Source organism: Acomys russatus, chromosome 23 (assembly GCF_903995435.1).
Source record: "Acomys russatus chromosome 23, mAcoRus1.1, whole genome shotgun sequence".
Lineage (NCBI taxonomy): Eukaryota > Metazoa > Chordata > Mammalia > Rodentia > Muridae > Acomys > Acomys russatus.
The window spans coordinates 1740202-1810362 of record NC_067159.1 but is presented as its reverse complement, the minus strand read 5'-3'; the positions used below and the strand labels follow the sequence as shown (position 1 = coordinate 1810362).

The following is a 70161-nucleotide window of genomic DNA, read 5'->3' as shown; positions in this document are numbered from 1 at the left end:
TTGTGTGTGAGTTGGTATTGTTCATGCCCCCCCCCACTAACTAAGAGTCCTGTTTAGTTAAAGGGTGTCCTCCTCTTCAGTCTCGATGGCCCCTGCTAGCAGGAGTCTCAGCTAGAATCACCCCCGTATCCTCCCAGAAGCCTCTCCTGTCCTGAGTCTCCAGCTTCTCATGGAGATGCCTCTGCCCACAGTTCCTCTCCTCTCTGCAGGCCCTCTCTCCTCCCGCCCCGACTCTCCCCAGGTCTGATCTCCATCCTCCTTTCTCTTTACTGTCTTTCTCCTACTTTGTTCCCTCTCTTCAACCACATCCTATTTTCCCCTCTGAATGAGATTTAATCATCCACATTTGGGTCCTCCTTGTTATTTATCTTCTTTGGGTCTGTGAATTGTAGTGTTTTTATCCTGGATTATGTGGCTACACTCTGCTTAGAAGTGAGCACATACCATGTGTGTCTGTCTGGGTCTGGGTTACCTCACTCAGAATAATATTTTCTAGTTCCATCCATTTGACTGCAAATTTCATGATCCTCTTGTTTTTAATAGCTGAGTAGTATTCTATTGGAGAAATACTTTTTTTTTTTTTTTAAAGTAGCTACCAGGGAGCTGTAGCTGGCACCTGTAATCCCAACACTTGGTAGACAGAGGCAGGCGGATCTCTGTGAGTTCGAGGCCAGCCTGGTCTACAAAGCTAGACCAGAGACAGCCAAGGCTATACAGAGAAACCCTGTCTTGGAAAACAAAACAAAACAAAAGTTGCATTGATCTTTTTCTTGAGCGCCACCTGGTGGACAAATTTCTAATTTCCAATTGGATGACAAACTGCTGGAAAAGCTTAGATTCCTCTACCAGAGGCCGGGGTTTTGTTTAGGTTCCCCAGCACTTGGCAGTTAGCACAAGATAGGCAACCAGAAATCTTGTTTAAAGAGTAAACACTAACGTAATCTGGGCCTGGTGGGAGTATGGGAGCCCAGTATGAACTGCTACAGGGGAGGGATAGGTGGGCCGGAGGTGGGGTGTGTAAGAAGGCGACTTCCAGGCTTCTTTGACTTCAAATGCCAATGCAGTGCTGGAACTGAACAGGAAAATCTGTTCCAGGCTCAAAAGCACCCAAAATCCCACACAGGTTTCCAGAGGTCATACAAGGACCCTGACAGAATTTTCCCTGAACCCAGCCAATGTCTCATAAAAAATGGACACAGGTCCTCTCCCCAAAAGAAACATGGGGTGACTTAATTCGTCCATGTCACTTTAGCCCCAAATCCCACAGTTTCCAGACCCCAGGCAGCAGACCTCAGGGTGTCAGGCAGCAGTTCACCTTCTATCAGGGAGCATAGATTTAGAAATAGAACCCTTAGCCAGGCATGGTGCTGCAGGTTTGTAATCCCAGAATCTGGGAGACAGAGGCAGGATTACTAAACATTCAAGGTCACCATAGGCTACAGAATGAAACTGACTCAAAAAAAAAAAAAAAGGAAAGTGAGCTGGCTGTGGTGGCTCTTGCCTTTAATCCCAGCACTCAGGTGGATCTGTGTGAGTTCCAGGCTAGCCTGGTCTACATAGTGAATTCCAGTCCATCCAGGGCCATAGACTGAAACCTGTCTAAAGAAGAAAAACAGAAGGAGGAGGAGGAGGAAGAGGAAAAGGAGGAGGAAGGGAAAGAAAGAAAGAAAAGAAAAGAAAAAAGAGAGGGAGGGACAAAGGGAGAGAAGAAAAATAAGGGATGGAAAAATATTGCAGTGGGTAGAGACACTTGCCATCAAGCCTGAGGACCACAGGGTGAGGGGAAGAGAGCCCACTCCTGCAGGCTGTCCTCTAACAGAAACATGTGCACTGTAACTAAGTCTACTGAAAATGAAGCCAGGGTCAGAGGAGTAGCACTGGGGATGTGGCTTAACGGGAAGGAGTTTGGTTTACCGTGCACGAAGCCCTGGGTTTGATCCCAGCTCTGGTCTATGTTCAGTGCCCAGCACTGTATAAACTGGGTGTGGCCGCACATGTCTGCACTCCCAGGATTTAAGAGGTAGAAGCTGAAACTTCTTAAGTTCCAGGTCACCCTTGGCTACATTGTAAGTTCAAAGTCAACCTAGAATACGTGATATGCATCTCAAAATGATAAATAAAAAGAAGACTAAGAATATGGCTCAGTAAAGTAATTTCCAACATGAATTTGATCTAGAATCCATGTTAAAAATAAAAAGGCTGGATATGTTGGCATATACATACAATACCGGTACTGGCTTCACATGTACACACACACACACACACACACACACACACACACACACACACACACACACACACATTATTGTACAACATTCTTTTTTTTTTTTTTTCGGTTTTTAGAGACAGGGTTTCTCTGTGTAGCTGTGGCCATCCTGGACTCACTTTGTAGACCAGGCTGGCCTCGAACTCACAGTGATCCACCTGCCTCTGCCTCCCGAGTGCTGGGATTAAAGGCGTGCGCCACCACGCCCGGCTGTACAACATTCTTTAATCTTACAATGTCGGCTCTGATTGCTTTGGAACCCATGAACTAAAACACCCCTGTGTTCCTGGCCAGAAGTTAATGAGCCTTTACTGCTGACTTCTTCTCTCTGCTCTCGGCCATACACTGTGGCTCTAACCTCTGCCAACACGTGTGCATGGCTGCTTTTTAAATAAGGTCAATTGATGATAATCATGGATCGACAAGGACCAGAGGGCAAGAGCGTCCTTTCTTTGAAGTTTCAAAGCAATCAACGTCTCTTCAGGGAAAGATCGAGGTGCTTCTTCTCCGAAGGGGAATGATTTCAAAGGCTCTAAAGTGGTGCTCCCTTCCCTGCCCCCCGAAACAGCAGTCCATGTGCTCCCCTGCTGCAGACCAAGGCAGCCTGCTTGCTGTTCTGTGCACCTGAACCCTATCAAGCCTCTGCGATCTGAGAGGTTCACAACAGTGGAGGGTTTTTTCCCCTAAACGTGCAGTTATCATTTGTGCTGTTCAGCTGATTCTAATCAAGCAATGCGTGCTGAAACTAGGAACTTCTTGAGCTAGTTGGGCTTTTAAAAAGACAGGTTTGAAAAAAGAGAGGTAAGTCTGATGTAGACATACAGACTCCCATTATATTACACATGTACAAAACAAAGCTAGTGGATATAGTACACCAGGGTCTAAGTTCAAACCTGATGTACACACACACACACATACACACACACCCCTTGACTTAGCTATGCTGACAGTTATGGGAAATTTCCTAAAGCCATTGGTTACAAGCCCCTGGGGAGACGCTGATGCTTCCTTTAAAGTAAACTGTAATGATGCCAGGTGCAGTGGTGCACACCTGTAATCCCAGCTCTTGAAGAGGCAGAGGCTGCCTGGAGAATGCCTAGCTCTTTGGGGACTTGTATTTCTAGAAGGCTCCGTGGGATGAACATAGACACTGAGGGAAGGGCTGCACTTCCAGAAGGTTAGACGCATGCTGCAGAGTATGGGAGCCTCAGAACTGCATCTGATGTACTGGAGGGGTACACTGGGTAACCTCACATCCACTGACATCTATGGAGCTCGACTCCCCCATCCATGCCTCATTTACACTTTGGGAGACCTTGGCCTGGGGTCCCCACAGGGGTTCTGTAATGGTTGGTCTTCACTGTCAGTTTCCCTGGATTAGAAGCTCCTAGGAAACAGACCACTGTGAGGATTTATAAAAGTGTTTTCAGAGAGGCTTAACTGGGGATGGAAGACTCGCCCTGGATATAGGGGACAGAATCTCATGTGCTGGGTGAGGTCTCTGCCAGAATAAAGAGGAGAAGGTGGGGAGACTGAGAGATGGCTCATCAGGCAAGAATGTGTATTGCCCTTGCAGAGGACCAGTTGGCAACACTCAATTGGGCCTTGCGCAGCCACCACCCTGCAGCTCCAGGGGATTCTACACTCATTTCTGGCTTCTGGGGGAAACTTTAAAGGAATAAGAAAATAACTTACGACGAGCTTAACGTAAGTGAGCATATGACCCCCCAAACAACTGTCTGAATTGCCCTGAGTGAGATCTCCCACTGTGGAAGAGGCCACAATGGAACTTTTTTGGTCACAGAACAAAAGACATTTACGAATCAATGCATTTAGGAACTATACCTGGAAAGCTATCTAGGATGCAGATATAATCTTATCCTATCTTAACTGTGTTCTTAGCTTTGGGGCTGTCGGGCTTTAGTTCTAACAGCCATGAGTTTTATCTGATGGGAAGATGCTAGCTTCAATACAGAGTTTGATAGTCAACAGCTGTTAAAGGGGCCTAAGACATCTTAACAGTCTCTCCGTGATCACAGCTGTAGCCCAGCAGCCTGCAAACTCTTCTGAGAAGTGTAAACCTTTGCAACTGATTAGGGATGGCCAGCCTTCCTGTTAATCATTTCCAGGAAGCAGGATCTTGAGGAATGAGGATGTCAGAACAAGCTCTCCAGGTCTCCTCTATCCATCTCACTTTAGGCTTGGGTGGTCATTAGTACTGGGGATACCAAGCAAGTGTTTTCCACTGAGGTACACCCTTAGCTCCATACAGGGATTTTAATCCAGCAACAAGTCTACTCTGGCTACAATACAGACACGCCCTTAGCAAACACCTTTAGTCCCAAACAATGAAGCTAAAGTTAAATTTGTAGAAGGAAGCACCTATGTTTGAAATTGATGTCTAATTGAGAGACAAAGTGACAAATCAGAGAAAGATTTGACAGAATGAGTCAGAGAAAGGAGAGGCCCAACTCTTACCAGAAGAGACAGGAAAAAGAGGATTTAGGGAGCAGTGCAGAGGGTGAAAGAAAGAAGGCAGTTTTACTGGGACAGTTGCACAGAGACAGGGTCCAGAGAGACATAGGTGAAGACAGACCGAGCCAGAGAATGAGAAGGAGCCAGAAGGTTAGAACAGCTTGCCAAAGTAAATATGAAGTCAAGCAGAGCAATTCAGTCAGAGGCCAAGAGAGAAGCCAGATTGAATCAGTCAGCTAGAAAAGGAGTTTGAGCCAGAACAGCTGAGTTGAACCAGCCAGCCAGAGTTCAGAAAAAACTAGAAGTGTGGGCTTATCCAGCAGTAAGTCTCAGAGGCTGAAAACATTCCAGGCCTACGTTAGATTGTACGGAGGTTAGAAGCTTCCAGGACTAGGCCTAGGTTAGCAGCCGGAGACGAAGGCAGTAAGCTTCTGAGACAGCAATTACATCAGGAGAATAAAAGTTACCTTTACATAGCTCTTTTTTGTTGTTTTTGTTGTTGCAGTTCTGTGTTTGTCTCATGGAGGATCTCATTCTGTACATAGTGAGCACCAGGGCCGCCTGTACACACTATGTAGCTCTGACTGACCTCTAGTTCCAGTACCCTTCCTGCCTCAACTTCCAGAGCGCTAAGATCACAGCTGGGAGCCACTGCATCCAGTTCAGCCCCATTTTTTTTAGAAACCTAAATGGTTAATGTAACTGTGGTGAGGGAGAAAGAGCAGAGAGTCCGTTGTTTTCTTTGCCCTCCCTATCTTCTTAACACGCTTTCGATCTCAACTGCTCTTAGCTTCTGTCCATGATGTAATTCTGTCTTTTCATTCTTTCCTTGTTCCCAAGAAGGTGGTTTCCTACTGCCACTGTAGCAAATTAAAACAACAAACATATTTGCTGCTGTTCTCTAGACTCTAAAGACAGTCTCTCTGGAGAGAAGGCGTCACTAGAGCTGATTGCCTCTGGAAGCTGGAAGACAGGCCTTTCCTTGGCGTTTCCTCTTTGTAGGGGTCATCTGTGCACCTTGTGCACCCTTCACAGCACGCCACTTCCTGCCCCCTTCACCACATGGCCTTCTCTGTGCCTGCTTCTGTTTCGGTTTCTGTAGTCGAAGCCTGGGCCATGGCAACCATAATGAGCTGGGCTCGGCCACCCCTCCTTAGCACACTGGAGAGACAAACGACAGTGAAAAGGAAGGAAAGGAGAATTGCCCAGGGGCACCCACATCCTTGTAGGGATACTGATGTGATGTTTGAGTTTTGAAAAAGTAACTTTATTCTCCTGGTTCAATTGTTGTCTGGGAAGCTAACTGCCTCTTCCTGCTAACTTAGGCCTCATCCTGGAAGCTTCTAGCCTCTGTACAATCTAATCTAGGCCCAGAATGTTTTCAGCTTCTGAGACCTACTGCTTACTAAGCTCACCCTTACTTGTTCTTTCTGGTTCAACTCAGCTGTTTTGACTTAAACTCTTCTCCTGGCAGCTGACTTACTTCACCTGGCCTTTCTCTCAGCCCAAACTGCTCTGCTCAGCCTCAGACTAAGCAACCTGCTCTAACCTCCTGCCTCCTTCTCATTCTCTGGCTCACCCCGTCTTCACCTGAGTTCTCTCTCAGCAGCACCCCTCTCTCAGTAAAACTGCCTCTTGTAAGTAGGTCCCTTTCCTCTCTCTTCTCGTGAGAGTTGGGCGTATCCTATTCTGTCAAATCTTCTCTGATTCATCACCTTTTCTGCCATTCAAATAGACATCACTTTCAAACATGGGTGCTTCCTCCCACAGTTAACTCTACCTTCTTTGGGATTAAAGGCATGAATCACCACATCTGAATCTAAGGTTTTCTTTACCTGAGACTTGCTCTATACCAGGCTGGCCTTGAACTCAGACCTGTATGCCTCTGTCTCCTGCATTAAAGGCATTTGTATTCCATCCAGATCACATAGACCTAGAAGATCTTTGGATGTGATCTCTTTCCAGAACAGCCATGTTCTGAATTAACATTCATCTACAACTTTTTTGGGGGGAGTGAAAAACCTGCTGGCTCAAAGAAGCAGAGAAAGTACCCAGCTATCCTTCCTACTCAGCTCATGTCCTAATATATAAGTCCCCAAAGGGCTCAGTAGCTCAGCTGACAGCCCAGAAGGAAACGGCAAAAAACAAACAAACACAAAAACAAAAACAAAAAAAAAAACCAAGGCCAAAGGCTTGTTAGGCCAAAAACCAAAGACCAAGGAGCTGAGGTGCTCAAGAGCTAAAGAGCTAAGAGCCAAAGAACTAAAGCTAAAAATCCCAAGAATAAAGCCAAGAGCTAAAAGCTTCTACTTCTACACACTGTCTTAAACCCTTAATTCAAAGTCCCTCCTACTCTTTAATCCCCTTGGCTGGTTTCCTGCTCTGTCTCTTGACCTAGGGTTAACTTTATGAAATCCTGTGCACAGATAGCTATTGGATTAAAAGTGTGTGTAAGGCTGGCTGGACCACACCTTGGTCATCTGTTTACAATAAACAGTTCTTGGATTAAAAGTGTGTCAGGGCTCAACCACAAGAAACAGGGATTTACAGTTCAACTTCAGGGATCTCAATGGGATCAGACAGATTTTTACAGCTCACAACCTCAGGGATCGCAATGGGACCAAAGATCCTGCAACATTTCCCCCCTTTTCGTCTAAATAAAAGACGTTTTTTCTAACGTCAATAAACTATGTACGGACTGGAGAGATGGCTCAGTGGTTAAGAGCACTGTCTGCTCTTCCAGAGGTCCTGAGTTCAATTCCCAGAAATCACATGATGGCTCACAACCATCTATAATGTGATCTGATGCCCTCTTCTGGCCTGCAGGCATACTTACAAATAGAGTGTTTATATACATAAAATAAATAAATCTTTAAAAAAATTCTTAAAAATAATAAACTATGTACTATCTTGTTAAAAAAAAATGCAGTTATAGTGTCTAGTTCATTAGTATTTGGCAACCTTAGAAAAGTATTCTACTATATATCCTATCTTGGTGAGTCCAAAGTTCTGTACCTAAATCTACACCTTTTGTATAAAAACTTGTATTACCAATCACAAAACATCTTCAGACCTAAAACATCTTAAATCCTAAACAACTAAGTTTAATTGTAAAACTATTAACTATTTAGTCTTCAACACCATCAGAGACCTTAGAAGGATTATATGAACAAACAGGAAGTACAGAGCAAGCAGCTTCTAAAGCTATAGAAATGACAGACTCTGCTGGCCGCCTGGACAGTCATCCAAGATATCTCTGTAACGTTGGAGCATCATCTTCAGCCTTCTGGCTCAGAATATATGACAGACATATTTGTGAAGTAGGCCCTATTAAGGACTTGCTTACCCTGTCTTGGCAGACGTCAGCAGTTGACTCAGCCTGCATCCATCAAGCAGAATTCTGTCTTTGCCAGAAATGAGGGCAGTTTGGCCCAGTGGCTGGTTTGCCACATTTGAAGCCATCTCCATAAGGAGGTTCTTTGATGCTCCTCATCTTCAAAGTTGAAAGGGGGTGCTGCCAGGAGCCGACATGTCTCCTTGTCAAAAAAAAAAAAAAAATCTCAAATTAATAAAGCATCTTTAAATGCCATATTCTACAGATCTCTGAGGTCTTTGAAGACCATCTATCAATCTCTAACATATATGAATTACTAGTTTCTAGCTAAATACTGACTTAGAAAACTAATACTTAACAAAACCACAAATTTGATTGACTATTAGTTTGCACTTCTTAATTATCCTAAACAGTTTTTGATAGTAGTTTTCAAAAGGACTAGAACTGCACATTGTATTTCTAGGAATTACAAAGGTACAATATCATAAAAAGAGAATACATAGTATACTGTAACCAAAAGATAACCTTAATTTTGTATCAATATACAAAGATCTATAAGAGTAGATTCAATAATTATCTTTTTTTTGGCTATTGTTTCTATATATGTCTACATTCCCCTTTTGTCTAAATAAAAAGGAACTATTTTAACTCTAATACAGTAAAATCATTTGCAATAATGAAGCAATTTTTGCCAGGCTTTCCACAAAGTCCAGCTTGGTTGTATTTGGCAGTTTTAGGATTAAGTATTTTTGAGTTCAAAGTTCTGTAAAATGTTCATCATATGAACTCAGAAACTTGAATGTCCTAAGCAGTCCATACTCCAAAGCTGATCTTTGAGTGCTGTTTGTCAGAATATAACAGTCAACCCAAAAGTGTCAACCGTTTGTGCAGAACAAGGCAGCAGAAGAAACATGGGGCAGTTTTCTTTCCCTTTAGTGAGTGTTGTTACACACTCCAGGTGGATTCATTGCTGTTGGGGGCTCCGCTGTCTTCTTGGAAACCTAGAAGGTTATTGTTAGGAGTGACAGAAAACCTAAACATATTTAGATGCCATATTCAACAAAACTAAGAAAGGTTTGAGGACCATAATCTACTAAGTACATATATATATATACACATATACTAAGTATATATATACACACACATACACACATATATATATATGTAGATTTTGAGATAATATACCTTAAAATTAGAGAGTAAAATGAAAGCCAAAAGATTATGAGATCAGTGGCAATAGAACAGTCCCTTATTTTTTGTTTTCCTCTGTCCATTACCAGGGGGCTTTTCTGATAGGAGACGAAGATTCTGGAGTTCCCTTTAACAAGCATGTATGGGTTAGAGAAGGAGGGAGCCACGCTCCAACCCCAAAGCCAGCTTTGGTTTTTAACTAAATTGGGACCACGTAAAGACTTTTTGCCACTAATGTCTACAGAGGGCAGAAGAGACAAGGTGGAGGTCAGCGATGCCCCTTGGCCAATTTACTCCTTTTCTTGTCACATTTTCTCTTGATGATCCATCCTTTTTCTTCAGACGCTTCATTTGTCCAGTAGTCTCTGGATTCCTAGTTAGATGTTTTATTCTCCTGGAAAAATAAAACAAAACCCTGCCCCAACCCTAACTCTGAGGCTTCTTCTTTGGTCGGTTATATCTTTCCTAGGGCAATAGAAAAAAAATTACCTCTCAATTGAAATTTGTAAAAGGGTTTAAACAGGGACCCAACGGTATGAATAACTAAGCAGTGATGGGATGGTGCTGCCATGCCTGGATTGACTTTCACTGTCCGGCCTGCAGCATCCTCTGCAAGGTGCTCATCTCCGTTGTCAGAACTGTCTCTTCCCAGGCACCACACTCATCCTTTGACTAGCACTGGTCTGCTGGCATGAGGTGCCTGAGGAACATCGAAGTTCTCTGGGGTCCATGTCTCAGTAATCTCATAACCACAGGGAGGCACAGTGGTCTGTCTCGTCTCTGGGGCCCGCCGTTACTATGTCTACCACACGTTTACCGATATGTAGCAAGTGCCTTGGGCCACTTTCCAGGCAACATAGAAACCTTGGTTCCTGACTGCCTTCAACACTTATGGCCTCAAGTATCATTCACAGTTCCATGTAACGGTTCATCATCAAAACAGTCAGGGCAGGAACTCAAGCAGGGCAGGAACCGGAGGCAGGAGCTGATGTAGAGGCCATGAAGGGGTGCTGCTTTCTGGCTTTCTCTTCATGGCTTGCTCAGCCTGCTTTCTTAGAAGACCCAGAGCAACCAGACCAGGGGCGGCACCACCCAAAATGGACTGGGCCCCTCCCCTCAAGCCCAATCTTAGGAGTCAAGTTGTGACATTAATCTAGTCAGCACAGGAGGCATTCTCATTCAGACTATCATCTCACACACACACACACACAAGCACATGCACACATGTGCACAAGCACACATGCACACATGCACATGCACGCGGTCATGGGCATGCTTGCACACTTGCACACACACATGCGCACATGCACACACACGCACACGCGCACGTGCATGCTTGCACACTTTCACACACACATTCCTGCTCTTTCTCATTCCCTCCCTCCCTACTTTTATTTCCTTGCTGGAGTTTGAATCCAGAATGCTCTGCTGAAGCAGGACAGAAAGACAGGGCAAGCTAAGGGAACAAAGCCCTTACTTAGCTCCAGAATCTGGCTGGACACTGAAAACCTGAACACAACTGAAATAATTGAAATTGCTTACAAAGATGATGCTTGTCTTCCTAAAGACACCTCTAACAAGGATGTTAAAAACAAATTATGCTTGCTTAGGGCCAGAATTTGTGTGCCCTTGAATTTAACTATTAGTGCCCCTCTGTTATGTCAAATTTAAACAGTGAATGATGATAATTAGAATTTCCTTTATAAAAAAGGGGACTCTTTTAATAAAGAAATAAGTAAACCAGTTCACGTTTTTACTTAACTTTAAACTTTACTTAAAATTTAAGATTTACTTTTGTCTTTTTAACACTATTTCAAAAGTTTAAAAAGTGCTTTTATGTGTATGGGTGTTTTGACTGGATGTATGTCTGTGCACCCACTTATGTTTGCACAGTACCCATGGAGGCCAGAAAAGGGCAGTTGTGACTCCAGAACTGGAGTTATAGATGGCTGTAAACTGCCATGTGGGTGCTGGGAATCGAATCTGGGTCTTCTGGAAGAGCATGAAGGCTCCTGACTCTGAGCCATCTCTGTGGCCCCAGCTTAGCTTTCCCTTTAAAAATTGGTGTAAATTACATCCTTTGAGAGTTTTAACTCAGAGAGCCAGAGTATTGTTTACACATAACCATTGTAAAGACACCTAAATGTTATTCTTTGGAGAAGCCAACTACCCTATCTCAGATATGTACTGACATTTACTATAATGACCTATAACTTTCCTAACCCTATACTCACCCCATATGCTCATTCTTGAACATGAACTTTCCCTTATCGTAATAAACTTTGCTTCATCTTTACGTTCTCCTAAGCTCTTTTCTGCAGCATAGTCAAGGATTCATGTTTCCTTAAGTCAGTGAGTCTCAATCTTGGGGTTGCATATCAGATATTTTCAATTAATAGCAGCAGCAAAATTACAGCTATGAAGTAGCCACAACATAATATTATGGCTGGGGATCAGCACAGCATGAGGAACATGGGGGTTGCAAGGCTAGGAAGGTTGAGAACCACTGCCTTAAGTGGAGGTCCCCAAGTGGGAAGGAAGTGGTCTCAGGCTGCTGGTGACATTGCTGACACTGTCACCGAGCTATATCCCCACCCCCTTAGCTCTTTATATAACTAACTCCTTATCAGTCTCAGCCCAAAGACTGTCTTCTCAGGAAGGCCTTCCCTGAACATAGTCAAAAGGCACCACCCTCCCCTCCTTCCTACCACAGCACGCAGCTTATAGTCCAGTGAAGACTATATGTATTTATCAGACCCAAAGGTTATTATTTTTAACCTTTTTTTTTTCACTAGAATATAAACAAGCATCCCCTCCCTTGGAATTACAAAGCTTTATTTTAAAATATCTTCAACTTAAAATCTAAGGGCACCTTTGGCCCCACCGAGCAGTCCTAAATACAGACAGCATGGCAAATTCTTCATATAAAAGAATCCCACAGAAAATGGCAAAATATGATGGCTCCAGGCATGAGTCCCACCTCCAAGTGGCAGCAAAATCCCCCACAGCGAGCTCATCTGTAAGGTTACTGTACCATCCAGACTTTACAGCTTACATCCCCCAAAGAACAGAAAGGAGTAAGAGTCCACTTGACCAGTGAGCTGTCCCAGGTAACAGGTGTCCTAAGGTGAGGAGACAGTGGACCTGCCTGTCCCAGCAATCTGTTATAGTGACACACATTTATCCTTTCCTCTTTTCCTCACTAAACTAACTGGAAAGCTTCTTTGAATAAAACAGGAGCTGGGTATTATGGCACACACCTTTGGGACTTGGGAGATAGTGACTGTGGATCTCTGTGAGTTCAAGGCCAGCATGGTCTACAGATCGAGTTCTAGGACAATCGAAGCTATGTAGAGCGACCATGTCTTAAAAACAAATAAACAACAACAACAAGAAAAAACATAGCAAGATACTGGAATGCGGCCAATATCACACAGATCTTACATGATTGAATTTTCAACCGTGTAAATAGCTGAGGGATATTCATGAACACTGATACCATAGCCAGTTAGAATGTAAAGACACTCAGAAAGTCTATACGGTGAAAGAGGTGAGGTCACTGTAAGTCAGGGCAAGCTGCAGGGGCTCCTCTCTTTGACCTGGAGCCAGGTCATAGGTACATCAGTGAACCCCTTCCTAACAGGCCGGAGATCTTCACCAGGGCTGCCAACCCCATCCCAAAGGCTCACAGGAAACAGGAAGTCATCTCTTGTTTCATTATGTTTTGAGACAAGATCTCCTGTAGCCCAGGCCAGCCTGAAATAGGCTTTGATCTTCCTGATCTTTCCTGTGTCCACCTCCCAAGTCCTGCGATCATAGCCACATGCCGCTATGCCAGTTAGGCGTGAGATTTTTCTCATTCAAAGTTTCATTTCCAGCCTTTCAGCAGTGTCTCCATGAGTATACACTGACTCACCAACTGACCGAGAGTGAAGGCCTGCGCGGTACACCAGTCCCCACCTGTCTTATCTCATCCCCACAGCAAACAATTCCATACTATCGGTTTCCCGTTGCTGAGAAGAAAGCAGAAGCTCGGAGAGGCGCCTTTACAGTCAGTTTCCTCTTTATTTGTAAAGCTGGAAATCAAACCCAGCTGGATCCTTTCTAGTCTACCCTTCAAACTACCTGCTTTCTTTCTCACCATGCAGCTTTGGAGGTCACAGCTGGGCTTCAGATAGAAAATTACTGCCGGCTGCGTCCTCCCACCCTCATTAGCTCTGGTACTTTTATCCACACAGTCATGGCAGCAGCGGTGGCTGGCTGGCTCTAGCAGCTCTGTTCCCAAGGGGCTGGGGCCAGAGGAGGGAAAGGAACAAAAGTCTAGAGAAAGGGGCAGGGCCACTTCCCCAATTCTTCCAAGAAGGCCAAGGTTCCCGTTGTGTGTCTGGAGATCATTCCACAGGCAGAGGAGTTGCCAGCGCTCAGTTCTGAAAGAGATCATCTTACTTGCATTTGATGTCAGTTGTGGCTTATAGCCGGTCTTGGTAGCACACGCTTGTAATCCCAGAACTCGGGAGGCAGAGGCAAGCAGACCTCTGTGAATGAAAGGTTAGCCTGGTCTACGAAGAGAGTTCCAGGACAGCCAGGCCTGTGATACAGAGAAGCCCTATCTCGAAAAACAAAACAAACAAAGATTGTGGGTCATAGTAGTAAGGGGTGTTACTTACATAGCATAGTCAGGGCTCAGCTTATCCAACAGATTTAATCCTTTCTAACAAGAAAAAATTAGTCATCCAATTTCTAAAGAGTGAAACCACTGCTCACTCTTTTTTTTTTTTTTTTTTTTTTTTTTTTTTTGAGACAAGGTTTCTCTGTGTAGCCTTGGCTGTCCTGGACTAACTTTGTAGACCAGGCTGGCCTCGAACTTACAGAGATCCGCCTCACTCTTGTAGTTCGTTTATCAATGACAAGACCTCTTTCCCCATCCTCCCTCTCCACCCCTGGCTGACCTGAAGCTCTGGGCTCAAGGGATCCTTTGGCCTCATGCCTGGCCTATGCAGATCTAGATTTAAGTTTAAACTCTTTCTCAAGGCAAGACATAAGAAGCTCTTGCCTTTCCCAGACTTGTCTCTGGCTTCCCACTGGATTCACCCACAGCTGTGGTGAAGCTATGAGAAATTTGGAGTTTCAGGCTGGGATGCTTACTTAGCATTCTCAAAGCCTTAGGTTTGATACCTAGAACTGCATAAAAAACTGGGCCTGTGATCCCAGCATTCTGCAGGTGGAGGCTGGGGGATCAGAAGTTCAAGGTCACCCTTAGATGTATAGCAAGCTCTAGGCTAGGCTGGGGTACATGGCATCCGGACTCAAAACAAAACAAACAAACAACAAATCCTCAAGTTAGCCAGGCCTGCTGGCACACGCCTATAATCCCAGCACGCTGGAGGCAGAGGCAGGCGGATCTCAGTGAGTTTAAAGCCAGCCTGGTCTACAAACGACAGCCAAAGATGTTACTACACAGAGAAACCCTGTCTTGAAACACAAAACAAAACAAACAAAAAGACCATGGAGTATGAATATATCCAAAGTCCCCTTTGCCCATGTATGAAAGTACCATAATGAAACACATTATTTGTATAATTATTTATATAATATTAATATATGATAATAAAAAAGACAAAAACAAAAAAGGCCAGAGGCAGGTCTGTACCCCCCACCCCACCCCCCAAGAGTGCCTAGCACAGCAGTTTTATGTTGTAAGCATTCAGGAGATGTTTTGTCCAAAAGTTAACTTACCAAGCCATTTACTGGATGCCGGATAATGTGGTTTTACACTTGGGATGTGTAAGGCAGATGGTGTGTAAGACACAGATTCCTTGGACACACAAAAAAAAGGCATAACTTAAAAATTATAAACTGGGGCTAGGATGGAGCAGTGTGCCTGTGAGCCACTCACCTCCCTTTCAGCCCTCCTAGCACTGAAAGAAAAGAAAGTGGATTATTAGCAATTAAACTGTTTTTCATTCCATCACCAACTGAGAGCTGACAGACATCTCACTAAGTCCTACATTGATTTTGTTGTTGTTGTGTTGTTGTTTGTTTGTTTTGGGGGGATTTGTTTGTCTTTTGTTTCTTCCAGAGTGGGCTTCTCTGTGCAACCCTGGCTGTCCTGGAACTTGTTTTGTAAACCAGGATGGCCTGGAACTCAGATATCTGCTTGCCTCTGCCTCTGCCTCTGCCTCTGCCTCCCCAGTGCTGGGATTAAAGGTGTGAGCCACCACACCCGGTTTAGGGTTGCCTTTTTATGTGTAAAACTTTTTAAATGTCTAACATTTAAAAAGATGTTTAAGGCGGGGCGTCTGGCAGAGGCAGGATGATTTCTGTGAGTTTAAAGACAGCCTTGTCTACAAAGAGAATTCCCGGACAGCCAGGACTATTAAACAGAGAAGCCTTGTCTTGAAACCTCCGCCCCCCTCAAAAAAAAAAAAAAAAAAAAAAATACTTAAAAGGGCTCAAGGCTAAATCAAAGGAGTTTAGTCCTGGAGTCCACGTGTGGAAGGCAAGAACCAACTCTCATGTGTTCCATGGAGTACACACACACACACACACACACACACACACACACACACACACACGCACACACACACCACACACACACACACACACACACACACACACACACGCACACACACACCACACACACACACACACACACACGGTTCCTTGCTTGCTTGTGAGATTAAGAAACAAGACGTGTGTGTGTGTGTGTGTGTGTGTGTGTGTGTGTGTGTGTGTGTGTGTGTGTGTTGCTGGGAATGGACCGGTAGTGGGTCTTTATCATGAGATTTAGTTCTCTCGGGGAGACCGTGTATTTCTCCACTTATTTCAGATATAAATCAGCCTGTCAGCGTAAATCGTGCGTGTTAAACTCACCAGATGCAGGTAAGAGCTTCACTGCCAGAGAAATTTGTCAGGGTAGGATTAAAAGAAAAAATGTGTAGGAGGCTCTTCCCGGGGAGGCGGAGTCGGCAGAGTTTAAGTATTTCTGACCAATCAAAACGAGACCATTGGCGAGAGGAGGGGGAGGAGGATAAAGGGGGAGCGAGAGATCGAGAACCCTCCCCAGCCACCCGAGCCAGCGCAGCTTCCTGACTGAAGTGGTTCTGCTCAACCAGAGCAACTGATCCCGAGGCCTGCTCCAGCAATGGCCTTCGCAAATTTACGCAAAGTGCTCATCAGTGACAGCCTGGACCCCTGCTGCCGGAAGATCCTGCAAAATGGAGGGCTGCAGGTGGTGGAGAAGCAGAACTTGAGCAAGGAGGAGCTGATAGCCGAGCTGCAGGTTAGGCGAGCTAAGTCACCGGGCATCTTTATGGCCAAACCTCATGGGTGCCAGAGCTGCTCTCACGGGTGCCAGGGATGCGCTCCCCTGTCTTATCAGCTGGTCCCGGGCCCTCCGGAGATAGGGAGCCAGCAGGGGGAGGGAGGAAAGGAAGAGAGGAGCGAACGGCCCAGAGCTGCAGGATGCAAACTTTGCGTACTGTTTGCAACCGCGTGTTTCTAGCCGGGGTTGCAAAGTGCAGCTGCTCCATCTGGTACTGCGGGATGCCAGAACCTCTCCGGAGCTTTCGCCCCGGCGGCAGGCTCCCGACTTGGGGGAAGGGTGCTGTGTGCGGAGACGCGCACAAGGGGGTTGGGGGAACCCATCTCCGCTCCCTGCAGGCCGCTGGGGTGGGGGCAGGGGGCGCTGGCTCTGCCCCTGCCGGTCCCGTGGCATCTGTGGCAGCGGACTCGCACCGCCTTTTTTCTGATGCAAGACCTTGGCGCGCTTTCTCCGACCCCGGGCCTCCGGAGAGCGCTCGTGGGATTCCGGGCGGGTAGGGGGTGCAGCCAGAACCCCGCACCGCCCACGGGGCCGCCTCCTGGAGTCAGTCTCTACCACTGGCTTCACTACCGAACCGGACCGACTTCGCTACATCAGAGTCCTGCCCCATGTGCCATGGGGAAAGATTACTTTTACCAGCTCTTAGGATGAAATTTATTGGTCGATATTAAAAGCCTTTCCTTTATTCGAAAAGCTTTTGCTAAGTTAGGTGACTTTGCTCAGATTTGGTGGGTTCCTGCTTTGTGAGCGCTTCACTCTAGTTCCTCCCCTTCCTGCTGGTCCGACCCATCCAGGTAAGCTGCCTCCCGGCTCAGCTGTCCTGCCCCACCCGCCGAGTTCCACGTGCTCCGTTTAGGGCCTGAAGCCAGAGCGAATGTGCATCTCCTCTTGCTCAGGCTGAGAGGCCTTAAGCCGCAGAGACCAAGCGGGCTTGCTTTGGCTGCCTAGAAACTCTCTCTAAGCTTGCTTGTCTGTTTCTCCCAAGATTCTGCCCCGCCTCCAACCCCCTTCCTCTTAGGAGCTGATATCCTAGCCTTCAATCGCAGACTTCTTCTGGTCAGGTCTTTGAGACGCTTGTAGGAGATAGGTGGCCCATGCCAGTAATCCCAACACTCAGGAGGCGGAGGCAGGGGGATCTCCCGTGAGTTCGAGGCCAGACTGGTCTACAGAGCTGGTTCCAGGACAGCCAGGGCTACACAGAGAAACTCTTGTCTCAAAAAGAAAAGTGAAAAGGCTGGCTGATTCATGCCTAGCACTAAGGAGGCTGAGTCAGAAGTGTCTCTGAGTTGGAGGGCCAGCCTGGGCTACAGAATGAAGCTCTATCTGGAAACCATGGCACGGGAAAGAAAGAAGGGAAAGGCGGTAGCTTTTGGGGCGCAGGGCCCAACACTGAGACAGCTGGTCAGGTGATGGGTCTGAGACAGCGAACAGTGGAGCCTGCTGGAATGGAAAGCACAGAGAAGGGATTGCTGCGGTGGTCTTTATGGGTAGGAGGGGCTAGGGATGTGACTCTTACAGTGGATGGGATTAATAGAGCCATCACAGCTTTCTCATTTCCTGGGCCAGTGACCAGGAAGGCTGAGAAATTACTTTTTGGGGCCCCAGTGGCTGCGATTGGAGGGCTTTGCTGCTTGCCAGGGGCACAGAGAACTATTATGCCCAATAAAGGGGCAGGAATAGGGAGTATGAAGAGCAGTGTAGGGGGGAGGGTGGGAGGGGAGGGTGGGAGTCTGGTGCTAAAAGCAGGGTGTTTTCATGCCATGGAGACACTTGACTGGCTGGTCTGTGAGGCTTCGGTCTGCCTTGGCAAAATACCCAGTTCTGAATGCCAACTAACTAATCTTGGATAACCTGCAGGGGCCCCCTGATTCCCACCCTCCCTCCTCATTTATCTCCTTCTGAGAGTAGTCTGGCAGAGTGTCTCCTGCCCTCCCCCATGTTAATCTTTGCAGCAAGAAGCAAGAGTTAGCCCCGGCGCTGGAACTGGCCTCTGCTGTTCTAGGCAGGCTGTTTGCACTCAGCCCAAGAAGGAGGTGTTACACCATTCACTGTCTCCCCTAGTGATAGGTTGCCAGTCATGGAGGCACAGGACACTGGGCCACTGGGTTTCATAAGCCATGAGCAGCGTTGTAGCAAACAGTGGAGACACACAGCAGTGCTGGCAATGTCTTGTTTCACGTACGGGGTTTCAGTGTGTTGGAGTGAGTGTGAGGGCACGGGTACACGTGGGTCTGAGAGTACAAAGACCCAAATTAGAGGCTGTCCTTTTCTTTCATCATCATAGCCATTATTTGAGACAGGTTTTGTGTGTGTGTGTGTGTGTGTGTGTACACGAGTGCAACTGAGTCCTTTGTAATTTGTTTTGTTTTGTTGGTTTTCTTTTTTTTTTTTTTTAGTTGAGATTTAGAGGAACCTGGACGTGGTAAAGGTTCCTCAGAGCCAAAAGCTAGCTCAGCTGGTGGGTGGAAAGTACAGTTTCAGGGTGATAGCCCACAGAGCAGACCCAACCTTGGGGGCTGTCAGAGAAGGCAGGCAGTTGAGTTCCCAGCATCCCCTACAACTGCTGTTTCCTGAGTGGGGGGGGGGAAGGGGTGTCTCAATCGGGTAGCTTTGGAGGGAGTGCTGAAGGCCAGAGGGCTGATTGGGCTAATTACCTGGAACAGGGAAGGGCCTGGGCTTCAGATCAGAGAAGAGATAATGGTTCTCCCTTTTCCTGTCTCCCGGTGTATATGAGACTGGGGGTGCAGAGAGGGGCAGGGGACAACCTTCAGATGTCAATTTTTTCCTTTGCTGGAGGGATCCTACGTGCAGAGTCCCAGGATTGTGCAACAAGTGGTTTTTGTTTGTTTTTCCAGCTGAGCCATCTCACCAGCCCCAATTTGTTCTTTTAGAGGCAGGAACTCACACTGTAGCCCAGGCTAGTCTCAAATTTGTGACAATCCCTAGGCTTTCACAGTAGTGAGCCCCGCGTGCAGGTTGCTGCACTCATTTACACGCAGGTGTCGAAGGGTCATTGCACAAGTCTGTACATTGCTGGTCTATACTTTGCATGCATGCTTTATTGAGTTCTTTTTCTTTAAAGACTTTGAAGAAAAGTGGTCATTTTGTTGGTGGTGTATGGCATTTTATTCTTTTTGCAAGACCTTTCTTCGTGTAGAGGTTTAAATGTAGAATATAGCCATTTTACAGTTTCTGGGATGTGTCTCTTTAATAAAGAACAAAACTTTGTCATTCTAAGATCTTAAGAAATCCCATGGTCGGGTGTGGTGGCACACCCCCTTTAATCCCAGCACTCAAGTGGCAGAGGAAGGCGGATCACTGTGAGTTTGAGGCCAGCCTGGTCTACAAAGTGAGTCCAGCACAGCCAAGGCTACACACAGAAACCCTGTCTCAAAAAGAAAGAAAGAAAGAAAGAAAATCCAATATACATTTTTCTCTAGTGCTTATTTTAAATTTCTTTAGTTCACCTCTCAGTGCTAGCTGGTCTTAGCCAACCCACTAGAGCAAGTGTTGGCAGGTTTCGGTGTATCTGTGATTCAACTGTAGGGTCGGGACGGTTTCTTGGTCATTGTACCTACCAGTGGCCCAGCCAGAAGAAGAAAGAAAAGAAATGGGGCCTGAGGTGGGGTGACCTGAGGTGGGTGATGGAGGTTTACAGAGCTGACTGGCTTGTGGTGGTGTGGGGGTAGTGTGGAGGGGGACAGGCATGGCTGGGTATGTGTTTCTCATTCATAAAATGAGCTTGGGACACATGTGAACGGTTTTTTGGGATTTGTTTGCAGGCACAACCCCAACAGGAAAGAATGCCCAAAGCACAAGCGGCTCCAGAGAAGTGGTTCTAGAACCACTCTTGTGTTTTTGGTTTTTTGTTCTTTTCTTTTTTTAAGGCAGGGTCTCCTATTACCCGGCCTGGCCTTGAACTCTGTCTCTGCAGATGCAGTCCATTCCAACATTTAAGCCACCCCTCTCCAAAGCCTAAGCCTTTGAGCAGCACAAGCTTCGTTCATTCGTCCCCCTTTCCCCAGCAGAGACAATATAGTGCTCGGTCCTCCATTCCAGGCCTGTGCACAGTAATTGCAGTGCGGGCCTCAGCCTTGGGGCCTGTGTCTGTCTTCAGAGCCCATGCCCTGGTGGAGAGATGCAAGAAGGCCTTCGTGGGACCTGGCTGAGAGCTTCCGTGGGGAAACAGGGCCTGAGGAGCCTTCCGGCCAACCCTGCTAACATTCGCTTACCTGTGCAGATTAGGGATAAGGAATAAGATGACCCGAACTTTGGCCCCTGGGGCTTGATGCTCTTTTAAATTCTTGGTGTGTGTGTGTGTTTAATTGGTATTTGTTATGTTGATTGTACTAATTAATTAAATAGAAGCATAATCTTTTAGATTAATTAGAACTCCTGGCCCCCAAGCACTGAGGTTACAGCCGTGTACCTGCCCCCATAATCAGCTGCTTAGTGCCTTCTTAACATTTTGTGTTGGCCTGAGGCCACCCATGAAGAACAGAGTACATACAGCCTTGTTCACTTGCTGCTTCTCTTGAGGATTCTTGTTCTGTTTGGGCAAAGAATGTCCTTGGGGCAGGAGGACAGTACATAGGGTATGATTCTGAATGACACCATGGTTGGGGGGCTACCTTGGCCCAAGGGTAGCAGTCAGGACAAATTCCTGGTCTAAATTTTCACACGTGTACGTTTAGTGTGACCCTCTGAGGAGCAGACAGCCCAACTTAGGTTCTGCCTGGCTCTGCCCCTTCTCTGGTTTTCAGGAACCACTTTCCCTCCGGCAGGAATGCCTTCCTCCGGTTTGCTCACTCCTTCAGCCAGCATTTACAGGCTCCCTTCCGCATGCCTGGCCCAGGGCCCTGGGATTGAAACCGGATTCCACCTCTGCTCTTCAGCGGCTCAATGTCCGATGGAGGAAGTGACGTGGAAGAGGGCCAGGTGCTATACCTGCCTGTCTGGTTCTCTTCTCACACATCCGAGGCCGGAACCCACATACATCTCTTTCTAATAAAGGATGCAGCGTAAAGTTGAGCCCAGGCCAGACTAATGATGACTGTACAGATGTTGCTGGTTCTTTGTCTTTTGGGAATTCACCTGTGGGGCAAGGCAGCTTACAGGAATGCTAGTGTGTAACAGAGCTGACTAGGGCCTATCTCTGGTCACACTGAGGGTACAATTAGGACGGGTTACCCCTTGGCTTCAGGTACTTATTGGGGTACCATCTAGGGAAAGATGAGTCAGATGCCTCCAGCCAGGAGGCTGATGCTGTAGCTGGAGTGTGCTGGCAAGGCACTTGTATCTTACAAATAGTCTCAATTCCAAGTAAAATCTGTGCAGGTTTTCATCCGCATCACCCTAAAGTGTGCAAAGAAGCCAGAGCTGCCTGCACATACATGGGCATTCATCCACCAGAGGGAATACACCAGAGGCCTCAGGTGTATTACAGAACAGCTGTATGAACTCAGGTATTTTCTTCCTCTGCCTAGGACTGCGAAGGCCTTATTGTCCGGTCAGCTACCAAGGTCACTGCTGATGTCATCAACGCTGCAGAGAAGCTCCAGGTGGTGGGCAGGGCTGGCACAGGCGTGGACAATGTGGATCTGGAGGCTGCCACGAGGAAGGGCATCTTAGTCATGAAGTGAGTAGTGGAAGCTGCGAGTGGGTGTAGAGACTGAGGAGGGAAAATAGTGCTGGCATGAAAGCTGGTGGAAGGCCTTTCAGAGTGCCGTCTGAGGTAGGCCCCTCAGAGTGCCGTCTGAGGTAGGCCCCTCAGAGTGCCGTCTGAGGTAGGCCTTTCAGAGTGCCGTCTGAGGTAGGCCCCTCAGAGTGCCGTCTGAGGTAGGCCCCTCAGAGTGCCGTCTGAGGTAGGCCCCTCAGAGTGCCGTCTGAGGTAGGCCTCTCAGAGTGCCGTCTGAGGTAGGCCTTTCAGAGTGCTGTCTGAGGTAGGCCTTTCAGAGTGCCGTCTGAGGTAGGCCCCAGATCCCTACCATGTCGACTACCTCAGCACACTTGTTCCACACTGTGAAACTGAGGCTCTCTCAGACGGTGTGCAACTCACACTCCTTTAGTGCTTGCACATCTGCAGCTCAGCGTAGGCATCAGAAGGGCGGGCGTAGGTGAGTTCTCTCTGGTTTTCTGCTTTAGTCTTGCTCTTGTGGTGTTTGGATAGCTCAGTGGCGTGCACCCTGTACAGGTAGACAGATGCACACGCTCTTGGTGGAGTGACCTCCCATCTTGTCTCTTCCTTTACTTCCCTGCACCAATCTGAAGCAAAGAGTTCAGTTTCTCTTCCAGCACTCTGGGCCCCAGAGGAGAGGGGTTCCTCTTAATGCTGTGTTTGTAGAAGCCTGGGGGCAAAGGTCATGGCCGGCAGGTCACTGCTGCGCTGTCCTGCACTAGGCACCTGGGTAGTATAGCCATTTGCAGTCCCGCGTTGCTGACCCTAAGCCGGGCTGTGCCTTCCCCTCCCCGCAGGAGGGTAGGGTTTGATTGACAGAGTGAATGACGTCAGGGCCTAATGGTGGGGATATTAAAGGATAACCCAGCCCCACTTCCGCCCACGCCCCCAGCTGCTTGCTGAGGGAAGACCCGAAGCCCTGTTGACTGGCACAAATACGGTTTTTCCATCCTTCTGCTCTTTCATAGTCTCCTGTCACTTTGTCACCTTCGTTTCCACAGATGAACACACCCCGTAGAGAAAGCCGAAGGGTTAAACATGTGTTAGGTTTTGGAGTTGCCAACACTGTTCTCCTTTCCGGAAGATGAGCCAGGCTGACTCACTCATTATGATCATTTGTAGTTCAATCCATTTGTCCACAAATTTCGGAAATTCCTTCTTTTTAATAGCTGAGTAGTATTCCATAGTGTAAAAAAAAAAAGAAAAAAGAAAAAATAGTAGGTGGATAGAACTCAAAAAACAACACCCAACATTGTGCTCTGACCATATGTATGGACATGTGTGTATCCTCACCCCACAATGTGAATTTTCACACTCACAAAAAAAAACATGCATACATAGGCAAAAATAATAGATCAAACTTTTTGATATCTTATTAAAAAAAAAAAAAGAGAGATGAGCCAGGCCAGAATTCTCCTGGGTTTTGTTGTTTGTTGTTGTTGTCGTCGTCGTCGTCTTGAGGAGTGGGCTTTTTCTCAGTTCAAAATGTGTTGAGTAAGGAAGAGAGAACCCAAACAGGTAGAGATGAAAACACGAGCTTCATTCTATGGGGCGCCATGAGGGTTGCCCGGCAGCGGGCTGACCCGAATGTGGGAGACTCTGCTTGGAGGAAGGATCCGAGGAGAGTGTAGATGGATGAGCCCTGAGATGAGAGAGGACTGGGCCACCCGTCCATCTTTCCATCCCTTGAGGTGTTTGGCTGAGGGAAGGCCTCCGCCTGGGAACAAGAAGCCAAGGTAGCCTGGTTCTTAGGGCATCAGAGTGTCAGAGAAGCCACAACTGGAGCGGGAGCGCGGGGCTGGAAGCATAGCATGCTGGCTTGCTTTGTCTGGGCCTGCTGACATCTCTTCTTTTGGGTCTTTAGCACCCCCAATGGGAATAGCCTCAGTGCTGCAGAACTCACCTGTGGGATGATCATGTGCCTAGCCAGGTAAGTCCCTGACTTCTCATTCTGAGGAGCCAATGAGAGCCCTGCAGAGTGTTGCATGCGCATGCGCAGACACCTTGTAGCTTCTGGGTGGGGGGGGGGGCGGGGGGCGTGTGTGAGACCGTCTAATGACAAGTGGATGGAGCACGGAATACAGATGAATTGCATCCTAACAAGCCGGGCAGTTGTTTGGCAGACATGGCCCGCTTAATAGGCATTTCTCACGTCTTTCTGTGATAAAGGCTTTCTAGTAAAATGGGATCTGAGGCTGTCCTGAGTCCCTTTGAAAGACCCAGCACTCTTTCCTGGGGCCTGAAACCAGCTGTGGTTGAAAAGTTATCTCTTCCCTATCTTCTCCCTCCTGCTGGGGAAGTTAACCTTTGCCCTGCCTGACCTCTCCCAAGATTCCTATCTAGCAGTGTAAACATTGCCTGGTCAGTAGTGGGGGACAGTGGGGAAGGGTGCACAGCAGCACACTCAGCAGAAGAGTCTCCCAGGATGCCTGGGCTGTGCCTGTCCTGGGAGGACTGTACAAGATGGTTTCACTTTTGTCTGTTAGATTAGCAGAAGTGTCCATCAATCTTCTGATTCTCCCACCCCCACCCCAGAGAGTGAAGAAAAGGTAATTTAAAGAAGACTGCCCTGTCCCAGCATCCCTTGCTGATGCCCCTCATCCAAGATGAGCACAGACCAAGATGTATGTGCCTTATTAGGAAGTACCTGACTCAGAGTACTCAGCAGTGGGTGTGCAGGCAGCTCTCCCGTGCCTGGGTGAGTGCTTTAGCCCAAGCGCCCCCCGGCATGCAGGAGTGAGCTCCGTCATTGAAGAAATGAATAGTGTGGGCCTGAGCGCCTCTCATGGAGTCCAGCGTAAAGAAGGTGCCCGCACGCACTGCCCTCATCTCGTCTTTATGGTTCCCAGAGGTGGTCCTGGTGCCAGGACCTACAGTCTGTGTCTTACCCTGAAATTCTACCTTTGCCCTAACTGCCACTTTCTCTGTTTGACCCAGAGAATAAAACATGGCAACTCAGACCTGCGTAGGAGCCACTAGAAGGAGTTAGTCTTTGGTGTGTGGCCGAGTAGGGGCAAGAGGAGGCAGGCAGGTGGTGCATGTGTTGGAAATATTAGGTTCAGTCAGGGCAGGTGGAAGGGCAGATCTGGGCTGTGGTACCCACCTGCCTCAGATTAGCTCTCTTGGGGTTTGAGAAGGAAGGTTCGTCAGTTGCCCCTTGATATCAAGAGTGGTCATTGCAGTATTTGTCTCTATAAACCTTGGAAGGCTGGCCACTGCTTACAGGAGGAAACTTGCCCAACCCGTTCACTCTCCTTGGTACCTTAGTGGTGAAGGTACATCGGATTCTTCCCTCAGCTCCTGGCTAAAGAAGATGTCTTATGGTGCCCAAGTCAGGCCCTGGCAACTCCTTGCTGTCCCAACCTCTCCTTACCTGAGCCCCAGCACCCATGTTGAGTGCGGTTCCCAGGAGAATGACCTCAATAGCTGGTGGCTGGGCTGAGCTATCCTTGGACCCACTGAACCTGTCGTATTCTTGCAGGCAGATTCCCCAGGCGGCAGCTTCGATGAAAGATGGCAAATGGGACCGGAAGAAGGTGAGCTGCTGCCTTGCCTTGCCCATGTGGGCTCAGCACCCAAGCCCCACCCACTCTTAGTCCTGTCATGGACATCTTTGCCTTTTGCCTGTCTGGTTGCAGTTCATGGGGACAGAGCTGAATGGAAAGACACTGGGAATTCTTGGCCTGGGCAGAATTGGAAGAGAGGTGGCCACCCGAATGCAGTCCTTTGGAATGAAGGTAGGAGGCTTCCAGACTTTGGGGGCCTTGGTCCTTTCTGAGGCAGTATTGGAAGACATGACTAAGCATGAGAAAAGCTGAAGGCTTTGTTGCACCTGGATCACTAGGGCCTCTTATTAAGTAAGCTGTAAAGTCAGGGAGAAAAGGAGCGCTGACCATTGGGACATCTGAACTCAAAAGCTGAGACTACTCAGTGTGGGTCCCTCAACTCCTGGTTGTCAGTAACCCTGAGTCTCAATGGGCCAGCAAACCTTCTTCTATGACACACACCCTTTTGGGTCATGCTACAAGGGCCTTCTGGGTTTTCTGTGTCTCCTCTCTCTGATAACTGAGAAAACAAACAGCTTTACAGCCAGGAAATTCTAAGGCATTTGTCTCTCTGACTTCCCTATATCCCTCATGATCCCAGCAAAGATTAAAGGTGCTGATAGGTGGACATAGTGTCCCGTGTCTCTAATCTCAGCATTTCAGAGCCTTTGGCAAATGGCTCATGAGTTCAAAGCCTGCTTGGGTTACATAGCAAGACCCTTTCTTTAAAATACGTGCCTGTTCGCATGTCCCGATACGAGAAATTACTAGACAGCTTTGTATGTGTCTCAGAAGTCACTTTGACCCTATCTTTACCAACTCTGGGAGCCAGGAGGCTCCTGGCTGGATGAAGGCTGTAATGATCTCGCATGTCTGCTCTGATAGCTGAAGGCAGCTCAGTGAATGCCAGTGGACATTCCGTATTTAATGTGATTGTTGCGGGAACTCCAGGGATTGTGGGTCACACAGCCGCCAGAAGCCTTTAGTTAAACATAGTAAAAAAAATTGTTTTGACAATAATCAGAACATGCCATGCCTGGGAAACGCTACAAAGAGGTGTTAGGGAGTCTCTCTCCTCCTTCTGGCTGTCACTGCCCCTTTTTTCCTGTTAGCACTAGAGTGAAAGTTAAGGTTGCGGGTGACATCCAGAATGTGCTAAGGACTCACTGAAGGGAAGGTGAGCCAAACCCCAGGTCCAGGGCCGCATCCCTTTCTCCAACACTGAACATCCTCTCCGCTCTTTAGTGTATCTTTTAAATCTCACATCTTTCTGAAGTCGCAGGTACTTAGGCCCCTGAGGGTAACAGGCCTGGTCCAGCAGGATCTATATATGGTAAAAAGGAATTTCAGCATGGCTCTCTGCAGGTGGAGGGAGCAGAGGTGCCATGAGCTACTGAGAACACTTCATCACCCTTCCTCTTCTGGGAGAACCCAGGTCCAGATTCTGAGCTAAAAGCTGGAACCAGTTCAGCTGAGAATTTCACTGACTGTGCAGTGGCGTGGGGACAGTAGGGCCCACGGTTTCCATTGTCCTTGCGGCATCAACACTCAGACTCTTCTAGCGTTATGAGAATGTTATCATCAGGAGGCCTCGGCAGTAACTGAAACTAGCCAGAGAGCCCCGCTTTGTTTCTCAAGTAGTGGCACAGGCACTTAGGCACTGCCCAGCTGCTCCCCAACCTACAGGTGTGGGCCACGTGGGGCCTTAAGCATCCAAGTCAAGGAGTGACAGACACTTCTCAGACATGTTTGTCTTCGAGGGATGCCTCGAGCCTGCTCATTTTAGTGTTGGTCTGTAGCTTTGAGGGGATGTGTTTAGGATAGAGTCTAACTATGTAATTTAGGTTAGCCTCAAACTTAGAATCTTCCTGCCTCAACCTCCTGAGTCCTGGGTGTGCACAGCCATACCTAGCCAGGGCTTTGAGAGTAGGGTTGCCTTTACTCAGGGCTTCTTCTTATCACTCTTGCCTGTGTCAGCTTACACACACACACACACCTTCTCGCCCCCGCAACATTCCTGGGTTCTAGTGAACACCATCTCAGGATAGAGATCCTGCGCCATCCAAGCACCTTCTGTGTCCCCGAAGCCACAGAGAATAAGATAGCAAGTTCTAAGTACCTAGACTAGGAAACAATGATCACACTATGAGATTATATTACACTTTTATGGTGTGTGTGTGTCTGTGTGTCTGTGTCTGCACACACGTATGTGCACAAGAATACGTGTGGGTCCCAGGGATCCAACTCAGGCCCACGTTGGTAGAGAGCACTTGTGCCTGCTAAGCCATCTCATAAGCCCAGTGATTAATTCATATTAAGTCCACTTTCAGACTAGTCTTGTTCCCTTTAAAAAGAATAATTAAACTGGTAGAGCATGGAGATTTGTAAGCATCTCTTTACCTAGACTGTTTTGTTGTTTGATTCGTTTCGGGGTACCGGGCCTTGAGCCCAGAGCCTCACACAGCAGATGGGCTGCTCCACTACCGAGCCACACCATCATTATTCTGTCTTGAGGCAGGGTCTGGCTGAATTGCCCAGGGTAGCCTTGAGCTTATGACCCTTTGCTATGGCTTCTAAATACCGAGATTACCGACGAGTGCTAGGATGCCCAGCTTAATGTAATATTTTAATTTAATTACATAATAAGTGAATGTGACTCCTGCGTCAGCCTCCTCTTCCTGTGGTATATGTCACCCTGGACTGCATTCTCTGCACATACGTGGAGTATGCACTCTGCCCAGAGAAGGTTGCCGACCTGTGTAGAACACATCATTGCATGTGGTGTTAAGCTTGTGTGTGGGATGCTTTGGTATGTGGGTTACTGGTTCCATTGGTTATCCCACCATTCGGACATTGAGGTTCAGCAAAGGCCTCTCCCATAATTCCCACGGAGCATTATTATTGTTTTTAAATTATTGTATTATCAGTAGACCCAGCTAGCAATCAGTTAAGACACAGACACTTGTTATATTTTAAAATAGCCTTAGTTAGCCTGGGGCAGGGCAGATATCAATCCTCTAAATTACTTTCCATACTAGGCTCTCAGGTGTGGGATCCCCGTCTCAATCCCATGCCATCTGCTTCTAATACCTTCTATCAAGCTATCTCCCATCTATAATCCTATATACTTGTTCGTGTTCTTCATCTGGGCCGGATTCTCCATCCACGCCAGCCATGTGCTTCTCCTCCATCTTAGCCATGGCGGCTTTCCACTCTTCCCTGCAGGTCTCCTTTCTCCTCCTTGTGGCATTCTTCTTCCCTTTTCCCAGAATCCCTCTCTCTCCTTGCCCCACCTATCTCCTCCCCGGCTCAGGTGGGATGGCTTTGCATTAAGCAAAAGGTGGGTCAGACAGCAAGCAGTAATTAGCATCAAAATACATCGGAGTATCTCCCCCCCACCCCCAACGCATTGCATTATGAAGTCCCAGTCTGCATCCCCTGGGTTTGCTAGTTAAAGGGATTAGTATAGGGTTCAAAGAGGGACCCTGCAGGCTGGAGGAAGCCTCAGAGCTCTGCCTTAACCACCATTCTCACCATAGCTCAGACCATGCAGCACCTGTGGGTTCCAGAGAGCAAGGGGAGGTAGTTAGAATTAGGCTGGGTGTGGCAGAGCATGTTGGCCATTCTTGAAACTCAGGGAGCATTAAGAATTCAATGCTAGCTGGGCTGTGGTGGCACACACCTTTAATCCCAGCACTTGGGAGGCAGAGGCAGGCGGATCACTGTGAGTTCGAGGCCAGCGTGGTCTACAAAGTGAGTCCAGGACAGCCAAGAAAACACAGAGAAACCTTGTCTTGAAAAAAACAAAATAAAACAAAACAAACAAACAAACAAAAGAAGTCGGATCACTGTGAGTTCGAGGCTAGCCTGGTCTACAAAGGGAGTCCAGCACAGCCAAGATAACAGAAAAACCTTGTCTCTAAAAAACAAAACAAACAAACAAATAAAAAAAGAACTCACTGCTAGCCTGGGCTGCCTACTGAGATCCTGCCTCAAGTATACAGAAGAGTTAAGTCCTAGAAGATACAGAAAGGCTGGGCATCCCAACAGGAAGTTCAGCTAGAATATATCTCAGTGTCTGCATGGGGCCTGTAAAAAGCAACTAGACAAGTTTGGGCGAACAAATGAATAGCGGCTAGCAGTGTTGTGTCCGGTGAAAAAGGCAATATGACTTTAGCAGCATTAGAGAGAAACAGGTTCCAGAACAAGGGAGACAGACCCGTGTGCAGCCCGCCGGTGACCTGAGTCATCAGGCCTTACACTCTGTTCTTACCTGGAACGTTGCCTCCTCTTGTTGAGAAATGACAGCCGTAGTTACTGACTCAACTTGTTTATGCTGGCATGTCCCTTAGGACGTGTAGCCAGGCCCAGGCCAGCTCAGAGAGCAGCTCTGTGCCTCCTTAACAGTGTCCCTGCAGGAGCCCGTTGGCATCTCCCAGCCATGTCTTTGTGGTCAGCGTTGTGGTAAATCTTCGCTCAGCAGCTGAGGGTCTGGCTGTCACGGGTCTTTCCTGGCCAGCCTCAATTTCCTAAAGTCTACTGCTCAGTTGCCATGGTCACAGAAGCATGCAAGGTCATATACAGGCTTAAGACAGTAAGACCAGGATGTGAGAGGTCACTCAGGCTGTCCTGGCTTCCAAGCTCACCACTGTTTCCACTCATGGTTCACATTAAGTCCCTAAGCAGCCACTGCTCAGCCACAAAAGTGACAGTCACTTTCCAGTGCAGGCAGTTCTTACCTCAGGAAAAAGAATATATATTATTGCATGTGAGCGTGCATGCGTCGGGTGTGTGCTTAAGTTACAGCACACCCTGTGGAAGTTGGTTCTGTCCCTCCACCATGTGGGATCAAACTCAGGTGGTCTGCAGCGGTGGCGAGCACCCTTAGCCACCAAACCATTTCGCTTACACACACACACACACACACATACCACACACACACACCTAGAGTTCCTAACTACCCTGGAACAATGACCTTCATACCTCCCACAGCCCCAGTGACACAAGTAGGAGTGAAGGGGGTATTCACCAAGGTTCAGGAAAGCTGCTGTGGGATATGGGGGTGGCAGGTATCAGTGAGAGCTGGGGGTGGGCATTGGGCTGTCACCTAAACAGCTTTGAGGTGATTGATAGTTTTTGTGAAGTTTGTGTGTAAAATCTGTTGCAGTGGCAGGAAGAGTTCTGATGCTCAAAGCACAGCTATGAGGAGAGAGGAAGGCGTGTCCAGACCCGTGAATGTCAGGGCCTTGTTTGGCCTCCTGTTAACACCACCAAGGTGATGCTGGGACCGTGGCGGAAACATCGTGTCTCAGTTGCTTTTCTGCTTTTCTACTGCTCGGATAAAACACCACAGCTAAAAGCAACTTGGGAAGGAAAGAGTTTATTCCGTCCAGAGAAGACAGGGTAGAAACCTGGAAGCAGGAACTGATGCGTGGGCAACGCAGGAGGGCTGCTTATAGACGTGCTCAGGCTATGTTCTTATACCAGCCAGGACCGCCTGTCACCTGCCCTCAGTGAACTGGCCTCTCCCATGTCAGTCGTTAATCTAGATAGTATCCCACAGACTTCCTAAGGGCCATACTATGGAGGTTTTTTGTTTTGTTTTTGTTTGGTTGGGTTTTTTTTTTTTTCCCAATTAAGATTCCCTCTTTCCAGATGTGTCCAGGTTTGCGTCAAGTTGACAAAAACAAAAACAAAACAAAACAACCAGCACTCTCCCCAGCCTAGGTACACTAGGACACCTGATCCTTTTCAGCCTTTCCAGGACATACGGGAACCAGGCAGGCATGTGTTGGGTGGGCCCGATGTTACTCTATCCGCTTTCACCAGCATCGGCTCCTAGTGTGAGCACCCAGCGCATTTCAGCTCCTTTATGCCCTAGTCAGCGCTAGTGAAAAAGCCAAGAGCACGGCTCCTCCCAGCCAGATTCATTCCTGGCAGTCGCCTGCAGATAAGTGAGATAGCGCCTCCCTTTGAGGAAGAAGCTGAGCCTGTGTGCTCTCTGTTCTGTGGGCAGGGCCTGCCCCTCAACGCCAGGCACCTGCCGCATAGCAGGGACTGGTATTCGGCCCTGAGCTCTGCCTTGGTCCCTGAGGGTGGAAAAGACCACAGTGAGCTCCCAAGTCACACGTGGCTTTTTGCTCTCTGGTGTTCTTGCCCAGTCCTCACTGCACCCGAGAAGACAGAGACCTCTGGATTAGAGATGAACGGGGCCATTGTTCCAGTCGGCTTTGGCACCCGCAGACAAAGGGGGATTGTGAGGATGGGGCCAGGACTCTGTCTCTCCCCCTGAGCAGTTCCTGCTGTACAGAAATGAGCAGGCTCCATCTGAGGGTGGTGATAATATCTGGATAGGCCCCCCGAACCCACAAGCCCATGGTGCTCTGTGCTTTGGTCCTTACAGGGCCACCAGAGGCAGTGTCTTTCCTCTGGCCTTCACTGGTGGCTGGGGTGGGGAAAGGGAGCTCCTTGGCTTTGCTTATGAACAAGGCTAATGATGCAAAATGTGGCCTGGAAATGTTAACTTATTTGTAACCATTACCGGCTTTATTTTTTTTTTCTTCTCCAAAAACTCTTGTGTGTGAAAAAAGAAGTGTTTGTATTATTGTAAGGCGGAATTTCTAGCCCCCTAGTTTCAAGTGGTTCCCTCATGCAGTAGCGCACACGAAAGGGGTGGCAACCGCCCGTGAGGCTTCACTTCCTCCCGGGTTTTGCTTACACTCTGATTCCACTACGAACATATCCTTGAAGGCCGAAGGGGACTCTTTTTTTGAATTACTTGTACCTTAGTGTGAGCAGGAGGTAGAGGAAGGCATCTCATGTTGGAGTCTTCGCCCATCTAGAAACTCCTGACAGGTGGCTGCCAGCAGCTGAGGAAAGACTCCTGGCTCCAGCCACACCCACCTCAGTGGATTGACAAGGACATGAGGGCCTAAGTGCCTATACCTCTTTCTCCATCGTCAGAATCGCAGACAAATGCTGAGCTCTGGAGGGAGGCCTGGGAAAGCCTCCTGGGCAGATGAGGCAGAGTGCTTAGGTCTTTGTTACTGTAAACCCCACACGCCTGCTTCCTGAATCTGCCCAGCCTGCTGTGGGGACAGCATGTAATTGAGGACATGGCTCTTAGGACTTGAATGACCCTTACTTGAGACTGTCTGGTACAAGGTTTTCATCTCATTCCACTTTGCTCTCTCCCAAGGAGTGTGCGTGCGTGCGTGCATGCATGCGTGTGTGTGTGTGTGTGTGTGTGTGTGTGTGTGTGTACACATATGTCTCATGGTTTCTCTACCGCCTCTCATGGCTCACAGTCAGGTGTCATTGTCCCTGTTGGACAGTGCTGCCCACCTATTATCCGCATGCTAACCTGGCCCCTCTTATTCCACCTTTCTATCGGGCAGGAGGGCAGGCACTAGTAGGACAGGCCCCATGGCTAGAGTATGCAGCTTTCTGCTCTATGCCAGCTGAGTGACCACTGCCTTGGTTTCTCCCTGCCAACACTGGGAAATAATGGTGCCCAACCTATCATGTATGAGGAAAATGAAAGCCACACAGCCAGGCCTGGGTACGAAGGTTTGATCCTAGCGCTTCAGAGGCTGAGGCAGGAGGATTTCGTAGTAGGGCAAACTTGGGCTTAAAAAAAAAAAAAAAGCACGGGGCACAGTAAATGTTACATTGCATTGCTGTTACCAGCATTGTCGTGATCAGCTGTGAGCGTCTGCACTGTCGCCCACCCATGTTTTCATGACGACCCTGAACCAGCTTCATGAGGCTGACATGCCCCGATTAAAGCAATTGCCATTGGCCACTGGTACTTCAGTGTGAGCTGAGACTCCCAAGTGCTCTGCATGTTGTGTAGTCTAGGTTATTTCAAAGCCAGGGGAGTTTTAATCCTCAGTAAATCAAATTCAAAGAGAGGGGCTCTTCTCCCCGAGGACATGTCAGTCCTAGTGTCTCACCTTTGTTTCTGACAGCGTCTCGGTGTCTTTTCTGATGCTCTCTGCCCCACAGATGCCATCCTCTCTCATTTCTCACAGCCCTCACGGCTGCATCTACCAGCCTGTGTTCCCTTTCCTAGGATGTCAGGGGCGTCATGTTCTCCACATGGCTGCCCTCCTGTCTCAGGCCTTCCGAGCTCCTGAATCTGCTGGGGCTGGAGCTTGGTGACAGGCAGCCTTTCCTTTGCTCTGGCTGTGCTCCCATCTGGTTCTGTATGCCTCCTTCCATTGGCCTACAAGAGGCAGGCAAGTGCCCCTAAGCATGCTGTACTGTCTGAGGATTACCCTAGAGGACTCAGTTAGGCTTAGCCTGGCGCCAGCTCTCTACCAGTGCAGTGGTCACTGATAAGAACAAGCCTGGTACTAAAGTTACCTCTTCCTTCTCGCTTCTGACCAGACTGTGGGCTATGACCCCATCATTTCTCCAGAAGTCTCAGCCTCCTTTGGTGTTCAGCAGCTGCCCCTGGAGGAGATCTGGCCTGTCTGTGATTTCATCACCGTCCACACGCCCCTCCTGCCCTCCACCACAGGTAGGCTCTCGGCTCGGCGTGCGTTTTCTGCAGGCAGCATCGAGCAGGTGCAGAGAGGGCCGTGCCGAGCATGGTGACATTTTGTCACGCGTGGCAGGATGGAGGAGGGGAGAGCTAGGTGGGAAAGCATGGGCGTTTGAATGAAGTGCATACATGTCCAGCTGGCCTCCCATGTGGAGGTGTCACAGAACCCTGCCGGGCTTTTGATTCTTAGACCCACTCAAAGCACCCTCATAAATCTAAGACTTGCTGAGTCTAACCCCAACACCGAACCGCGCATGTAGGAAGACAGAGGAGAGGAGGAGGTAATTATCCAGGAGAAAGAGGCCTCCTCAGAGAGGTGGCGTGAGGAACCCATGCTAAGTGAGGGGTCAGGAGCCATCACAGTAGGCAACATCTCTTTCTTCCAGGCTTGCTGAATGACAGCACCTTTGCCCAGTGCAAGAAGGGCGTGCGAGTAGTGAACTGTGCTCGAGGAGGCATTGTGGATGAGGGTGCCCTGCTCCGCGCCCTGCAGTCTGGCCAGTGTGCTGGTGCCGCGCTGGATGTGTTCACAGAAGTAAGTGCTGGCAGCCGTGACCTCAGGTCAGAGGGAAAAAGTGAGGAGTGGAGAGGCCTCGGGCAAGAAACTGTGGCATCTTCCAGGACAGTAGCTCGCTGTCTCGGGCATGGAGGAAGCTGTAGTGCCAAGGACACACCTGTGGTTTTGAGCAGATCTTTCTGTTAGGACCTGTTCCTGGTCAGGCTGTTGCCATGTTAATAACTTGGGGAAGACAGGGGCAAATTGACAAGACTAGGCGTTCCAGACATGGAAAGTGGGAGTTGGCATGTCATTTGACTTAAGTCAGCCCTTATGGCCAAGGGGATGGCCTGCCCGTTTCCATTAGCATTCCTCTTCCTCTTCCTTTCCTGGGGAGGGTCAGAAGCCAGTGATGACGAGGATATTCTCCCATGGTCCCCAGAGTGTACTCCTCCCGCAGCGTGTTCGAAGACTCAGCCTCAACAAACAGAGCTCAGAGTACTCGCGTCTACCAAATCTTGTTATTTCAACATCAGGGTTCCTCGGTGTGGCTGGGGGTTGGGGCTGGATGTGGGGGAGAGCACAGGCCTTGGTTGTAGCTGTGAAGCCGGGTTAAGTCAACAGCCCTCTCTGAACCCCCACAGCACTCGGGCACCCCCAGGCAAGGGTACATAGTGTTCTGGTTTGCGCTTCGGACTGTGTAGGACCATCTTCCTAATAGCTCAGCAGCATCTTCTGTCGTTGTTATCTTAGCACTGTCTGCTCTTAGGAGGCTGGGATGCCTAACAGTTCTCAAAATTCAGTGGGAACAACAGCAGAGGGTATAGAGCCATTCCCAGGACCAATTTAGCACTTATCTCTCTGGGCAGGAGCCACCACGGGACCGGGCCTTAGTGGACCACGAGAACGTCATCAGCTGCCCCCACCTAGGCGCCAGTACCAAGGAGGCCCAGAGCCGCTGTGGGGAGGAAATCGCAGTCCAGTTTGTGGACATGGTGAAGGGGAAATCCCTCACAGGGGTTGTAAGTATCTGTCCATGGGACCAGGGCCTTGGGTCTGGGAAGAGAGAAACAGCAGCTAGGGGTGGACAGGCCCAGGCCTGGGAACTGCAGAGTTGGAGCCTGTACTCATGTTGGCTAGGAGTAACTCTCCTATAGTCTTGATAGCTAAGACCTTGGAGCTGAAAGTTTGGTTCTGAGCTGTCAGATTGTAGCCTTGCTGGAGATATTGTGCCCCTTCCCAGGGCCAGCCACCAGAAAAAGGCTCCTTTGTTGTCCACATGCCTTGGGAATGAGTAGGTGTTGCTAGGGTAACGGAGCAAGGCAGTGTGTGTGATGGGGTAAGGGGTGGTGCTAGGGTGACAGCAAGGCAGTGTGTGTGCTGGGGTAGGGGGTGGTGCTAGGGCGATGGAGCAAGGCAGTGTGTGTGGTGGGTGACAGCAAGGCAGAGTGTGTGCTGGGGTCGGGGGTGGTGCTAGGGTGACAGAGCAAGGCAGTGTATGTGGTGGGGTAGGGGGTGGTGCTAAGCATTCTTCGCATCATGTCCTTGGTCAGAACTCATCCTGCTTTCTGTGTGGACCTTCCCTCTTAGTTGGCCCCCTTGCTTAGTCTGGTGAGGACCATATCTCTCTCTCTCTCTCTCTCTCTCTCTCTCTCTCTCTCTCTCTCTCTCTCTCACACACACACACACACACACACACACACACACACTCACCCCCTGGCCCCAGCCCTTAGGGGGTAAGGGGCACAGAACTTGGAGAGCACAGCTCTTCCTGGGGGCAGAGCTCTTCACTACCTCCTTCACCAACACTTTCTGGGCCTATGCAGCTATACCTCAAAATTTTGCTCTGTGTGTGTGTGTGTGTGTGTGTGTGTGTGTGTGTGTGTGTGTGTGTGTGTGTATGAGTGTTGTGGCAGGGTCTCATTATATTGGCCTGGCTGGCCTCTTCCTTCTGAGTGCTAGGGTTAAAGATGTACACAGCCACACTCCACATTTTTTGTTTGTTTGTTTGTTTGTTTTGTTTTTCGAGACAGAATTTCTCTGTGTGTATCTCTGACTGTCCTGGATTTACTCTGTAGACCAGGCTGGCCTCGAACTCACAGGGATCTGCCTACCTCGGCCTCCCAAGTGATGGGATTATCCACATTCTTTTTTTAAAAAATTTTCAATGTATACAATGTTGTGCCTGCGTGTACACCTGCAGGCCAGAAGAGGGCATTAGATCTCATTATAGATGGTCATGAGCCACCTTGTGGTTGCTGGGAATTGAACTCAGAATCTCTGGAAGAGTAGCCAGTCCAGCCCCCTCGCTCCCCGTTCTTATAAACCATAATGGACTTATTGTCTTGTTAGAGCTGAGTTCTAACCCCTCTGAGGACAGAGAGGGCTGACTTAAGTTTCTCTGCAGCTTATGTGTGTGTGTGTGAGAGGGCGATTGCCTTTCTAGCTGACCCACAGCCTGGAGACTGTCACTGGTCGGCTCAGAATGATGCTACGAAAGACAGTTTCACTCAGCGCTCCTTCCTCTAGTTAGACGGCTCAGTTCTCTGTCTTGAGACAGTCAGGATGCCGTTTGGTCTGTGTTGATGAGGGGGCTTCTTGAAGGACAGTTGTGTGAGGGTGTGCAGAGCCTGCAATGACTGGATGACATTGACCCGTCTGTCCTCTCCTCTGCACACTGTGCTAGCTCCTTGAGGCCAGAGCACATTTTTTCTGCTCATCTGGTCACCCGATGAGCCTCTGAGCAGGTGACCTTGACTGGGGTCCAAGCTGAGTCTGACTAGAGAACAGAAGGCTGAACAAAGCTGCCCGTCAACGCCTGGTGCCCTGCTAATGAGTGCGCCCCCCCACACACGCTTCAAGGCAACCTGATGTAGGCTTGACCCAGATGTAACCACCTGTGTGATGAGATCCGTGATGTTCTGACGCAAGCTCCGTGGAGCACGAAGACAGAATGTTGCCATCTCAGAGAGGACATAAAACTGTTAGCCACAGCAAGCGCCAGCAAACTGAACTATCTACCCCAAGCTGCTGACGGTCCTTGGGAAGAGAAGACAAGTTTTTATTACAAGAGGAAATTTCTCCCTAGTTCCTCCTGCATCCCCTGATGAGCATTAGGACTGGTCTGAGGCACCAGAGACACCTGACTCCACCCTGACATCTTTCCTGTTGGTTTCTCAAGGCTGACCACTGCCCCTCCTATTTCACACACCGTCAGTCTGCAAGCGCCATCCCTAGGCTGGGCTTTGTGGGCTCCATACAGTGGACAGGAGTGAGGTGTGACCTCTGCTTTGAGGCTTCGTGGCTGAGCACATCTGCTCTGTCTGCGTCCACCTCCTAGCCCTCCACTTTTCCTTCCTTTGTTTCCTGCAACTTCTTAAAGCAGCACTGAAGCCTCTTGACAATAAGAATAGAAATGTTGTATTTTTTCTCACCTCAGAGCTGCTTATTTGACTTTCTTTTTTTGTTTGTTTGCCAGTAGGGTGGGGAAGTGGCTTGTGTTTAGAGTCAGGGTTTTACCCTGTAGCTGCACTGCCCCTGGAACTCAGGGGGGCCTCTTTCCTGCCTTGGCCTCCCTACTGCCTGAGATTCCAGGCATGAGCCTCCATGCCCAGATATAAAGCCCAGATTTCTCATTAAATCCTTCTTAGATGGATTCTTTCTAACTGGGAGCCAGAGTGTCTGCAGCCACAAAAAGGAATTTTACTTCAGAACAAGGAAGCTCTGTTTTTAGAGGTCCCTCGGAGGGGGAGAGAGGTACATGCCCTGAGACTCTATACTTGGGATGTCTAGGGCCATTCCAATTGGCTCCCAGTATGCCTCAATACACTTGGGATAGGTGGATGCTTGAAATATAACATAGGTTCATCAGAGCTGCCTGAATCTCTATAAGGTATGGCAACCAGGCATAGTTTTCAGAGACAAACGGGAGCAGTCACTTAAAATAATCAAAATAGAAAATAAAATGAGCTGGGTACAGTGGCTCTCCAATAACCCTAGCACCTTCCAGTCAGCTAAGCCTGGAGTTCAGCCAGGCTAGGCAACTATAGAGCAAGACCGTGTCTTAAAAGAGAAATTAAAAAAAAAAAAAAAAGGCAAATTATATTGCTACCCCCAAGAAGAGCCACTCCGTCTCACCACTGTCTGTAACTCTGTGTTTTTCTGAGCTGTCCAGACTGCTCTCCATCATATAAGAAGCCAATCTCCCACACAGGGTACCAGAACCAGTGCTGCTCAATGAAGGAAGCAAGGCCTCTTACAAACCCTGCTCTGGCCATACGGTGTGGTGAAGGCTTTCTGTGTCCCCACAGGCTCTGCAGCTCTCCTCACCTATAGGGATATCATTGTCCCCTGCTTGATGGTTGGTGGACATTGTCACCCAGCACCTGAGTTGCCTCTCTATGCCTCTCCTGGCCACATAGCATTGATTCGGTTGCTCATCCAAGCACGTGCTCTCCGACTTCTTTTCAACCTCACCCCGCTCCCCTCTTCCTGCAGGTAAATGCCCAGGCCCTGACCAGTGCTTTCTCCCCACACACCAAGCCTTGGATTGGTCTGGCAGAAGCGTTGGGCACACTAATGCATGCCTGGGCTGGCTCCCCTAAAGGGACCGTCCAGGTGGTGACACAAGGTGAGCCTAGGTCTGGCCAGGTGCATAGCATGAGCTAAGGGCAGCATGAGCTAGGGGCACTGCCTGGAAACGGTGGGTGGGGGTCAGGGGTGGGGGGGTAGGGGATGGGGGTCAGGGGTGGGGGGGTGGACTCATCTCTCCTGGATGTGTCCAGTGCTCATTGCATATTGAGTGGCAGACTCGAGGGACTTGAACTCTGCTCTGAGTATAGCTCTCCTCTCCCACTACAGAAATGGACAAAGGTGTGTGAGCTCCCTGGGAAAATGTATTTAATTTTCCCAGCTCATGTTTATGCAGTGTTTTTAGGGTAGACATGTTTCCTGTGCAAGAGACCAGAGAGTTTCATGTAAAAGGCGTTGGAATCTGTAGAGAATCTATACTAGCCAGCAAAACTGTATGGGTCTGGGGGTTCTGACCTGTGGCTTTGTGTTGGCAGCCCTGCCACCTTGGTAGTGGGTCCACCAGTCTGCAGGTGGGGTTGGGTGGCTCCCTTTGCCCTGTTTGGCACCTGATACTTGGGGAGAGATTAAAATCAGGCAGGACAGGTAAACCTCAAACACTGGGGTTACCAGGTACAGGCAGAGCCAGGGGATGCCATGCCCACTGCCCTGAGGACCCAGGCCCTGAGGAAGCACAGCAGGGAACTGCCTGTGTGGTTACTGTGGTAGCTCCCATCTGAGTGCTTACAAGAATCTTGAATTCCAGCCGCTTGTGGGAGCACACGGTTTTTCAAGTTTCTTTTGGGAAGTAAGGCAGGCCATGGTGTACAATTGAGTTGGTCTGGGTTTGAGGGGTGGAGGTGGAGGAAGTTTCTCAAATTGGTTAAAGCATTCTGGGCTTGGACCCAGATGTGTCCCCAGCTGGCTTTCAGCACTCTGAAGGAGTTAACAGTGCCCAGCGCAGCTAAGGTTCCCAGGGCACCAAGAGCCCTGTACTAGGGACAGGTACCTGTGCAGCCCTGCCCCCTCCTCTGGCACCTACTGAGCAACTGGCCTTAGGGCAACTCCCTGTGTCCCCAGGAACATCTCTGAAGAATGCTGGGACCTGCCTGAGCCCTGCAGTCATCGTTGGCCTTCTGAGAGAAGCATCGAAGCAGGCAGATGTGAACTTGGTGAACGCTAAGCTACTGGTGAAAGAAGCCGGCCTCAATGTGCGCACCCTCTTTACTCAGTTGTACTCTGCCACCCCCTTTTTTTGTTATTTGTTTTATTTTTTATTTTATTTTATTTATTTTTTGGAGACTTTCTCATAACCTAGGTTGTCCTTGAACTCGTGATCCTTCTGTTTCTACCTCCCAAATGCTAGGATTATAGGTATGTGCCTCCAGGCCCAAGGATTATAGGCATGTGCCACCAGGCCCTAGGATTACAGGCATGTACCTCCAGACCCTGCTCCACCCCATATTTTAGAAGCCTGTTCACAGTTTCACTCATTGGGTTGGCTTCTTGCCATCCACCCTGCCTACTGGCGGGGGCTAGCCTTTTTCTTCCCCTGTGAAGAGACAGCGTTTCAGAGTGAGTGCATACTCACAGAAGTACCGTGTGTATAGAGTGAGTGCATACTCACAGAAGTACCGTGTGTATAGATGCATCAGTGCTCTGAGGAGGAGGTGTAAGGCACCTCCTTTTCACAACTGAACAAAAATGACTGCGCAGGACTGCATCTGAGGGGCTGGGAGATGCTTGCAAACCCCGGGGCCACACTCTTCCACCACCCTCAGCTTCCCTTTGCGGCTTCTGCTCTCATTCCCCTTTGTTTCAGCCAGTTCAAGTTGGATGAAGCCACAAGAACAGAGCTCTCCTCCTACTGCCCCCCTTCCTCCTTTCCAGCATCCTAGTCAGGCCATGGACTAAGACACTGGAGCAGAAAGGACCAGGCTGGTCGGCTACCCAAGGCTCAGTCCTCGTCAGCCTTGCTTCTCACTTCCCATCCTTCCTGGCCAGCCAAGCAGACCCCCGCTCCTCCCTTTATGGGGCATAGTGACTTCTGAGAAGCTAATATTCGGGGACATAAGGCTCACTCCATTTTTCCCTATCCCCAAATTACTGGTCCAGGCTAGGTCACACACACGCACACACACATACATACATACACACACACACACACACACACGAGTGATTACATGGAAAGGACAGGAGAGAGTTTAACTGCCTGTCTTCTCTCTGCAGGTCACCACCTCCCACAGCCCTGTGGTCTCAGGGGACCAGGGCAGTGGGGAGTGCCTCCTGACTGTGGCCCTGGCAGGTGCCCCCTACCAAGCCGTGGGCTTGGTCCAGGGCACCACGCCCATGTTGCAGGTGCTCAACGGAGCTGTCTTCAGGCCAGAGGTGCCCCTCCGCAGGGGCCAGCCTCTGCTCATGTTCCGGGCTCAGCCCTGCAACCCTGTAATGCTGCCCACTATGATTGGTGAGGAAGCCTTTGCAGGGAGGGGCGACAGGGGGAGAGGGTACTGGTGCTGGCCAGGCTCCTGATGCAGAGATGGGGTTGGGAGTGTACGGGGGTCTTCCCTGGAATTGGGCCCCAGGGAGATGTTACTTTCGGCCTTTCTCTGTGCCTCAGGGCATGTCTATATGTACCTCACAGACAGCCTTACAGAACTTTCCACAGCATGAGGAACAGCTCAGAGGGGGAACAGGCTTATCTGTCTGAGATCACAGCAGTATGGGCAGAGGTGGGCAGAGTGCCAGTTATGCCTAGCCATGGCACAGTCTGCCATGTTCCCGGGAGCTTATTTAATGGCCCGTTCCCTCTACAGGCCCTGGTGGCCATCCTAGCTGCAGCAGAGTGTGTCAGAGCACCCTGTGTGTCCTCCATCTCTGGGACCTGGGCTGCTGAGGGTTCTGGGGTTTGTCTAGGTTTAACAGAAGATGTATCCCCAGACCCAGAGTGGCAGGTGGGGTGGGGGTCTTATTTCATCATCTTTGCCATTGCCCAGAGGTGGAGGCTCTTTGCTTTTCTTATTATCTTCCTTGCTATTGGTCCAGCTCCCTCTGCCTCACCTGATGTTCAGGCAGTGCGGAGAAGAATCTGGAGCAGAGGACAAATCACCTGCCCCGCCACTGCAGCTCCTTAATATGGAGACCCGCCCCCTCCCTCCGCTGTGCAGCTTTGGTCACAGAATCAAGGCTTCTCGATCCTTCTTTCGAGTGCCGTACTAACCAGGGCTTTCCCTTTTCCCCTCCCAGGCCTCCTGGCAGAGGCAGGTGTGCAGCTGCTGTCCTACCAAACCTCCAAAGTGTCTGAAGGAGAGACCTGGCACGTCATGGGCCTCTCCTCCCTGCTGCCCAGCCTGGACGCATGGAAGCAGCACGTGTCTGAAGCCTTTCAGTTCTGCTTCTGACCCTGGGACTCAATAGCCCCAGCCCCTCCGAGGGCTCTTCTGAAGAAGCCCACTCACCGTGGTCTCTAGGGGAGAGGTCTGCATTCCTGGGGCAGAACCTGAGCTTCTGCCTGAAATAAAGTCTAGCAAAGCCTCTAGCTCTCCATGGCTGTCTGTGAGGTCATTATCCAGAAAAGCCAGCAGAGGGCATCCTCAGTCTGCTTCTGGAGGCAACTGACTGGTAGGGTATGTGGAGGAAGGTTATCCAGAGGCACTTTCACAGGAACGTAGCTCAGAGTCGTTCAGAACTCTTTCGTGCTAGGAGTACACATTAAAGAGGCCAGGCCCTGGCTGGTACTTTGCCCTCAGAATTCTAGCCATACTGTCCTCATTACAGTCTTGTGGGGCGTGGCTAACCACGTGGGTTATATGCTGCGGGGGAGTACACATCCTCCTGGGTCAGGGAAGGCAGTCATTTGAGCAGAGGATGTTGGTGTCCTGGGAGTTGTTTTGGACAGACTCTGTGAGGTAAAGAAAGGTATGCGCCCAATCCTCGCCATCCTTTGTGGTATTTTACCTTGTGGCATCCATTCCCTGTAACTTCAGAGTGGAGTTTCGCTCTTGAATGTGCTGCCTGCGAGCCAGGGCAAACGTTGGAATGGCATTTTAGAACTGGGCTTAAATACCAACCCCTGGACTGTCAGTTTGACGAATATCCCAGGGCGGCTTAAGGAAGACCTCCTCAGGCCCTATAAGGCTGGTGAGGAAAAGATCAAGGGAACTGGGGAAACAGGTGGAGGGCGGGGGGTAGTACTGATCAGTGTCCTCTGCTTGTAACCCAAGGTTGGGCCTTCAGCAGCCGTGTGGTGACAGCAACCATTTACTTGACCAGTACCTTGACACAGTTTTAAATTACATTTTATTGGGGAGTAGCTCATGCATGCCACAGTGCACATGTGGCTTCTTGCAGACAGGTTCCAGACTTGACTTCTTATGGTATAGACTGTGACCCCAAGTTTGATAACAAGAGGACACTTGCAGGAACTGGTTCTCCCTTCCCATGTGGGTCCCAGGGATGGAACGTGGGTCATCAGGATTGTCAGCAGGCGCCTTAACTCACTGCGCCATATTCCCAGGCCCACACTGTGGTAGAGGTAGACCAGGACCCAACAGTGGGACACAGTAGGGCCATCTTGGTAACCAAGACCCTGCAGAGAGCTCTTGATGGACTCTGTCCCTGCCTTGAACGGGTAAGCATTGGCCTCTCCTCTGTGCAGACAGATGTCATGGCAGGGGGCGTGGCAAGGAGGAGGAGCTGCAGCTGGGGGAGGCTGGTGCTGGGTTGGCTGTTCAACCTGGGCAATGCAATAATGGCCGTCACCTCGTGTCATGTGTGACCCTGAGGCTCCCCAGCCAGCCAGCTTCCTTCAACACAACCTCTCCCCAAAGCTTCTTCTAAAAGAAGATGAAAGCCTATAGCCCTTGTCCTTCCTATCCCTCCCCTGCCCACTTTCTCCTCTTCTGATGCTCAGTGCTCACATCCCTAAACCGTTGCTGTTTTATGAGGACTCTGGAAAGGCCATGTTCTCTTTGCCTAAGGCAGAGAACATCCTACCTCGGCCCATCTTTTTGTTTTTGGTTTTGAGACAGGCTTTCTCTGCGTAGCCCTGCCTGGCTGTCCTGGAATGCCTTCTATAGATGGCACTGGCCTCGAACTCGCAGAGATCCGCCTGACTGCCTCCCAAGTGCTGGGATTATAAGCATGCACCTCAACCACCTGGTTTTCTCCTTTTGCTTTGATAGGGTCTTCTATAGAACCCCGGCTGGCCTCGAACCCAGCCCTGCCTCAGCTTCCCAGGTACTAAGATTTCAGTTGTGCGTGACTACCCTGCCAACCCTGTGGGGTTTGTTTTACTGTTTGGTCTAGGTAACGCTGACCGTTATGTCAAGAGGGTTGATTTACCCACCAGCATCTGGCCCTGCCTGGATATGGTGTCAGTAGGAAGCAGGGGGTGCTCTGTGCCACTGTCTGTATTTGCCTTGTGCCAGTCACAGTACTCGGCGGAACTGGCCAGAATTGTGGTGAATTAGACTGAACGGAAGAGTGAACGGAACGTGGTGATAGAGTGCCCAGCCCTCTGAGTAGGTCTTGACTTCTAGAAAACACAGGTTGTTTCTTCTCTCGTTTTAATTGCCATAGAGTATTTTAGAACAAGGTACAAAATTTTAGAAATTCTCAGGAAAACTTCGAGAAACATAAAGCAGAACAGCCCAGAAGTCTGATAATAAGCTGTAACAGATGGTAGGTCTGTCTGGGTGTGGGGAAGGAAGGCGGATCTGTATCCTGCAGGTGGATTGTCTCCCCGTTTCACAGTGCAGGGAGAGTCGCAAAGGAGGCACAGAGAAGAGCCTATGGGCCTTCTAGATTATTCACTATTTGCTGCCATGAGTGGGGTTTTAAGCAGATGCTGATTGGGCAGCAGCGCTGCTCACATTCTTTCCCCAGGAACTGTTGCCATGGATCTGTAAAAAGGAAACTGATTCCATTACCCCTCGCCCTGGGCTCCCCAGCCCCACATCACCTGACCTGCAGGAGCCCTCTGGCCACTGTGGCGTGATTCCCTCAGGCTCTTTGGAAGGAAAGGGCTGAAACTGGAATCTACCTTCTTGCTGTACTCTTTCTTTCTTTTTTGGGGGGTGGAGTTGGTTTGATTTGTTAAAACAAGGTCTCCCTCTGTACTCCTGGTTGGCCTAAAACTCACTATGTAACCAAGGGTGGCCTCAGATGTCATTCTCCTGCCTCAGCTTTCTAAGTACCTCAGTTACCAGTGTGAGCCATCAGCTATCACATCCAACCCATTGTTTCTCTCCCTCTCCTCTCACCTTGCTGCATGGACTTAACAGTTCCTTCTTTGCAGCTCACCTACGCCATATTTCAAGCACGTTTCCTGGTAGGACCGAAGTCCTGTGAGCCTGTTTGCTGACCTGGACCTTCTCACCTCAGTCTGCCAACTTTCACTGCTCTGGCCCTCTCCCCCACAACTTCTTGGCTCCCTGACCTGTGCAACCCCACTAAGGGGGCCGGGTAGCTGAGACTGTTCCCATTGGTCAGGGACCATGGTCAGCGCCCTGTCCTGTACCCTGCCTATGGACATCTTTTTTTTTTCTGCTCCATGTCCTGCCTTGGCTACATCTGTTTGTTCTTCCTCATTCACTTACTAAAATAGCTGGGGGACTCCATTGAGATTTGAGGACTGTAAGATAAATTGCCTTTTGCACTTCCGCTCTGCTTTTCTATTGGGCAGACGCACCCAGACATCCACACTCAATGAATTACAAGCTTGTAGTTCTGAACCCTTGATTTCCCTTAAAGAAATGCCTTAAGGAATCCCTTTATGTCTCCCCTCCCCCAGTTCTCTTCCATGCAACTCTCTTCTCTCCCAATGCCCATCCTCACTAATTTCCCAAGCATGAGCCCCAGGAGGGATCTTGTGAGGTGAGAATTGTCACACTGCCGCTGCCCACCCTGAGGCTCCCTCCTGCCAAGCAGCTCCGTTAGGAATTGCCTCCCAGCTCCCACGTGCAGGGCTCTCTTCAAGCTACTGATCTTCACACCAAGCTCACTGTTCTAGAACCACATGCCGCGGAGTTTCTGCTGCCGCTGTCTGCTTCCTCTCATGAGTTCTGACTTTGCTTCTCTCAAGCTTCCGGGAGACTTCAATACGCACAAGTCGCAGTCCGGATTTCCCAGACGGAGACTCCATCCATGCTCTGGAGCTTATAGTTAGTAACTCCCCCATGACTCTTCCTCAAGCTATGGCCTCATCTGACATGATTACACACTTGGCACTGCACGTAATACCCAGAGGACGATGCCAGGCCCTTGGTGTCCCCAGCCCTATATACTCACTGGCCTCTGTTAGACAGGACACCGGGCGTACTTTCTACGATGCATCTCGTCCACTCGTTCGAGGTACCAAGTACCTGGGAAGAGGTTGCTTGTGTCTCCGGGTGGAGAGAAGTTCACTGTGGGACAAAGAAAAAGAAACAGTGCTTACAAAGAGTGATCTGAGCGTGCAGTGAAGGACGCAGTGATAGGACTGCCTGCAGACTCAAGGAAAGCCCACTGCCAGGGGCTGCAAATCAGCTGCATTACACCATTAAGAAGTAGGACAATAGCCGGGCATGGTGGTGCACCTGTAATCCCAGCACTCAGGAGGCAGAGGCAGGTAGATCTTTGTGAGTTCGAGGCCAGCCTGGTCTATAAAGCAAGTACAGGACAGCCAGAGCTACACAGAGAAACTCTGTCTCCAAAAACATATATATATATATGACCAGAGGAGCTGCCATCTTGGCCCTGGTACTTGAGGTCTGCCTGGCTGTTCAACTACTATCCCAGGGACTGTAGAGATGGCTCTATTCGTCAGGTTCCTGCCTCATAAGCACATCTCTCAGTTGTATCCATAAAAATTGTGACCCTAGCCCATTACATTCTGGATGTTTGATGACTACCCCTGGTTCCAGGATATAGGGTGGGATCTGGGGTGAATTGCTTTCTTTTCTCTTGCTCTTCCTTTTCTTACCTTTGTGGTAGAATTGCTCTCTCTGGTTCATTATTTCTGTGAATTCCTCAGGGGACATACGCCTCCGGGAGTCTAGACGTTTAGGCAGATCCGACACACTAGACACCAGCTTCTCCAAAGGGGAACCTGGGAGGTAGAAGCAAAATTATTAGGCCTTCCTATGGTCATTACAACTGGTGTTGTGAGGACCAGACACTACCAAGGGATTTGTGACAGAAGCCCTGGGTCCATGGCACAGTGGGGGAAGTCATGTAGCCACCACAGGCACTAGCCCAGACCAGCCAATCCCAGTTGTGGTCCCAGAAAGACCACACAGTTAATCAGCTGCTAATATGACCAAATATGGCCTAATGCCTCTGGACTGTAACTCCAGTAACTGGCCATTTGGCCCCAGCCTATCAGCTTACAGCCCCTGTGATTGCTCTTTAGCCTACCCAATCAAATTAGAAGACAGCTCTTAGAAGTCCCCTAGTTCATTATAAAAAGGCCGGGATGCTTTTGGCTGTGGTTGCTGCCGTTCTGTATGGATGGCTGACCCCTACATGCTGGCTGTTTCTGTAGAATAACCGCTCTTTGGTTTTGCATACTATTTGAGTCTGGGGTCTTCCTTCAGTGACTCTCAGACCCTTAGAGTGCTAATAGGCAGTGGGGGTCTGTAGGTTGACCCCACATGGTACTTAGAAGCCAGATCTCAATCACGGTAGTGGTACAACAATCTACAGATACTGACTGGGTATCTCAGCTCCATCAGCTTCTCTTTAGGCAGTGAAACCAAACTGCTTCCTCTTGCCTCGTCTAACTGGTTTCCTAGTATCTGCCTTCGCTACAGCTGAGGACATGCTCACATGTATAACCTCACGCAGGAGTGTCCTTTGCTCTTAGGCGCAACTTAGCTCTGTCAAGGCAGCCACCAGAGGGCCAAGGTGAAGCACAAGGTGGCTTCTTTCACCAGGTGGCACTTGTTCAGGAGTACCTCACATGCGATGAGACTCACCTGGAGAAGCATCCTTGGCCACTCGAAATGAAAAGAAACTGGCTGCTAGCCCTGAGCCGTAGGAGAAGGCGCCAATCCTGGAGCCAGCCAATTCCTGGGCAGAGTGGCTGCAGGTGAAAACATAAAACATAGCCACGTGAGCACCGTGTGATGCATTTCATATAAAGCTCCTATGTATTAGTCTAGTCTCAGGCCTGCCCACCTTATACAACTAGAAATGCGCTCCGTGCCCTCTACACAAAGAGGGAGCTTTGGTAGAATCCAGAAACAGGCGGAATCCAGATACAGGAGTACAGTTAAGAAGTCTTGCCCAAAGGAGAGCAGACAAGGCCAAGACATGAAGGCAGGACTGTGAAGGCAGAAGCTTTCAGGTGCAGCCTAGAGGTGGTTAGACCAGTGGACTCAGTTACCAAGTCTACTGCAATGGTTCAGAGTGTGTGTGTGTGTGTGTGTGTGTGTGTGTGTGTGTGTGTGAGTGTGTGTGTGATGTGTACTTTACTGCAATGGTTCAGAGTGCACATGTGTGTGTGTGTGATGTGTACTTTACTGCAATGGTTCAGAGTGCACGTGTGTGTGTGTGTGTGTGTGTGTGTGTGTGTGTGTGTTGTACCTGTGTACCTGTGTAGCTCAGGCCTTAGACTCTGCAGTCCCTCTACCTCAGCACCAAAGGAAGTAAGAAAGTCAGTAAAAGTAATAGTTAGTAGCACTTGAGCACCTTCTGAGCACTGTAATTTCTTTTGGACAATTTTTATGCAAACTGTGGAAAACATTCCAGTCAGTTAGTCTCTGTACTGCAAAAAAGAAGCTTCCCTGATCCTGAGTGAGAGCTGTACTAAGGGTAGGCATTTAGAATGCAGTTTGATACCGTGCCTCTCTAGTAATGATGGTAGGCTCTCCTCTAGGGCCTAGACCTACCCAGCTATGTGTTCTTGGGCAGGCTTACAATGCCAGGCATTAGTTCCCTTCTATGGAGCAGTCCTTAAATCCAGTTAGAAAGCTGTTGGTTACTCCAATAACATTTGTGTCACTGTTGCACTGATAAGAGTGCAATTATATCACACACTCCCACCCAAGGCTCAGGGAGCGTCACAGGAGAAGGGAAGAAAGATGGCAAGATCCAGAAATCAGGGTGGCCTGTTTCAAATAGTGTCTCCTGGACATGGCAGGGCCTTTGCATTCGTGAACTCCCATTAGCCCCGGTTGCCTACATAAGATCAAGTTAATCAGAATTTCTGCATTGGTAGGGAAAAGGCTTATGATGCTTTGCCCTTAACTGAGAAGCTGCCAGGAATTGCTGCCTGCAGAGGGAAGGGAATTGGTTTTCTTAATAGGTGTGACCCATGGTAGGTTGCTCATACTCCAGTGGGGGTCTCTATACCCATGTGACATAGGAAACACTAATTGGACTCAGTGGGTTATTTAAAAAATAAAAAAGCAGGGGCTAGAGAGATGGCTCGGCAGTTTAGAGCACTGACTGCTCTTCCAAAGGTCCTGAGTTCAATTCCCAGCAACCACATGGTGGCTCACAACTGTCTGTAACTCCAAGTTCTGACACCCTCATGCAGGCAAAACACCAATGCATGTAAAATAAAAAAGGTAAATAAAGTAATTTTTAAAGCAGCCAAATGGCGGTCCAGGAGGAGTTGCAGTGAGTGATGGAGGGTATACTATATGCAACTACCAAACAATAAAAAAATTATAGAAAGCAGACACTGTTAGGTAGAGATTTTACATATGAGGAACATAAGGCCCACACATGTGTGGGGAGTAGTTTTTCTTTTAATTAAAAAAAAAATTAAGTGTGCATTGGTGTTTTGTCTGTATGTGTGTCTGTTTGAGAATGTTGGATCCCCTGGAACTGGAGTTACACACAGTTGTGAACTGCCAGGTAGGTGCTGGAAATTGAACACAGGTCCTCTGGAAGAGCAACCTGTGCTCTCAACCACTGAGCCATATCCCCAGCCCAGGGAGTAATTCTTAAGATAAGTGGTAAATAGGCTTAAACCCTGTTAGGGGATTGAAAACTAGCCTCTAAAATTCACCATGCTGAATTAAGTATAGAGATTTTAAAACTGCCCCCAGGTCCTGCTTTCTCGCTGCCTGGGTGGATCTTGCACATTCCCCAACACAGGTCTTCACACTGGAGAAGCTCCACACGGCTGGCAACTCTGCCCCCCACAACCTCTGATACCAGCTGTACGCTTCCTGTCCGCCGTTCTCTCTCCCTTCCCTGTAAAGTCTACCTCTCCACACACCGAAAGTTTAAATGAGGAGAGGAGTCAAATGTGGTTGGCCTGTCAGCTCATGGATGGGGACCGTGGGTGAGGGAGGGGCGGAGGAAGCACTCACTGGGCGAGAAGCGAAGCCAGGCACCCATAGAGCGACGAGGTGTACATGTTCCCATTGTTCGTGGAGAGGTAAAGGGAGGCCTTGGTTTTCTTGTTGAACATGTCCAGGGAGGCCTTCAAAAGCGCCTTATCCACATCCTTGTTGGTGTAGGTTTCTTCCAGCTTTAGACCCCTGTGAGGCAGAGCAAGATGTTCACAAGAGAAGAAGCCCAGGAGCATGGCAGGCGATTGCTTCTGGAGAGCATGTGTGTGTGTGTGTGTGTGTGTGTGTGTGTGTATACACACACACATATATATGTATATATACACATACATACATATACATACATATATACATGCATATAAATACATATATATATATATATATTTTTTTTTTTTTTTTTTAATAACACTACTTAAACATTTGAAGAACTCTATGTAATAGTCCTGTTACGGTTGTCTGGATAGGGCAGGCCTCCATAGAGTCATGTGTAAAAATGCTTGGCCCATGGGGAGTGGCACTATTAGGAGGTGTGGCCTTGTTGGGGTAGGTGTGGCCTCGTTACCGGAAGTGTGTCACTGTGGGCGTGGGCTTTGAGATCTCCTATGCTCAAGCTTAGTCCAGTGTGAGGCCCAGTCCCCTGCTGTGCCTGGCCATGCTTCCTGCCGTGATAACAACGGACTGAACCTCTGAAGCTGTGAGCCAGCCCCAATGAACTGTTGTCCCCTATAAGAGTTGCCTTGGCCATGGTGTCTCCTCACAGCAACAGGTACCCTCACTCCTGAGACCCCTGAGATAGCATTTACACACTTCTGCTGTGGCATTTATCCACACTTTCAGAGTTCATTAGGAAACTGAAAGGCAGACCATACGTACCACGCACTCTGCTTCCCCTCTGCTCTTTCTTTTTACCTTCTTTTCCTCACCTAGTACGCAGGCCTGCCCCACCCCATGCCTCTGCTGACAGAAGGGCTTGGCGTCCTTCCGTCCTTCCGCTGTGGGAGAGACCCTCCTCCTTGCCCATCGTCCACACGCCTAAGCCCCCGCTTAACTAAGACCCACCGGAAGGCCTCCAACCCCTTGTATAAATCGTTCTCTTTGTCACTGCTGGATGACAGGAAGTCGCTCAACATCAGCCGAGCCAGGGATTTCTGGACCATCTTGCAAAAGGGTGTGTGGAAGATCATATATTGGACATCGTCGAGGGTGAAAGGCTGGTTGTTCCCAGCTAGAAAAGAAAGCGCAACGGTGAGGGAAGGTGCCGAGAGCTACTGAGATCCACTCTTCCAGACTGAATGATGCCACGGGTCCAGAGTCCCAGAGAGACAGTTCCTATTTCCAGCAGACGCACCCACCCATGCGAGGCTCTCTCATCCACCGCGCTACGCGTTCTCTCATTCGTTCTACAGGCATACCTAAGTATCCCCTACAGGGAAAGATGAAGGAGGGACTGCCTGGCATACGAGCGGAGACTCCGCTCTCTGCGCCCCCAGCCCCAGACCTTGCTTCCACTGATTTTGGATTTTCCTTCGGTAGGCTGCATAGCATCGATCCAGGGCCCGCAGGTAGCACTGGATGGAGAGCTTCCCGTCCACCAGTGGATACTCTGAGGCCAAGTTCGGTTTGTAGAAGTCGTATGCGTTCTCCATGTGGGTTCCCCTCAGCCCTGGAAAGGCGAACAGAAGGCTTCAGAGACTGCCTTAAGCATCGAGGAAGGGAGAGTCCTTGCTCTGTTCCTCACCGATGCCCCAAGCCAGCCTTTTCAGCATTGAAATCTCGTGTTGAAGATTACTGGTTTTAGAGGAGGAGATTTATATTTCTCTCTCCATATCTTTGTGGGCTTCTCAAAATCTAGGCAGACTTCTCCAAGCCTCACCTTGTGTCTGGATTTCTTCTTTCACTACTATGTCCACCATGATTCCCTACGGGGTATTTGCCACCACTCCTCCGTGCACCATTATCCCAGTACATGACGAAAGCACCAGTTACGGCTTCTCTCTCCCCTCTAAGCCCCTATTCCCCAGGCTGGACTTTCAGAGGCAAGCGCGACTATCCACCCCCAGCCCAGAGTGGTGTGTCTAAGAGTTTTGAATCAAGATCTATGCTCCATGACGCACAGTCTTGAGACTGTTTATTACAAACCTTGCTCCAGGATTAAAGGGGCCTTGGGGCCAATCAGCATCGCCACAGCCCCTGCACCGCCTGTGGGCCTGGCATTACCACTCGGGTAGACCGCAATGTCACCACAGACCACCAGGGCATAACGACCTGCAAAGACAGACAAGACAAGGCAACTAGTCATGACATCATTGCCAACTCTAGAGTAGAGTGAAGCCCCATTGTTGTTGAGCACAGTTTTATATACTGGAAATAGATGGAGCCGAACCTAAAATAAAATTTTAAAAATTACACATACACTCTAGTGAAACCTGTGATCCACTTGTATTTAAAATATTAAATCAGCCGGGCATGGTGGCACACGCCTTTAATCCCAGCACTCGGGAAGCAGGTGGATCTCTGTGAGTTCAAGGCCAGCCTGGTATGCAAAACAAGTCTAGGTGTCCCTACAGTCTGGCTATGTGATGCTCTCTAACTCAGAATCATATGTACAAATTACATTTAATTTTTTAATGTGTTTTTTCAGTGTGTGTATGTTTGTAGGCACATGAGACAGTGCAACACATGTGAAAGTCAGAGGACAACTTGTGGTAGTCAGGTCTCTACCACTTGGGTTCTGGTGATAGAACTGAGGTCTTTTGGCTTGGTGGCACACACCTGTACCAACTGAGCTGCATTGCCAATGCCCAGGATTATTTTTTTTCCAAAAAATGTTCTTTGTTGCTGTTTTTAGGGTTTAAAATTTATTTTTTAGATTTATTCGCTTTAGTCTGTGCATATAAGTGTTTTGCCTACATGCATGTATCTGCACCATGTATGTGCCCGGTCTCCACAGAGGTCAGAAGGGGTTTAATCCTCTGGAACTGGAGTTATGAGTGGTTGTGAGCCACCACGTGGAACCTGGGAATTGAACGCAGGTCTTCTGCTAGACCAAGTCCTCTAACCCTGAAGTATTCTCCAGCCCTGGTCTTGGTGTTTGGAAGACAGGGTCTCATTACGTAGCCCAGGTTGGCTTCAAACTCAAGACCCTCCTGCATCAGCAAGTGGCGTGATGACAAGTCTGTGCCACCATGCCTGGCCAGGATTCCATTTGTCAATTCTCCTAAAACTTTATGAATCGGTACTTGTGGAAACAATTTAGTTTTATAACAACCAATTCGCAGCACCCATGTCTTCAAATGTCATCTAAACCATAGAAGAAGGCATCGGAAAGAAATTAACATTTAAACACAAGCTAGATGCCCATTATGCTCAAACAATCCTTAGGCACACCAGAAAGGTAGGTACAGATGCCAAAATTCCTGCCTGAAGACGCTGCCTCTAGGGAAACTTATCTAGAACATTCACCTACTGCAGCAGTTCTCCACCTATGGGCTGCAAACCCCTTGGGGGTTGAAGATTCCTTTCACAGGGGGCACATATCAGATATTCACATTACAATTAATAACAGTAGCAAAATTACAGTTGTGAAGTAGCAACAAAAATAATTTTATGGTTGAGGGGTCACCACAACAAGAAGAACTGTATTAAAGGGTTGCAGCATGCCGAGGCAGGTGGATCATTGTGAGTTCGAGGCCAGCCTGGTCTACAAAGTGAGTCCAGGACAGCCAAGGCTACACAGAGAACCCTGTCTCAAAAAAACAAAAATAAAATAAATAAATAAAATAAAATAAAATAAAGGGTTGCAGCATCAGGCTGAGAATTGCTGACTCAGGGGATGTAGACTTTGAAATTCAAACCCTGTTCTGACCAGATCATAACCACAGGTCCATATAGCAGACATTGGTAAGACCCCCTCCCCTTTGTGTTTTGTCTCTGTTGTGGATTGAGGCATGCCCTTGAGTATGGGTAAGCACTCTCCCACTGAGCCACACCCATCCCTTCCTTACAGAAGGAAAGAACTGAGACCCAAAGAATTTAAAACATTTATTCCAAATTATATAGCTAATAAGTGGTAAGATAAAGCTTTGAGGTCCAGGACTCCAAATCACATTCGCTGAAGTCCAAGGGCCTCCTCTTAGTAATTATAACAACCCCAAGGAAAAAGTAGTGGCATTTTCCAATCAATGTTGTAATGTGTATACTTGAAGAATAAATAATATCTATTTTTTCACTCTCAATATGAAAATGTCAGAAACTACAGAAAAACACCTAGAAGTCACTTAGGAAAATATCTTTAAATTTAGCTGTAAAACCAAACCTTCTGTCAGAGACAAAGTCAAAAGATAAACTGAGAAGTGTTTGCAATACTTATAACAACAAAAATTTTTTTCCTTCATTTATAAAAGTCTCATCGGGGGCTGGAGAGATGGCTCAGAGGCTAAGAAGATTGGTTGTTCTTCTAAAAGTCCTGAGTTCATTTCCCAGCAACCACATGTTGACTTATAACCTTCTATAATGGTGCCCTCTGCTGGCATGCAGGCAGAATACTCTATAAATAATAAATAAAACATTTTAAAGGATTCTATATAAAAAAAGTCTGGAAAAAAAAAAAAAAGACAAGCTCTGTTATAGAAAAGTGGCTTAAAATGGTCATACCACTTGGAAGAAAGTCTTTACAAGCCACAATTCAGACAGTAGGCTGAGACCCAGAATTTACCAAGAATTGTGGAAATTAAATACCAAGGAAACAAAACCATCAATCAACAAATGAACTGAATAAACATTTTCCAAAAAGATAAAGAAGGAACACAAGTGGCAAATAATTATTTTTAAAATATTCAATATTCCTAGCCATCAGGTAAATGTGAGTTAAAATGACTCTGAGGCCACGCCAGTCATGATGGGCATCATCAATAACTCTATCAATAAATGCTGGAGAGGTTGTGGAGAAAGAGGAACCCTTATTTGGTGTTGGTAAGTTAATTAATTAAAATTAATAGAGACACTGTGGAAATAAGCTTGGAAATTTCTCAAAAAATAAAGATAGAGCTACCATATGACCCAGCTTCCACTCGTGGGCATGTACCCAGAAGCCTCCGTACCCTACCATAGAGATATTTGCACCCCGCCGTGTTTGTTGCTGCTTTATTCAGTATATGCTTTATTTACTATAGTTAAGAATTGGAGTCAACCCAATTGCCCTCAACAGCTGAACAAACAATGAAAATTTTGACTTCTATAAAATAGAATACTACTCAGCTCTAAAGAAAAACAAAATCAGTTGGGCATGGTGCACACACCTTTAACCCCAGCACTTGGGAGGCAGAGGTGGGCATATTAGAAAAAGAAAAAGAAAAAGAAAGAAAGAAAAATAAAATCACAATGTTTGCAGGAAAATAGGTGGACTTTAAAATGTTAAAAATGTATAATATTAGAACTGGAGAGATGGCTCAGTGGTTAAAGAGCATTGACCGCTCTTTTGGAGGTCCCAAGTTCAATTCCCAGCAACCACATGATGGCTCACAACCATCTATAATGTGATCTAATGCCCTCTTCTGGCCTACAGGAGTACACGCAAAGTGCTGTATACATAATAATAAATAAATAAATCTTTTAAAAAATGTATAATATTAAACAAGGTCACATGATTTCAGAAAGAAAAACAAACTCATGTTTTCCCTCAGATGTGGAATTTAGTCAATAATGTTTGTATCTCTGCACACAGATGTGCATGTGAGCAATAATAACATGCAGATAAGAAAAAAAGAAAGGCTAAGTACTAAGGGCTAAGTGCTAATGGCATGAGTTATAAAGCTAATTCTATTTTCAGTTCTCCCTCCCTCTCTCTCTCTCTCTCTCTCTCTCTCTCTGTGTGTGTGTGTGTGTGTGTGTGTGTGCCTGTTCACAGGTGTGGAGGTGCATGTATGTGTGCAGGTGCACAGGCATGCTTACTGCTTGCATGTGAAGACTTGAGATTGATGCTGGTACCCTCCTAGATTGCATATTTGGTCAAGGTCTCCCACTGAGCCTGAAGCTTGCCATCTTGGTTAGGTTAGCTAATCAACTTTCCCCAAGGATCCCCAGGCTCCACTTCCCCTGGGGTTACAGGTGTGCCTCCGTGCCCACCCAGGTTTAATCGCAATCTTGGATCCAAACTCTAGTCCTCACGTTTGCACTGCAAGTGCATTAGCTATTGAGCCGTCTCTGCCACCCTGGCCTCTTTACTTAGAGCAGAAGACATTGGATGATATATCCCCTAAGATCCATGGCCAACATTAGAACCTTAGAACTTTGTAATTAGTATTCACTATGGTCTTTAAGCCTTCCTGGCCTAATTTCAAACTCAGTAAATACAGAGACAGCCAAGGTCCCAAGGTACAAAGGACTCAGAGAGGCTCCAGGAGACTGCTGTGGCAGTTTGGGCTGAGGATTGCCCCATAGACTCCTGCATTTGAATTCGTAGTCACCAGGGAGTGGCATTGTTTGAAAGGATTAGAAGGTGTGGCCTTGTTGGAGGAAGTGGGCTACCTTCCTTCCCTCCTTCCTACCTCCCTTCCATCCTTCCTTCCTTAAGTTGGTTTTGTCAGGGGGCTGTCACAGCTGCAAGATAAGGCAACTAGAGTCTCATCTATAATCAGATGCAGAATTCACACCACAGAATAAACTAATGTCTTCAAGAACATATCTAACTAGCTGCATAAAGCTGCACCTAGCTGCATGGCTAGTGCCACTGTTGTTTTGTTGGGTGATCGTAACAGGTGTACAGATAAATTGCCTTTCCCTTCCTGGTAGGTATAGAGTTCCCTGGAGAGCTGAGAAGCAGAGCACAGTGTTCAGCCTCTACTCTAAGAACCACACTCCTGTAATGTCCCAGAAGCACCTACCATCCCAGTAGCTGGACTCCATCCAGTTGGCAGCATTGAAGAGGGAGGCGGTGCCACCATAGCAGGCATTGGTGGTATCTATGCCCTCGATGTCAGTGTTGCCTGAATCCTGGAAGAGTTCCATGAGCACTGTTTTGACAGCCTTGGACTTGTCAATGATGGTCTCGGTGCCCACTTCCAGGCGCCCCACAGCATCCCACGGCAGCTTGGTGCGCTCCATCAGCCTCTGCACCACCGTCAGGCACAGGGAGTTGATGTCCTCCTGGACTGAACAGAAGCCCATGCGGGTCTGGCCCAAGCCAACGGTGTACTTCCCAGCTTCCACGTTGTTGAACTTCTCCAGGTCAGTCTGGTCCACATACTGGGCTGGGAAGTAGACCTCCAGGGCAAGGATACCCACATCTTTTGGCCAAGTATCTGTTTTGGCCAAGGGAGCGGGAGGGATTGTAGAAAACCTGTGGTTAAGATAACAATTGTAAATCTACTAATGATCTTTTGACACAGTTGCTTCAAAAAACAATAACGTGGCAATCATTTTGTTTATGCTTTAGTACATTTTGGAGGTGTGTTGTCAAGTGAAAATTTAGTAGTTATAGCTGTTGAATGGACCCTTTCCTCTTCTTACCCTCCATAAAGTCTACTTTTCCTAGAAACATAGCTACACACAAGGATTGTGATCACTCTTTGTACGAAAATGCAAGTCTGACCAGCCCCTCAGAGTGTAATATTAGTGCTGACTGTCAGTTTGCTAGAATCTTGGATTACACAGGAGACAACCCTCAGGCACATCTGTGATGGATCTTTGAGACTAGGTTAGCTTCTAGGCAGGCTATGAAGGATTATCTTGATTGCTTTAATTGAGCTAGGAAGGCCCACCCTGGAGGGGTGGGGCACTTTTCCCTGGCTTGGTCCTGGGTTGTATAAAGAGGAAGAAGCTAGTGAGCATAACAACTAGTGGTCCTCTGACTCCTGACTGCCTTAAGCTCCTGTCACTGTGACTTTCCCGCCACGGTGAACCGACACCTAGAACTGGGAGCCAAAATAAATATTTCTTTCATTAAATTTCTTTGGTTAGGGTGTCTTGTCATAGCAAAAGGAAAAGCAACTAATAGAAAAGCCTTTATACCTTTTCTCTGCTTGTTATTTTAACTTCTAGGAGTATTTGTTGTTTTGTCTTTTTTTTTCTTTTTTTTTTTTTTAATCTGTGTATCTTTTGTTGTTAGTTTAGATTTCAGTTTTGTGAGTCAGGATCTCTTATTTTACCCCAGGATAGCTTAGAATTCTGGATTCTCCCAACTCTATCTCCTGAGTATTGGCATTATATGAGTGATGGCTTAAATGAGGATGGTCTCCATAGGCTCATATATTTAAAATGCTTGCTCATTGTAGAGTGGCACTACTTGAGAGGGAATAGGAGGTGTGGCCTTGTTGGAGTAGGTGTGACTTTGTTGGAGGAAGTGTGTCACTGGGACGGGCTTTGGTATTTCAAAAGCCCAAGCCAGTCCCTGAGAGTCTCTCTCATTTACTGAGGTCTGCAGATCTGGATGTAGAAATCTCTGCTACTTCTCTGGCACTGTGTGATTCTGCCTGTGTGCTGCCATGCTCCCCACCGTGATGATGGACTAAACCTCTAACACTGTAATCTAGCCCAAATTAAATGCTTTGTTTCATAAGAGTTGTTCTGGTCATGGTGTCCAAGTCATAGCAACAGAGCACTAAGGCAGCAGGTGTGTACTGTCACATCTGGCAACATTTATTTTTTTATACATTTCGTATATTAGAGTCTTTGAATTTTTGGTTGTTTTTAAAAATTAATTAATTTATTTATTCACTTTACATTTCAATTGTAGCCTCCTCCCTCTTATCCTGCCAGCCCTACCCTCCCTTCCTTTTCTTCTCTCCCCTCCTCCCCTATTCCTCAGAAAATAGGATCCCCGCCCCAACCTATCCACCCTAGTTCATCATCTTCCCCTGTGGCCAGTGAGGCAGCCGCCCCAGGGTGGAGTCATCAAAAAGGAGGCAACAGAGTCCGTGTCAGAGATAGTCCCTTGTTGAAAACCCAGTGACTTGAATTCAATACCTAGGATCTACATAGTGGAGAGAGAGAGAGAAACAACTCCTACACACTGTCCTCTGACTTCCACTGTGCCACAGACATAGCTATATCCATACATGTGCACACATTAAATAAATAAATAAGTACACGATAGAAATTCCAAACACAGCAAAAGAAATATATCAAGCTACAGATAAGGAAATCTTCATTATACCAATGGCAAATTTCTCAACAGAAACCATACAGTACAGTAGAAAATGGGGTGATATATTTCAAGTTCTGAAAGAAAAGAATTGCCAACCAAAAATATTACACCCAGCAAAGCTATCCTTCAAAGATGACAAAAAAAAAAAAGTCTTTCAAAGATAAGAAAAAGCAGGGTGTTCATCGCTGACAAATTACATCTAAAAGAATTCTTATAGGAATTCTACACTGAGGTGACAGAAGATGGCTACATTATGAAGACAGCTGGAAACGTGTAACTCAATAGAAGAGCAGACACACAAAAGAGGAAAAAGAGAAACCTTTCAGAATAGAAAACCACGAAATCGCAGCGATGAAGAAAAAGAAGGAACACAGGCCATACAAATGACCAGCAAAACATGTAATAGGAAAGTACCCATATTCAACCCTCCAGTTAAAAGCTGTAGATTGGCTGAATAGATTAACCCCAAGTGCCGATGATACCCTCCCTATAACAAACCCATTTCACCACCAAAGACACATATAAACCAACAATGACAGGGTGAAAAATGATACAGAAATAGAACTCCAACGCAGACAGGAATTCTTATGCTCATGTCAGATAAAATAGACAGTAAAGTCTATAGAGAGATGAAGAAGGTCACTGTCTAATGATAAATGGATTGGTTCAACAAGAGGAGAAATTGTAAAAACACACTCTCAATGCAGGAACATGAATTATGTGAAGCAAGACCACAGATATAACTGGAAAAACAGATTCTAATACAGTAATACTTGAGGACTTACCACCATCACTTTCATCAATAGCCAGGCCATTGAGATAGAAAGTCAACAAGGAAACAATAGAGTTCACCAGCACTATAGAGCAAGCAAATTGAACAGATGTTGACAGCACATTGCGTATAACAGCTGCTGTTTCTGGACAACCATCTTAATGCAAATGAACGCAATACATACCAAAACCTGTGAGATACAGCAAAACTGACCCTTACAAGGGAGCAATGTGCCTACATCAAATAAATAGACTGTGAATGAACAACTTCTTGATGTAATGCAAGCAGCTAGAAAAGTAAGAGAAGGGAAGAAAAAACAAACAGAAGAACAAAACTATGACAAAGTAGAGATCAAAGCAACAAAAGGAACCATGAAACAGATGTAGTCTTTGAAATAATAAATCAAACTGATAGGCCTTTAGCTTAATTAATCAAGGAAAAAAACTGGAATGTTGGGTACAGGAGCTGTGCTGATGCTTACCACCTAACAAGTCCAGCCAATCAGAAGCCCTGGTTCAGAGGAAAATTTTTTTTTTCTCAAAAATAAGGTGGAGAGAGATTGAGGATGATACTCTGTGTTGACCTCTGGCCTTCTTATAAGGTACACACACACACACACACACACACACACACACACACACACACACACACACCTCGCACATGCACATGTGAACATTTAAACTCACACCCGCACACATTTCTAAAAACAGAATGTCCCTCTACTCAGTATGACCTACTACAAATTCAGCAGATATATGTTAAAATATCAATGACATTATTCACAAAAGCAGGGAAAAACAGCCAGTACAATCTTTAAAAAAAAAAAAAAAAAAAGGGAAAAATGCCAGCTGCATGAAGATACTCAGCTTCAAAAGGTACAAACCAGGGCATCGAGGTGCGTACCCAAAATTCAAATACTTGGAAAGCTGAGACAGGAGGAAGAGACTGGAGCAAGCTAGTGTGGGCTACCTAGCAAGTTCCAGGTCAGCCTGTTCTACATAGCAGAACCTTTCTCAAACAAAGCAATAACAGCATACTACAAAGTTATAATAACTCAAGCAACATAGCTCTGAAATAAAAACAGACACATAGACCAATAAAGCAGAATAAAAAACTCAGAAACAAACTCAGACTTTCATAGCCAGCAAAGAAGAAGCCATCTTCTTATTGAGAAAACTAGGTATCCACACACAGCAGGAACTGGACCAAGTCTTTCACTCTACAAAAATCCATTCAAAATGAATGAAAGACCTAAATGCAGAACTTAAACTCATAAATCTACTAGAAGATGAACATGGTAATCTTGGCAAAGACTCATCTTGTTTTGATTTGATTTGTTTGAGACACAATTGCACTGTGTAGCCTGGACTGGCATTCACTGTGCAGCTTAGGTCAAAGTCATGATCCTGCATATGTGTGTGTGTGTGTGTGTGTGTGTGTGTGTGTGTGTGTGTGTGTCTGAGTCTATGTCTGTGTGTGTGTATCTGTGTGTGTGTGTCTGGGTATGTGTGTCTGTGTGTGTATATATGTCTGTGTGTGTGTGTCTGTGTGTGTGTGAGAGAGAGAAGGGGGGATGGCATGTATGTAAAGGTCAAAGGTTAACTGTGGGTGTCAGTCCTCTCCTTCCACAACATGAATCCTGGGAATTGAACTTGGGTCATCAGACTTAGCAGCAAGTGCCTTTATCTGTTGAACCACTTCCCTAGCCCTTCAAATACTTTTTTTTAAAGGTTTTTTGAGACAGGGTTTCTCTGTGTAACAGTCCTGGCTTTCCTGGACTCACTTTTGTAGACCAAGCTGGCCTCGAACTCACAGAGATCCACCTGCCTTTGCCTCCCAAGTGCTGGGATTAAAGGCATGCTTCACCACTGCCCAGCTTTTAAGACTCAAATACTTTTAAGACTCTCTCTCCACCCCCCAAGTCAAGGCAAATATGATTATTTAACACTGAAAATGCTTCTGAACAGCAAAGGGAATACTGTGAGACTAGAGAGACAACCTCCAGTGGGAGAAAATATTTGCAGCCTATCCACTTGAAGAGCACAACTCTCCGAATGTATCGGACTGAAAGGACTTGACAACAAAATCCAATTATTTCTGTTTTTAAATAGGCTAACACCCGAATCCTCATTTTTTTCCCAATGGAGAGCATGTACAGACACACTGAGCTTTGCACATCATCGAGGTGATGCAGAGCAAAGGCATGAAGTGGAGCGTCACCACAGTTAGGCTGGCTTCACAAGTACCAAACGCAGTGAGGCTGCAGAGAGAGGAAGCTGTGAGGGCTGGAGAGGTAGACGGCTCAGCATGGGGAGGGGCTTTTACCCTGAAGCCCTGTGTCCTGGCTGCCAACCATGACGATTGGTGCTGAATCTCAGGAACCTACACTGTAGAAGGAAGGACTCCTGCGAGTTGTCCTCTGACCTCCACACATGCGCCATGGCACACGCACCTACACACATGTGCTCTTAGTAGATGTAAACATGTTTTTGTTTTGATCCCAAGTATGGGACAGGAAAAGACTTGTGAGAGAACAGGTGATGTTTATCCACTTAGAAGTCAAACTGCTACATGGGCAGGGGCGTGGGTGGACTTGGTTTTTGCCAGCTGAAACACGTCCTAGAACAGACTGAGAGTATATATAATCTCCACACCAGGAGGCTGGGGCTTTTTGGGTCTTGGTACTGTTTGGTTGTTCATCGCTCCACTTCGACATGCTCCTAGAGAAACTGCTCCAGAGAACGCTTTGGGACTCTGGGTTCTGGCTCCTGTTCCCGGTTCCAGCAACAACTTTGGTGGAATTGCTGGTCTGCTGGCATCCTGCTTACTACACCAGGGATTGAATTCAAAAAGGTCTACTTCCGCTATTCCCATAAACCTCCTTTCTCTCCTGTCTAGGGCAGGTGGGTTGGAAGGGAGGTGTAAGCATTAAAGAACCCCAAATAAAGTAGATTTGGAAAAGGTGAAGCCTACAGTGCTCACGCTCACACCCAATTTTTAAAAAGAAGAGCCTCTCATAGAGGCGATGAGGATGTGAATTGGTCCAGCCACTTGGAAACAGTACAGTTGTACCACCAAAAAGCAGAGCAGAACTGCCATGTGATCTATGAATCTCAATACTGGGTCCATACCCAAAGGAAGTGAACTGAACAGACATCTTGCATGTTCACACATAAGACACACTTGCACACTTATCTCAACACTACTTACAATAGCCATGATAGAGACTCCCTTGTGCTGTCCACTGACAGATGAGTGTGTAGACAAACTGTGACATATATGCATGGTGGGATGCTATTCAGCCATGAAGATAAAATTCCATCATGGCAGCAATGTGGATGAGACCTATGTTTGGCACAGAAAGATGAAGACTGATGTTCTTGCTCACAGGTGGTAGCTAAGACTTTGATCTCAAAATGGTAGAGACTAGAATAGAGACACGAGAGCCATGAAAGGGAGTAAGGAAAAGAAATGGAGAGAAGATGCTGGTGTGCACAGGGATACAACTGCACGGGAGAAATACGTTGCGTTATGTTTGTTTGTTTGTTTGACTTTGTTTTCCATGATGCTAGGGATAAATGAACACAGGACATTTGGGGGCAAACACACCGAGCCACATCCGCAGCCGGGAGAAGTGACTTCCAATGCCCTATGACACAGCAGGATCATTATGACCGACAACAATGAGCTGAGTATTTTAAAGTAGCAAACAAGAAAGATCTTGAATGCTCCCAACACAAAGAGATAGGAAAGGTCTGTAAGGATTAACTAAGCCAATTGGCCTGATCTAGCCATTGGGTGATGTGTATGTGCATTTAAATGTCACACCATATCACACAAGTATGGGCAGTTACCGTGTGTCCATTAGAATTAGAATACACCCCACCCCCTTCAGAACCGCGCAACCCCTTTCTGTGGGTGAGCTCTGTGTTCCTCTCTGTCTCCGTCCCTTTGAGTTCTTATCCTAATGATTTATTTCTGCGTACGCGATTAGCCCTTGGAAGGGTTTAGAAACCTTGACTCATTTTTACAGGGTACCACTGGTTACTCCCCCGCTGGTTGCTGTGCTTGCTTGTTTTGAGACAAAGGCTCACTGTGTAGCCCAAGCTGGCCTTGAACTCATGATCTTCCTGCCTTAGCTTGGATTGCAAACATGCACCAACAGGCCTGATTATTTTCCTACTTTTCAAAGGAAGTTTTTCGCTATCTTCATTTTCTGTCTGTTTTCTTCTGATTGGGGCTTTCAATATTTATCGGACATTCTCCATGCAGAGCTGACTCACCATAGACTAATATAGATACCCTTTGTGCCGACAAAGCGGCAGGCATTTTATAGTTCCTTGTGCAGCAGAGCACGCCAACCCGTGGGAGCACAGAGGGCTGAAAGTGCAATTCTAAATGAAGACCTGAGAAAGGTGGTGATGGTGGTGGGTGTGCGGAAGCGGGAGCAGGGTGGTGGTGTTGGCAGGGGTCAGTAGAAGAGGGAGGAGAGAATTTCTTTCTTTCCTGTGTCTTTTCAGTTCCCTTCACTCTGGATTTCCAATTCTGCTGGGGAAAGTCTGTAGTTTCCCACGCCAGCTGCAAGGCCCCCTCGTACAGGTGCCCATAGGAAAGTGTTTGAAACCCGTGCCTTCCTTCACCATAAACACTGTGAAACGATGGCTCAGCAACTCCCCAGTGTTTCTTGTCTTAGAAATACTCTTTCTAGTTTTTGCCTAGGGCACCTGGCTTTCAAAGCACTCTCTGTACCATGGAGGCTATGGCTCTTATTGAGTGATTCTCCGCACTTGTCGTTCTGGGGGCTCCCAATTCTCCCACCAGGAGAGTCAATTTTTTTTTTTCTGAGACAGCGTTTCTCTGTGTAGCCTTGGCTATCCTGGACTCATTTTGTAGACCAGGCTGGCCTTGAACTCACAGAGATCCGCCTGCCTCTGCCTCCTGAGTGCCGGGATTAAAGGCGTGCGCTATCATGTCCAGCAAGGAAAGTCACTTTTAAAGACCCCAGTGAGACAAAAGTGCATCCTGTGGTCACAAGATACTGAAGCAGAGCAGTCTGTGCTCATCAGCCTCTGACGAAGAAGGGAGGGGACTAACTTATTTATTTGGTGCCTTCCAAATAACTGGAGTTTGAACTTTCAAATATTTATGGGGCAGCATCCCCAGGATCAAGAGCTAATGGTTAGCTAGTGTTTGGAGCTGCCAGCTTGGATGCTTTCCCACAGGTTCCTTTCTCTCTCTGCCTCCTCTGGGCTGACTTACTCCCTGCTGTCCCACATAGAAAAGACGAGATTCAGGGAGAAGTTCAGAAAGCCGTAACTCCCCTCGTTGTCTTGGTAGAGATTTCCTGGATGTGGATTGCAGAACCTTTAAGACAAGTGCCACACAAAGGCTTCCTCCCGGAAGCACCCAGGCACTTGGCTAAGAGTCCGCGCCTCATCCTGAGTTTCCTCCAAGGGATGATCATTGCATTTAATTTACACCTGCTTGTTTTTGCTGCCAAGCTCAAGAGTCTGCACCATGCTCTTATTCCTTCCTTTCGCCTTCTTCCCTGTGGGCTCACAGCTAGCTATCTCACGCTCCATGCAGAGAAGGGTACTATTCTGTGGAACTATCGAGAGAAGAGGGGAAGACTCTCAACATCCTTAACGGGCATAAGGAAGATGTGAAGTATATAGCTCAACTGCAAAGACTGGAGGCCCAGCGAGCAGCAGGGGTGGGGGGAGAATTAGATGACGGGGTGGGGGGGAGGGGATGGTGCACACCACAAAAGAGATATAGACAAAACTGTGCAGTGCAGAAGCAGCACTTTTCCCTGGGTGGGAAAAGCAACGAGGCCTTCACGGAAGAGGCTGAACCCGAGGTCAGCCTTGTTTATTTGTGTGTATTTTTGTAAGTGTGGTTGAGGGGCACACGTGTGGCAGTCAGAAGACAAAAGTGTGTTCTCTCCATCTACCATGTTCTGGGGATTGAACTTCGGTCCTCAAGTTCGGCAGCAAGCACCTTCATCCGATGAGCCATCTCAACAGCTCCCGAGATCAAGCTTGAGGGACAGGTGGCCAGTTTTCTGTCCGTGAAGGACTGGGGTGTGTGAAGGGGCAGCGGCTTCAATGGGGGTGCATGGGCAAGCCAGGGAATCCTCACAGAGGAGGGTGTGTAGGGAGGAGGGAGCTTATAGCCGAGAAACACTGAGTCACAAATGCTTAATATCGAGGCAGGGAAGCAGATGCTGGGGCGGTGGTCATTCTGGGGTGGATTTATAGCTGCTGTGGTTCTCAATGTGTGGGTTGCAACTACCTTGGGGTCTCGTGTCAGATATTTACATGATGGCTCATAACAGTAACAAAATTACAGTTACAAGGCAGCAATGAAATACTTTTATGGTGTGTGTGTTGGGGGTTGGGATGTCACCACAACTCAAGGAACTGTATTATAGGCTCGTAGCATTACGGAGCTTGAGAACCACTGGGCTGGAGCAAAGGTGACCTATAAAGAACACTAATAGTTCAGGCAGTGAGCACTGGGGTTAACCCTGAGGGCACCAGCAGGGAAATGGGAATACAGATGCCAGAACAGGAACCAAAGAAGTCACAGACTGCTGCTGAGGACGGAGGCCCACAATTGCTTAGGGAGCATTTGTGCCAGGCACAGAGGGGACTATAACTATAATCCCAGTGCTCTGGAGGTGGAGGCTGGTGGGTCACTATGAGTTCAAAGCTAGCCTGGTCTACATAGTGGGTTCTAGCTCAGCCAAGTCTACCTAGAGGAGCCTTGGCTCAAAAAAGTGGGGGATGGTACTAGGGAATGGTCACCCCAAGGCAGCCTTGAAACCATGTCCCCACCTCCTCACAAAGGCAGAAACAAGCTAGATTCTAATCTGGAATAGTCCATTGAAATGCAGTACTTTTACCAGGGGTGGAGATGATGGTGGGGTCGTGAAGAAAATGAAGAGGTTAAAGAGCATTTCCCTCCTCTCCTCGACCCCACACCCACATCCAGGCTTCCAGGAGAGCAGGTAAGGGAAGACACAAAGCAAAGCTTTTTCCTAAGTGTTCGGTATTCATGGATGTAAGTGGAAGAGAAGGCTAAGGACTCTGAGCTCAGTGGACAGTGAGCAAACGAGAAAAGAACACATGGGCAGCGGGGTGCCAGAAACCAGAAGCACAGATGTGACCCATCAGTTCTGAGCAACCACAGTCACTAGAACCAGCCTGAGGGGTGTTTACAGAGAAAGGAGGCATGTGCATTCTTCTTGCAGAAGCACTTGTAGCTCCCATCCCGCCCCCCCCAGACACACACACATACAATTTCTATATTCCATCTCTTAAAACTGAGGGATGGGGAAACGCAGCTTCTTCGCTGTGGTCCGTTCTTGATCTTGCTGCAGGGAGCAGGTGAGCTAACACAGCAGCTGCCAGATCCCTGAGTTCTGCCTCCCCACTGTAGCTGGCAGAGGAAAGAAGGCTGCTTTTCCTGAACAGAGAGCATCAGAGGCTTAGGTTTAGAGAAATGGTTCTCAATCTGTGGGTCTTGACCTCTTTGGGTCACTTTGTAAGACTGAAAATACATCCTGCATACCAGATATTTACATTAGGACTCACAATGGTAGCAAGGTTACAGTTATGAAGCAGCAAGGAAGCTAATTTTACGGTTGAGGTCACCAAGGGTGAGGAACTGTATTAAAGGGTCGCAGATAAACTTGTTTGTTTATAACGGAGGGTAAACCTTGCCAGCTTCTGACTGGGATCCTAGTGAGTTCTGGACAGGTCCTCTGCCTGCTCTTTCCTGGTGCCCACGGTGCTTGTCTGAGAGTGACTCAGTATAGACCCTCAGAGCAGGTGACTCACCTCTGCTGGGCTGCTGAGAGCGGGTGAGCAGGTGTGAGCGAAGCCTCCTGCATCACTCTCTTCACTTGCAGGACCCGCCTTGCTGGAGCCAAAAGCCGCTGCATCTCTAGGGTATCAACAGAATGCCAGCAGTACACAGCCCGTGGGAGAGATGCCCAGCGACTGTGGGCTGGGCTTTATACGTCTCTAGAACTCCAGCCTCCGAAGGCCCCGCCTCAGCTTATCGAGGCCTCTGCCTGCTCCGGAGAAAACTGGGCCAAAGGTCTCAGAACACAAGCAAGTCAAAGAAAAACATCATCTCTAACATGTACGTGGCTGCCCTGCTCCTGCCTGGCATCTAGCTGGCTGGCTCCGAGACTCCTTTTGTCAGCCTTATTTTTAGCCTAGCTATGGAAGCTTGCGTGCTCCTTCTAACACATCCAACAGTCACCCAATTTGTCTCCCCAGGCCCCCGAGTCCCCTGTTGAGTGACTTACAATTCCTCACCCTCTCTGTACTGTGAGATGTTGCTCTTATCATTTTTCCAAGAAAAAGCTTTCAAAACCAAAGAGTGATTTTTTTTTTTTTTTTTTTTTTTTTTTGAGCCATGTTCTTCCTATGTAGCCCAGGCTGGCCTTGAACTAGAACTTAGTGCTCCTTCCTCAGGCTCCCATGAGCACTGTGATTACGGGTATAATCTTTTAATATCAGCCCTTGGAGCAGTTGAGAGTAGGTGTTGACGCACGTGTGAGGGGCTGGCTTTGTGGAGATGGCTGCTGCCCTCTTATCTTTATTGTCCTTATGCCCGCACAGCTCCACACAGCTTCCTAGAGGGATGTGGCCTGCGGCCAGTGCTTTGGGAGAGGTTCAACATCCCTCAGAAGCAGACAGTCTTGAAGTTCAGGCTCTCCTAGGAGGGAGATGTTGCCATAAGGAGAAGCTTAGAGACAGGGTGGAAGGAGAGACTTTTCCTCAATGATCTATGTCGACTAAGTTGCAGAGTGGGGATCGCACTTCGTCTTTTCTCTCCAGACTTGAATACTATCCTGTGCGTGCAGCTATGCTCCTGTGTGTGTGCAAGGATGGTCCCATGTGTGCAGGGATGGTCCCATGTGTGTAGGGATGGTCCCATGTGTGTGCAGAGATGGTCTCATGTGTGTGCAGGGATGGTTCCATGTGTGTGCAGGGATGGTCCCATGTGTGTGGACGGATGGTCCCATGTGTGTGCAGGGATGGTGCTGTGTGTGTGCAGGGATGCTTCCATTGTGTGTGCAAGATTTGAGGCTACAGATGTGCGCTTTTACATGGTTGTGGGGTTCCAAACTCAGGTCCCCATACTTTCCCTTTACCCTCTGAGGCACGTCTCCAGCTCCTCGGCCACTCCTCCTGTCATCTGACATTCTAGGTGAGTGTCTGCCTCACTCTTCACAGGCAACAAGCTTTTATGTCTTGCGCATTCACCCAGCAGTTCTAGATATCCCCCAAATCTGACTCCCAGGGCCCCTGCCACCTTTATATTCTTGTCTCCATACTGTGGAATCCAGGTGACTGCTGCCCAGGCCACACCTACCAATAGCAGCCTCTTTGTGGCATTACGGAGAGCCTGTCTTTGGATCCTCAAGCCCTTAACAGACTCCCCTGGGGTCTGGATTCCAGGAGAACGGTTTTCAGTTCTTCCACAAAGAAGCTTGTAGAACTCGGCCTGCATCTG

General features: G+C 48.0%; 2 protein-coding genes across 5 annotated transcripts; one reads left to right on the top strand and one right to left on the bottom strand.

The window, feature by feature from the left end:
- The first annotated feature begins 16351 nt into the window (after window positions 1-16351).
- Phgdh (phosphoglycerate dehydrogenase) lies at window positions 16352-42891 on the top strand. 2 transcript variants are annotated; one of them, XM_051165790.1, is made up of 12 exons: window positions 16352-16548; window positions 22077-22228; window positions 24132-24197; window positions 25749-25803; window positions 25906-26004; window positions 34204-34336; window positions 34747-34895; window positions 35726-35878; window positions 39354-39486; window positions 40506-40636; window positions 41655-41892; window positions 42672-42891. In XM_051165790.1, the coding sequence occupies exons 1-12, from the start codon at window positions 16411-16413 to the stop codon at window positions 42824-42826; spliced, it is 1602 nt and encodes a 533-aa protein (XP_051021747.1). In that variant the 5' UTR covers window positions 16352-16410; the 3' UTR covers window positions 42827-42891. The 2 variants fall into 2 exon arrangements, with proteins under 2 accessions (XP_051021747.1, XP_051021748.1); XM_051165791.1 differs by lacking the exon at window positions 16352-16548 and adding an exon at window positions 17258-17384.
- A 970-nt stretch (window positions 42892-43861) lies between these two features.
- On the bottom strand, window positions 43862-68639 carry Hmgcs2 (3-hydroxy-3-methylglutaryl-CoA synthase 2). 3 transcript variants are annotated; one of them, XM_051165654.1, is made up of 10 exons: window positions 68472-68639; window positions 57595-58049; window positions 52853-52978; window positions 52212-52376; window positions 51773-51938; window positions 50732-50902; window positions 48383-48489; window positions 47389-47514; window positions 46712-46831; window positions 43862-43948 (listed from the first exon to the last, which is right to left on the bottom strand). In XM_051165654.1, the coding sequence occupies exons 1-9, from the start codon at window positions 68573-68575 to the stop codon at window positions 46725-46727; spliced, it is 1527 nt and encodes a 508-aa protein (XP_051021611.1). In that variant the 5' UTR covers window positions 68576-68639; the 3' UTR covers window positions 43862-43948; window positions 46712-46724. The 3 variants fall into 3 exon arrangements, with proteins under 3 accessions (XP_051021611.1, XP_051021610.1, XP_051021608.1); XM_051165653.1 differs by lacking the exon at window positions 43862-43948 and adding an exon at window positions 45187-45328; XM_051165651.1 differs by lacking the exon at window positions 43862-43948 and adding an exon at window positions 45187-45328 and having other exon boundaries at window positions 46716-46831.
- Window positions 68640-70161: the final 1522 nt, after the last annotated feature.

Coding starts and splice junctions, on each gene's coding strand:
- Phgdh (XM_051165790.1), top strand. CDS start 16,411: ATGGCCTTCGCAAATTTACGCAAAGTGCTCATCAGTGACAGCCTGGAC. Junction 22,229..24,131: donor AAGGGCATCTTAGTCATGAA/GTGAGTAGTGGA, acceptor TTGGGTCTTTAG/CACCCCCAATGGGAATAGCC. Junction 34,896..35,725: donor CGCTGGATGTGTTCACAGAA/GTAAGTGCTGGC, acceptor CTCTCTGGGCAG/GAGCCACCACGGGACCGGGC.
- Hmgcs2 (XM_051165654.1), bottom strand. CDS start 68,575: ATGCAGCGGCTTTTGGCTCCAGCAAGGCGGGTCCTGCAAGTGAAGAGA. Junction 52,979..57,594: donor GGAGTCCAGCTACTGGGATG/GTAGGTGCTTCT, acceptor CTGTCTTTGCAG/GTCGTTATGCCCTGGTGGTC. Junction 47,515..48,382: donor GGCCAAGGATGCTTCTCCAG/GTGAGTCTCATC, acceptor TCTACCTCCCAG/GTTCCCCTTTGGAGAAGCTG.